At 44.4% G+C, this 72,089-nt stretch overlaps 2 long non-coding RNA genes across 2 annotated transcripts; both read right to left on the reverse strand.

Moving 5' to 3' along the window:
- Window positions 1–11,362: 11,362 nt before the first annotated feature.
- On the reverse strand, window positions 11,363–12,343 carry LOC140582667 (uncharacterized). Its single transcript, XR_011985474.1, has 2 exons — window positions 12,295–12,343; window positions 11,363–12,196 (listed from the first exon to the last, which is right to left on the reverse strand). It is a non-coding gene; the product is annotated as an uncharacterized lncRNA (long non-coding RNA).
- Window positions 12,344–29,382: 17,039 nt separating this feature from the next.
- LOC140582870 (uncharacterized) lies at window positions 29,383–31,985 on the reverse strand. The gene is made up of 3 exons (XR_011985664.1): window positions 31,247–31,985; window positions 30,603–30,969; window positions 29,383–30,306 (listed from the first exon to the last, which is right to left on the reverse strand). It is a non-coding gene; the product is annotated as an uncharacterized lncRNA (long non-coding RNA).
- Window positions 31,986–72,089: the final 40,104 nt, after the last annotated feature.

Below are 72,089 nucleotides of genomic sequence, written 5' to 3' on the forward strand. Positions count from 1 at the left end.
CCTAGACTCCAGAGGGTTAAAAAGGAACACATCCGCAGACTTCCAAGCTCTGCACAAGGGTTGGGCTAAAATGGCATTTACACCTTCCCAAAACACATAAAATCAGTAAGCTTGGGAATAAAATAGGTTAATCGCACAATAAACAGCACAACAGATCAAATAAAATGCTAATAAATGTTAATAATGTTAATATTGATGAATAAGTGCTACAGTGATCAACCAAAACAGTGCTCAATAAAATCTTTACGTGCCATTAAATAAAATCCATACCAAATAAAACACACACATAGAAAAACAAAGCACACTTACCTAAAACCCGAAGTGTCCTCTGTGTGCTTCAGGAAAGTGCATCACGTCAACCCTGTAGGATGGAGTGTCACCACCTAGACGTACCGGGGCAGCTTTCGCCTAGGATCAAGGCAGTTGGATGGATGTCAACTTACCTCTGGGGGTAGGTCGTTTAGGTAGATGGGTGCTTCCTTCTGGGGGCTGGGGGTTTGGGTGAATGTCAGCTTACTTCTGTGATCAGGGTGTTTGGGTGGGAGCGAGCTTACCTCTGGGGTCAGGGGGTTGAGTTGAAAGCAGCTTGCCTCTGGGGTTGGAACATTTGGGTGGATGTGAGCATACATGAGGGGCCTGCATTTTTGGGTGGACAGCAGCTTGCCTCTGAGATCGTCTGCCGCTGCCCCCCAACTTTCATAGCCAGGACCCCCTCCCTTCCCTAAGGTAGAATAATTCAGACATCCCAACCTGCAAAAACTCAATTCAGGGAGGTGCCCCCAACCGCCCGACATGGAGTGAGATGTAACTTCAACAAACTTGATTTCACAGTTTAATTTCTTCATTAATTTCCTCTAGTCAGCGCACTAAATTACGAAGGTCAATATTATGTATTATTTTGACAATAATATAAGTAGATTATTTTACCATTTATGCAAATTCCTTAATTATATTCCATTGCTACTTTACAAAAGTCTTCAAGGAGTCTTTCATGACAGCATTGGCAACTAACCAAGTGTCTAACTAGTGTAGACCTGAATAATACAGCACATGAAATGACACTTGTTAAACTCAACTCAACATGCATTTTACAGTCGTTTAAACCGTCATGAGCAATGCTGTCATTATTTTCATCCTTATTAAACAAGGATACACTTTTGTGTAGTCTGAAGTGAAATACGTTTTATATTTCCGTTTTTTGGGGCACTCCCCCTCTGTCATGATGCTCCACTGAACCGATAACTTCGGTCCTCGAGAAGTTAAATAAAAGCCCGCCCGCATTGAAATCTGATTGGCTTATTTTGCTAAGTAAACCAATCAGGATGCTGTCTGTCTAGCACGGGCTACAGGCACACACGCAGGGATCCACACATATGCACGTTCTCTCTTTCTCTCTCTCACGCTCATTCCGTCGTACGCGCGCGTCTCAAGTGCGCGATGCACACGCTACTGTCTGGTATGCATGCTCTTGTTTACTTGCTCTTCTTTCCGGGATATTTTATTCAATTTGCGGGTATCAGGGAGTCGCAGTCAATATGTGGGAGACTCCCGGAACTTCCGGGAGACTCGGGATGTCTGGATAACTGCTTATTTGTACTATAATGATAGCTGTTAATTTTCAGGGAGCTGTGATGATATTCGAAATTGTGCTGGGTTATATAAGTACTGTGAAGCTGTCGTTATCCAGTTAAATGTTTAAAAATATTTATTATTTTATCATATTCTATTTATACTTTCAGCTTATTCACAGGTCTCTCCTGCATTCATCTTACCGTCCGTCCATGCCTACTTTAACGTAAAATCAGACAGATTGCTTAACTTGCAGCTGTCCAATTACGCGTACATGTTTTATTGCTGCAGATAATTAAGGTAGGTAATACAACGCTGAAGGTTAGATGTATAGTACGATTACATATGTACAACATGTGGTAATTTCAGTCAGACAAACATTTAAAATGGAAAACCAGCTTTCCGTTTCCATAGCACGTCTTAGTCGAAGTACTACACTGCCATCTATTGGAAAAGTCAGGTTACTGAATCGTGAAATGTGTCTGTACTAAAATGGATAATATCTTCAGTCATGTTTTCTTTCAGGACCACTATAAGAGGATTATCAGTATGAAGGTTTATCAATAAAAACAATTTATTAAACTAAATATTACAGGGCTCTCCCTGAAAATACGACGCTCTTAGCTTCCAAAGGCAAGGACACTGTTACCGACAAAGATAACATTAGAATAGTTGTTGTTTCTTTCCTTTTAATTCCTTTGTGCAGAACTCACAAATTACAGACTTTGTACTAATGTCACCTTTTCTACATCTCTGCAGGAGCATTTGGTATCTGCGTATTGTATATGTGGTCAAACTGTAACAAAATAGACAACTTAAATTTCACTTAGAAAGCTGTATCATGTTATAAATTCGGGAAATCACACACCTTCTATATTAACTCTTAAACATTAGGCTTTAGCTTCAATATCTCGAACACACTATCAGACATCTTTAGAACACTTTCGCCTTTTCAATAGAAACCAAATAAGCCTATAAACATAGTTAAATAACAACTGCATCACATTTGGCGAGAAGACGTTAATTATCCACCGCGATCTCAATCAACCTTAACATAAACCACAAGCGAATTGTAACTACAATAAAATATGCTCACCACGCTGGGCTCAGGAAAGAATCAAAAAATGTAAAGCAATTTGTTATTATTAGATAGTTTAAAGCAGAGATCACTAACAGGCGGACCGCGGTCCGGGTCCGGACCCAGAAGCTGTCCCATACGGACCCAGACCGATAGCCAAAACAGAAAGTTATTATTTTGAACCTGATGGGGTACTTCTATTTTAACCGACGCAGCTTTTGTAGTCTTTTCGGTAGTGAGTTGGTACTAGAACCGCCGTTTCCCACGCCAATGAAAGTCAAACGCCTTTGATCGCCAAGCAAGACGTAGTTCTGCGTATGCAGCCCTTTGTTTGCGCTAATATGCCATTAGTGTTAATAGCAGCAGCAAAGCTAACACCTGCAACTAAAAAGCGTAATGTTCCTAACAGAGTGGCTGATCGGTCCTGAAATCGTAAAGCTGAAAAGTTTTCAAACACAGTGTATAGGCCTATTATATAACATGTTGGATAAATAGACATAGTTTATTGGTGACTTCATGTTCGTTGAAGTTTCCGCTTTTTAAACAACTGTATAAACTGAAAGTAATATTATTTGTTATATAAATCAACTCAGGTGAAACAAAAAATGTATGTTTTCAGGGCTGCCAAATCTCAAGCAGCTGGCATGACACTCACGCTTTCAGACTAACGCAGCAAATCTATATTATTCCATTATAAATATCATGAGGCATGGAACGGGGAAACAGGAGTCGAATGAACACAAGGTGTAATTAGGAAACCACGGTCAGGTACATACAACCACTACATAACGTTAATTACCACACTCCTAAAGGCACACAGACACGGACTTAAATACACAGAACTAATGAAACACAACTAGAAACAGCTGATGACACGTGGATTCAACATGAGGCAGCGAGAGGGGTGTGGCACACAGGAGGATAGGCACGAGCAGGGCATGAAAATAAATCTAAACCTATTTTTTTTAAGGCTACTTAAATATATATCACACTAAATAGTTAGACATTATGATCTTCTGGACCTTCGCTTCAAGAAATTTTCTCTAACTGGACCGCTTTAAATTTGAGTTGAATACCCCTGGTTTAAAGTCTTATCAGCTACATGAATTGCGTGCTGTAAATCGTCTCTCTTCTACGGTGGCCCAGAGAGCTCAACGCGCTGCAACTTCAGAAAACACATGCAAACATAAAAAAAACCCACAACAAATTAAGAAAACGTCTCCATCAGTTGGACAACACACAGACGGTTTTAAGGTATGACAGCACAAGTCTCTCAAAAGCCTTCATTACCACCGATGTGAGAGCCACCAGTCTGTAGTCACTGAGGCAAGAGACTCTGGGTTTCTTTGGAATAGGTGTTATTGTGGATGATTTAAGACACAAAGATCCAGTGACTGGTTGAAAATATCTGTGAAGACAGGTTACTGTTGATCTGCACAGTGCTTCAGAGTGGCTGGGGAGTGTTGGAGTACACCGTCTCCACCGGGTCAAGAGATTCACAGCTGACACGTGGAGAAGTTGCAGGTCACCAGTTTATTCTCTGACAGATTGCAATCCGGGAGCGACCATCTGACATACATTCGGCATGTACAAGAGGAGGCTCTGCCATATGTATCAGCTGTTTCCCTTTTAAAGCCCTTTGGGCATCTCCCCCCTCTCTCGGTACCTTCCGTCTACGTGACAACCACATGTTTGATATTTGCTCTAGTTAGTCGGTTAGTACTTGTCCTTCTGGATGGCTAAAAGATAAGTAGGGGCCGCTGATGTTTTCTGTCGCTTCCTCTATCTGTTCCGATTAGGTCCCCCTGCCCTGCCGGTGCCAGTCAGTTCTCGTTTCAGTTAACTGCATTTTCTAGAATCAACCCCCCCCCCCTTTCATCATGCCCTGCTTTAAGCTATATTCTCCTTTTCCTCTATTCATTGTATGTTCTTTATAAATCTATTGAATCCCAAACTACCTAGCAATGTTGGTAGTAACGCGTTACTGTAATTACACTACTTTGGTCTGCAAGGAGTAATGTAACTAATTACCATTTCAAATTAAAAAACGCAAGGTACTGAAATTTCAACGGACTCGTTACCTTTGTCTTGCGTGAAAATATTAATGGATAAAGGCAGCATGTTCCCCTAATTTCCTGTTTATGATGTAACGCCATCCGACCTTACCCTGGCGCAATGAATGGGTGATTTTATAGGTACGCTGATAGGTACAATTAGACAGTTGTATTGTCTGGCACTGTCACAGCAGCAACACTAAAGTAATATAACTACCATGCAATTTGCTAAGTCACGAAGTTATCTTTTGTCATGTGACTATACCGTTACATACCTTAACGCAATTAAGATGTTTTCATGTGTTTCTAATGATACAATTACACCACTAGCCATGTAGAGGCATTAATCGGGAATTCATTTATAAAGGCTTCATGTGACCGAAAAAGATGCCAAACATTCATAGGTACGTATCTAAGAGGATTTTGGGATTTATAAAGAAAAACGTATGCTGAAAACAACTCGCACGTTTTGTGAACGAGGCTGAAGGGGATGCGGTTTCGACAGAATCCTGTAGAGGGCACTGTGTATGCTAAATTGAAGGCTCCAGGAATGTTGTCGGCATTTCATTTCATTTCATGGTCACACGGCCGTCGGCTCTGAAATTAAACTGTTCTTTTAAATAGAATTGTTTAAATTTGCAAACTGAATTGTATGCTGTGTTTGAATGTTCAGATATCATTAGATATTTCACTGCATATTTTTCAACTTAATGGCCTCTGAAATTGGTACTCTGTCACTAAGATGTACTACACAAACAAAGCATTTTCTGCCCAGGGTAAAGGCTTCTTATTCAGTTTCCCTACAGTGGATAGCTGGGGTCCGTGGGATGTTTGGAACAATTGGAAGTTAGTGTCAGGGCATTCTGGTATAATGTGACCATTGGCAACAATGGGCTGGACAGCTCTGTGCTCATCTCTGATAGTGACTCTCCCTGCCGGCCCCTGGAGGATGGGCTCCCCCCTTTGAGTCTGGTCCCTCCCAAGGTTTCTTCCTTCTAGGGAGTTTTTCCTTGCCACTGTCGCCTATGGCTTACTCACTGGGGGCTTTGGGTGGGGATGCTGTAAAGCGCTTTGGGACAATGTAATGTTGTGATAATGCGCTATACAAAAATAAATTTGTTGTTGTTGTTGTCATCTTGTCTCATCTGGGACTCCCACCATCACTGCCACTGAGCATCTCCTCTACAAGCAAACACTGGGGTGCCACCAAGACCAGCAGGCTGCTGGTGGCTCTGGGATGCAACCACTACTGAGGCCAGATGAGGGAGCCACTAATGATGGCTTGAAGACATATCAGTGTCAGAATGACATGTTTGAGATAAATGTAGAACTACAGGATAAATTTACAGTTATACCGCCAGGTGTTTTCATAACAGCTCGCTTATAGTAACATTATCACTAGCATCCATTTCACTTGTTTGACGAGAGAGAACTGACAGACTTTTGTCTCTCATACGTTCCCTGTAATTATGCACTAAATAATGAATTGTCATGACCGTTATTTGATAATGTGTGTGGTTTTTATGTTGTTGTATGATAAAATCTTGTCGCCACGGTACTGATAGTAATTTTGTGTCACCAATTAGCTAGCATCGCTCACTTGGTAAGAGGCTGAAGCTAGGTTTGCCGCATAGCCTATGTGTCCATGGCTTGTAGTAAAATGGCACATGGGATAATGAATGGACATGATCGTTTTACATATTTGTGTGTATAGTTTTGTCATAACGTTAAAAAATCTTGTCAGTCCGTTTCTGACAAACTTGTGTTGATCAGTGACCTGAGCATCGCTCACATGGTAGACTATTATCTGTCTGAACAATTATAAATTGCACTGACCAGAAAAGCTTGAGTGTTGATAGCATCACAGGCAGAACCATAAATGATTTTTGGTAACATCTTTTTTTGTTTTAGTCATTTTTAAACACATTGACCATGCATTATAATGCATTCATGAAGCATTATAAACACGGCTATATTTCTAAAAGGGCATAACACATTGCCATGTTTATTATGCACTATGACTGCCTGATGAAGCTCTCATCTATAATGCACTATAGATACCTTTGTAATGCAGTAGAAAGCTGTATTATTCCGACCATCATAATGCATTATGAGGGTATCTATAGTGCATTCCAGATGAGAGCTTCATAAATCATTCATAATGCATAATACACATGGGTATAATGTGTTATGCCTTTTGATAAATAATTATAGCCATGTTTCTAATACTTTACGGATTCATTATTATTAGTTATGAATGTGTTTATAAATTGCTAAAGCAATGGCCTTAAGTAGTGTTACCTGATTTTTGTTTACAAACGTAACATTTTTTGCTGAGGGGCTCTCTAACCCCAAAATGGCCTTAGATGAATTTGCAGAGACAGAATTCTTCCAGAAGGAGCTGGAGGCTGCCAAGAAACGGGTGGAGAAGAAGATGGAGAAAAAGAGGAAAAGGCCAGACTCACGACAAGCAGGCCGCCTTTGCAGATTCTGCCGCATGAACCTGAAACAGGGACCAGACAGCTAGCCTGCACATCCACACCGGCTTCCCTGGAGTGGCAGGGAAATGCACTTACTGCCCATCTAAAGTGTACTCTGTATACCGAGGAGATGGACCGGAATGAGTTTCAGGCGTCTCCTTTGTTTAAGGCAGAGTGATAAAGATGGGTAAACTTAATAATTTTAATTTAGTCATTTTAATGTAATATTTGAATGCAGGCCTTAAATGATCCATATTATTTCAATAAGGCCTCCCTTTAGGGGTATAGTCCATGCTTTTACGTTTGTGTAAAACAAACCAAACAAAGGACACGGCCGCATGACCCCGCGGCGCCGAACAAAGAAGCACTGTGGGACACACGCCGGCGTCCGAAACAGACTGAGGAAACGAGCACATCGCCTGCCCAGAGTCCCGCTCGCAAATGTCCAGTCTAAAGTAGGTGACCTAAGAGCGAGGTTGGGGTTCCAGCGTGATGCAAGAAACTGCAATATATCACGTTTCACGGAAACGTGGCTGACCCCCCTGGTACTGGATCTAGTGGTGACTCCGTCGGACTCTTTCTCTCTTTTTCCTGTTTCATAACTGCTTGCTGTTGGTCATTTAGGGCTTGCTCTTTGTCCATGAAACTATGTCACCACTATGCTTGCAAATTTAAGGATCTAGGAAATTAGCTTATATAATATAATATTATAATATAAATATAATTTTATATATATAATAATAATAATATACAGCTGCAGACTCTTAATGCCACTCTCAGGCCCCTTCCGTTTGGTGGACGCATGTGCAGAAAACAAAGAAACATGTACTTTATCAGTTTCACAAGTTTTCAAAGTAGAGTTGGATGGCACCTTTAACCTTAAAGGCCTGTATTTGCGGCAGAATGGTCATGCAATTTGGGTTTAACACCAAAATCATGTCCCTGTGCTTGCATCATTTAATGAATTGCCCCTCTATGTTTTTTGCATTGCACTTGAGAACTGAAGAAACCTTTAATTCAATGGCAAGTCCACTACAATTCTCTACATGTACATGAGTTTAACCAATCATTATTTAAGCTAATCAAATTTTGTTTCAAACTTCACAATGTTTTAAATAACCACACAGACACAAACCAAATGCAACATTTCCACATTTATTTATATCTTAGTCTTATCTTATTCTATGTTACCTTACGTTATACAATCTTATCTTAACCTCATCTTACCCTATCTTAGTCTTATCTAATTCTATGTTATTTTATGTTATACAATCTTATCTTAACCTTATCTTAACTTACACTATATTAGTCTTATCTTATTCTATGTTACCTTATGTTATACAAAATCTTATCTTAACCTTATCTTAACTTACTCTATATTAGTCTTATCTTATTCTATGTTACCTTATGTTATACAAAATCTTATCTTAACCTATATTAGTCTGATCTTATTCTAATCTTATGTCATACAAACTTAGGATAAGTTAAGGTTAAACTATCTTAATCTTATCTTATCCTAAGTACTTGTGAGATCTCTCACCTAATTATTTACAGGTTCAATAAAAAACTATTTACATCACACAGATAGCCCATCTCCACAGCCAACTCCAGGACCCCGGGGATGGCACTCAGCTGGTCCAGCGCATCATTAGGAAATATCACCTCAGCTTCATCAACCCAATTGTCAACATACGTGTAGTGAGCCTCTAGGTTTTGGTCCCTCCCCTGCTTGCAGATGGAAATTGCATTTAAAAACTCACTCCAAAACTGAATACACCAATGGTAAGTTAAGCACTTGGCCTCATAGGTCATTTTAGGGTAGTTGCTAAGATAATAGTTATGCAACTTATTGAATCTTTCCATTTTTTCAAAAACAACAGAAGGGGACATAAATGGGGGTGTCGGACCCGTAACCAGCTGAGATGAGGGGTGCGCTGGAACCTGATACGGAGGGGTGGGATGAACCATGGCCGGAGCTGAAGATGGATGTGGGGCTGGGCTTACATGTGAGACTACGTGTGGTGACGGAGGAGGAGAGTCTGTAAAAAAAGATGGAGATGGAGAGGAGACAAAAGAGGATGGGATGGGTGACAGAACTAAGAATGAAGTGGAGGAGAAGGCCGGTGAGCAAGGCTCAGGCTCTGACATAGATGGAGTGCGACACAGGATGGTTGCAACCTCGTTGTCACTCTGGGTGAGATCCTCACACGGGATCTTCCCACCCACTTGGGTTGAGTCAAACGGGTTTCCCAATTTGCAGTTACTGAAGCGTACTAGATTCTGTACATTTTTTGTAAATGGCCCCTTTTGTTTTTTACACCAATTTCTACGTCCTGACCGGCCTCCCGCCGTATTTCTACGGCGTCCTGAGCCCTGCTGACCCCTGCTGGTTGCCACCGGGGAGGGAGTAGACAAAGTGGCGGCAGACACGGTGATGGAGCTGGGTGCCGGCGGCCCAGTGCGGCATTTCCTCCGATGGCCTCCACCACTGGTGCTGGTTCGTCCTTTGGGGTTAAAAAGACAGGGGACAGCACATTTAATTAAAGTGAATCCTTATGTCACTCTACAACAAAACTACATCACACACATCACAGAAATCACACTTGGCAGTCAGTATTGCACATTGAGAAAAATTCTGCCATCTTATTGGATACAGGAAACGCAAGCTTGGGAGACTTATGCGCTGGTCTTGAATCGGCCGCCTGCGTTTCAACAGGGGAACTTGACTTATAAAAACACACCAGTTAGTGCACAGATTTCCTGATATGCAGAACAACAGCGAAAAACCACACTGGAAACTGATGTATCTTATGCAATATTACACCAATGTTGAAATGCTTTCCTTGCCCTAGTAGCATAAAAGCCAATCTAGTTTATTTATTTTTGTTTTGTTCAGGCTTTTTGACAAATGAAGGCCCTTTTTAGTAGGCCAGTGTCTAGTCAAAGGTGTAAACTTAAGAGCAAAATAAACTATTCTGACTGTGCCATTAATTCTCTTTTTTCCCAGTTACTTTGGCAATATTGTCTTTTTATTCAATTTTGATAGTAATTTGAAATGTTTTAATTTAAATTATATTTCCACAGCTAGTTCTGGCAATAGTTGAAGTTGTCTTGAAAAATAATAACCCTGTACCATGCCTTGATCACTAACTGCTATTCTGCTACTGCTAACAGCATTGTAAGGAACTGTGGTTTTGATAGACATTTCACATAATTAAGTAATGATGTCTCAGCAACAACGTAAAAACCAAAGACCAAATTTTCTGGAGATGTTCATGACATCATTTGCTAGATTTATTTAAAAAATTGATCAATTTTGAAATACAGGTGTTTTGTTATTGAATTTTTAATACTTTAATAACCCATGGTAATTATTCGTATGGGGATGGCATATTATTTGTTCAACCTATAGAGCTGGACAATAGCTTTAAAACAATATGAGGACCATTTCTGTGCAGCTTATATTATGGTAAATATAGCCAGTCAAAAAAAAGAAGTTAAAACTTTATCCATTCACACATCACAGCGACAGATTTTACTGATTTCATTATACAATACAGCAGACATGCCGAAAAGAGCCCCGTATTTTTACTGCTTCATGGTAACAAATCACCGTTTGCCTAAAAGTCAACCATTTTATTATCTAGTATCCTAAGACATGTAGTTCCAAAATAAGATAGTTATCACAGACTGCAAGATTCAACAAGACCAGCCAACCCTATTCTGACTTTCATTCTTCGAGTGCTGAGCTATTCTGGGCATCACTTTGCCGTCCTTACCATGGCTAACTGAACCGGGGATGTCTTCCGGAGCAATCCGGACACTGACTGCCCCATTTGGCAGGAGCCAGTCGATTCTCCAGAGGCACACTGGCGTTCAGGGCAGACATCTCGATCACGTCTTGTCTCTCGCTGGGAAGCTGCAAATCTGAGCTGCTTTGAATGTTCAAATCAAATTAACTCGAAGTGAAACTCCAATTGTTATGATGCGGTTCAAACAGACCTCATTCCAGGCATCCGTACAGACTGTCAGGCCCTTCCGAAGTCTGTTACCCCTCATCTCAGATGTTGATGTTAACCGCTTGAGTAAGTGACCTGTGGGTCGCACTTAAACTACTGTAATACTTGGGGCAACGACAAGGTCTTAAACTTTATACATTGTCAAAAAAACCCCCAAAATAATTATACTAGAAAAGTGTGACTTTATTTCACATTTAAAGAGTTATTTCACATAAAAAGTGCATACAAGAAAATAGTACAGTGCAATCAGGATGTACTTGGGCCAATTGATTAGAAATTAAGAGCTTTAAATTTGATGAATGAATAATCTGCCCAACCTTGCACGGTGGAATAATCTACCCACATCACTTTTGGGAAGAGTAGCAACAATCAAAATGATGATCTTGCCAAAAATTAACTACATGTTCTCAATGGTTCTCAGTCCCTCTCCCCTGAACGATTTCCTCTGCACCCCATAATCGAACAACAGTTCCTCCCCAACATTAATCCTGTTCAGGGCCAAAAGCAAAATAACGTCCTGTCCCCCGACGGCTGGGCTGTACAGTCTTGGCCGGAGGTTGGCCTTCTTATGGGAATGATTAATCAGCCGGCCAAAAGGCTGTATGCCCGGGTGACAGGCACACTCAGACTTATGGCTGTTCCGGAAGAAGAACATGTAGCCAGATTCTTCTTCCTTCGTCGATTAGTGAATCCGCTGGCCCTCAGTGGCTGTGACTACCGGCCCGTGGTAGTCACACACCACCTCACCAGCCTGGAACTGCCGGGTGGCGCAGACTCCCTACCCCTTCCCCGCAATGTCCATCACCACAAGTCCCTTCCACTTCTGGTTGTGGATGAGCTCCTGGATGTGGCTAGAGTCCACGGCAGTGTCCACCGAACCCACTGGTCTCCAGTCCTTCAGAACGCTGGCCGCGCTGGGAACGTTACTTTTCCAGCCTTGGTTCCTGATCCAAGCGTCGACCCGGGACTCGGTGGGCTGCCGTCTGCCAAAGTGTGCTGTCAAGAACAAAGTAAATTGTTGTTAGTTAAGAAGCCTATGTAGATAGGACCGTTTCACAGTAAAAAATGTCATTAGTGCTACAAACAATACTCACACAAGACATGCCGTACGCGCATCCTCATCTGGGCCTTCAGCCAGCGATCATAGAGCTGCCGCTGAAACCGGCCTGACGTCTGCGAGCGTGCTGTCTTGTCTGGGATGTCGCCATCCAGGGTCACGGGGTGGGTCCGAAGGAGCTGATCGAACGCTGCCTGGACATCCATCTGTTGGTTGGATGCCAGGGCAGCATCCCGTGCGGCACCACGGGCAGAACAGCTGGGTCCTTCCTCTGCAGAGTCAGCGCTGAGATAAAAATTAAAAAAAAAAAAAAAAAACCCACAAACGTTTAAGGTTAGTGTTCAGTGGTGAGGGCTTTGGTTGTGTGTCTTGATGTTGGTAAGTGTGTTGACAAACAGAAAACATGCCTACCTTGAGTCACCTGCCAGCTTCTTCAGCAGCTTACTGGCCAGCACCACATTCCGCGACTGCTTCATCCGGTAGTGCTCGTCAGCCGTCGCAGTGGAATGAGTGAGGTAATCGGCCACCAAGGACTTCTCTTGGTCCGTCAAGTCCTTGGTGGCCGTCTCAAAGATGCGCCGGGCCGTCTGGTAGGTGACTGGATCCAGCTTGTATCTAAAATACAAAAATACATTTAATACGTCTCACACAACACGTATGTAGAACATATTATAGGGGGAATTAATCATGATGATCAGCTCACTTTTGGTGCAGCCGGTTGAGGTCATTCGAAGCGTTGAACACCGGCCTGCCTGTGGTGGAGACGAAGAACCGTTTGTCTCCTCCCAGGTCATCCAGTGTCGTCCGGCTCCTCTTGGAGCTCAGGAGCTGTGGCCGTACCTGGGTGAAGTAGATGTCGAACCACTGTTGGCAGAGGAAAACAGATTAAATCGCTGCTCTTGAAATAAACCTTATCAAACTTGATATACTTACCGTCTCCTCCTCAGAGGACAATGCAAACGTGGCCGCTTGCTGCGCCGACGTCTTGTGTTCCTTCACCACAATCACCGTATGGTCGGCCTCAGACGTGCTCCTGGTCATCCACTCCTGGACCTACACAATACAATGATGTCCCACTGATAAATAAGAGTATCGGCAAAAAGGAAAAGTGAAGACAAAAAGAATACAACACTTACGGTCATGTGCTCCACCACGCCTGGTGGCTGGAGATGCTTCAGAATCACCGTGGCCTCCAGGTAGTAGAGGACAAGGCAGCACTCTGCACACTCCAGGGGCATCTCTTCCGGATACACCTTGCCAAGGACTGCCAAGAAGTCGTTCTTGGCAGCCCTCAGCACGGCCCAGCAGTCCTCTGGACTCTTCTCTGGGCTCATCCCCGTGAGAATGACATGACTATGTGGGTGGGAGAAGAAAATTCAATTACTGTCAATCCTAATCAATACAGTACACATTTTAATAAAATGTGCTCACAATGTAAAATGGCTCTGCTTCTCCATGCAGTGCACTCCAGGAGCAGTGAGGGAGATAAAAAAAAACATTATGAGTGTGTTAAACACAGTAGAGGAGATGTATAATCAAATCATAATATGGAATTTAACGGGTGTTGACAGTTGAACTTACCTCCTTTGCGTCATCTCCTTACTCACCAACTTTGCAGAGCTCTGCTGGAGTGAGCCCAGGTACTCCACGAAGAACATTGCCTCATTCCACAAGGCAATGTTGTCACGCCGGAGGTCGGTGGCCACGGTGTGGTACTTGAGGAATCTGTCAGAGGAAGGACATGTATGTAAGTATCCATATGTACATAAACTTGTACATGCCACCATGACAATAGCGGGAGGACTGAACTTCCTTCCTTACGACAATACAACACAAACCTACAATATACTGTTAAAAATCTACATGCTACCAACCTCTTCAGGCTCTTCATGCAGTTGACCTGAGTCTGCCTGGAGAGACCAGCCTCAGTCAGGTCCCGAAAGAAGAGCTTCGTCTTCTCCCTCTCCCTCAGAAATTCAAGGGATGGCTGTTCAGGGTTCACAAAAAACATGAACCTGCTGACGTTTTCCACCTGGAAAATAAAATTGGCATTACTTAATGAATATATTGCGTAGATATAAAGCTCCAAAAAATAATAGAGTGAACTTTTATGGGAGACCTCACCGTCTGCTTGAAATTCTCATTCAGGAGATCCTTCTCCAAGTATGCGGCGAAGCCCTTCAGGAGGGGATGGTCCAGAGAATGTTTCCGGTACAGTCCCTTCTCCTGCATCATGTGCCTGGAGGTCTGTGGCCACTGCACCTCCCGGGTACTGCCATGTGGAAAACATATTTCGTCTTAAAATTGCACCTTCAATTGGCTCACAAGCAAAAGCAAAAGGTATCAATGAAGCTGCAAAGCCGAGACACTCATAATCACTCTTGAAAGATCTCGCCGTTGCTGACACTGACTGCGTCCTCCGAATGCTCAGTCGCCGAGCTCTCTGGTCGCTGCACGGTTGTACCAGCCACCACAGGAACACTGCTGGTCTGCGCCGCTACTGCTGGGGAGGGGGTGTCAGGCACCACCATGTGGCGACGCTCCAGCTCCTGGATCATCCTTTCAGATAAATAAGTAAATAAAAAACTCTTAGTAAATGTCATACTGAAGAAATGACGCGAGATGTGTAAAAAAGACTGAAGAGTTTTCCCACCAACCTGCTCATAGGATTAGCATCATCCATAATGTCTCGCAGGTGCCTGTAGCTGAACACCCTGCCCCACTGCAGAACTTCAAGCACATCCTGCTTTGCCTTCTCCACTACTTCTTGGATGGCTTCTTTCGAAGATCTCTTCATGCACACCCTAGTCAGATGCACCGAGAGGCTTGCCTGTGTCTTCTTGCACACGGGGCAGAACAGGAAATGCCTGTTGGAAGTACTGCGGATAAAAAAACAAACAAAAAAAAAACAATTAACAGTTATGTAACAGTCAAGGAAGTGTTACTTAAGATTAGATTTAATTCATGATTTTCAGGACCCATTCCAGTCATCATCATCAACATTGTTCATTCCTCAGTGGTTTGGATAAATAACATTTGCATATCTATTGTCATCCTGATGGGTCCCAGACTGAGAAAAGTAATTAGCAAACTACATGATCACAAATACTGAAACATGTTTACTAATTAGTTACATTTATATCAAGCAATACAAGCCCTTTGTGATCACTGCAAATAAAAAAATGGTATTCTACACTTTAATACCATCTTTACTACTAATTTAAAGATAATTAGTATAAAATACATTTTATTTGCATTGCACTTTATATTTTAGCAATCTCAAAAGTGCTACAGAAAAAAAATAAAGAGATAAAACAGGAGAATCTATAAAGTACCTTAACAAATGTCTTTCTAAAAAGATGAGTTTTTAGTAATTAAAAAAAGTTGCTTCGAAATATTGTTTTCGTTTTGTAGTGGATGCAATTTAAGTTTTAACAATAGTAGTCAGTTTAAGAGACTTAAGCACAGTGTCAGTTTATCCACAGTTTCTACACATTCAAATGCAATCATAAATTGATCATAACTTACGCCTTGGAAGCCATTCTTGACGAGTTCTTCGACAAAAGATGAAATCTTGAGCAGAATCTGGAGCTCTTGTCTCGCTGGAAGCAGAGGTAGAGTAACTGTACATGCGGAGGTCTCCTCTTAATATACCATTCTGACCGCGTCCCCTCCCCCCCTCGTAGCCCCGCCCACCCCAGCCCCAGTGTCATTCTGAGGGACACTTTGAAAGACAATTTCAAAAAATGTAACTTTTAAAAAGGATAAGAACTGAATTTATATTTCTAAATAAAGTGATAAATCGATAGTGCAGTTCTAAAACTTCTGCACCAATTCGCCACCACACCTCAAATATATAGTGTATACTATAATATAATTTACCCAAACAACAGATCCCTCATGTTGCTTGCTCATATACATTTGATTTGTGTCTGTGTTTGCCATTTCAAAACCATGTTGTGACTCTTGGCTGACTTTAATATAAGCTATTGGAGCTGTAATAATTTCCGTTTTACAATACCTTGATTAATGTGGAAGATCGTAATTTAACATACATAGGATGATAATAAAGAATGTTTGCTTTCTTATGCGTCGGTCACGCTAAGCAACCGCAACGCCCCGCATACCATCGGAAAGCTACAGCGATTCTGAGCAATTGTAGCGGAGAAATTTCGCCCCGCCTTGGTAGGGGAAAACTGGCGGTTATTCTACCCAGGGAGACTAAGTAATGAGAGGATCTGAGTCCCTCACCCCGAGTTCTTTTAGTCCCAGTATTTGCGTGTGCAAATATGTTTTACCCGTCCTGCTGCGGGAGGGTGTTGGAAGGCAGGTTCAGGGGACAAAAATGGACACGGTGGCACCCTGAAGTATATACGTTTTCGGCCGGGTACCGATATAATCTGCCGACAACCCTGCACTCCCAAAACCTAGCACGTCGGGTGCGACGCCCCTACCCCCGGGTAGTTACACAATGTTTGAACGCATAAACCACCCTAAACACAAACGAGTGATTTATTGTAAACGGAAAGGTCCCTTTTCTAATCTTAAACTGTTTGTATTTCAGTGCCTCCTCTGCAGAAGAGGGAACCATCTGTGCTACCAATAGCGCTGTCCAGATCAAATCAACGGACCGACGTTAAAGATGCTGCAGTTATTCATGTTACACAGTTTACATACCGCTGACACCAATGCCAACTGAAACCAACCATGATGGAGAGAATAAAACCGCTATCAGTCCTACAGCCGAGTCCGAATCCTATGGATGAGACTTTTATGTTGCAGAGAATCAATATGTAAAAAGCATTTTCTCATATGAAAGGTAAACTTCAGTGTCTGGAGCTTATCCCAGAAGCTACGGAAACAAGGTGAGAAACAACCCAGGATGGGGGGCCAGCCCATCGCAGGGCACACTGACACACACTCACACATGCACACCTATGGGCAATTCAGTAATTCCAATTAGCCTCAGCATGTCTTTGTACTGTGGGGGGAAACCAGAGTACCTAGAGGAAACCCCACGACAACATGGGGCGAACATGCAAACTCCACACGCATGTAACCCAGAGGGAGACTCAAACCTGGGTCCCAGAGGTATGAGGCAACAGTGCTAACCACTGCACCAACATGCCACCCCAGGAGACATTTAATAGTTATTTAATTAAAGCAACACGTTTTGAAAAGCATTCAGAATTGCAAGTTTTTATTTTAGTTACAACTAGTAAGTAAACAGTCTAACATCACACAAAAAGGAATAAAAAATATCTAATCATTCATTTCATTACCTAAGACACTGTTAACGAGTCAAAAGACAGACCAAAAGCTATTGCATTTGTTATCACACACAAGTCGCATTGGAGGAATGCATTATTTTCGTGGATTTCCATTATCTCAAAAACTAGAACCAATTCAGCAAAATTTTTGATTTCAGCACCCTCAAAATACCCTAAATCCATTCAAAAAACCTTGGCACCTGAATTTTTTTTTTGTAGACCTGTGTAATATATGCTCACCTACAGCAATATGTAGTTGTCCTTCATCCAACTAGTTTTAGAGCAACACATCAAAATGTTAGGCACATTGTAGAAAGAGTCTGTCCTCCTGTTGCTGCCAGGACTTTTGTTTGATTGATGGCAGTTTCACACCTACATATGACCTGGTTGAGAGATCCCGAATTTTTGGAGTTCATTGATGAACAGATAGATTATTATTTTGAAATGAACACAAATTAAACATCTGCTTCAGTCCAGTGGGAAGCATTTGAAGCCTTTATAAGAGGATGAATGAGTAGCTATACAAATTATAAATACAAACATTGTCAAGTAGAAATGGTAGACCTTGAAAAGAAAATAAAGAAAATTGAATTTGAAGTATACCAAAAAACTTCACCTGATCTTCTTCTGGAGCTGCACAAATTGAAGATGAAATATAACAAACTTTCATTGGAACGCGTAAAGAAAAGCTTGCTAAGACTCAAACAGACTTATTATGAAGGGGGGGAGAGAGCGGGCAAGTTACTGGCTTGGCGTATTAAGCAGTTACAAACTGAAAGAGCCATAAATTCCATTCAGATAAAGGAGAGTGAGGTAACATCGGATCGGATCAGGCCATTACCAGTATGAAAGAAGGGAAGACCCCAGGGCCTGATGACATACCAATAGAGTTATATAAAATTTTCCATCATAAATTAATTGGCCCCCTTTTAGACATGTTCCTGGAATCCTTGGAAAATGGGGCTTTGTCTCCCTCTTTGAATATGGCGATAATAACTCTGCTGTTAAAACCCGGCAAGCCACCAACTGCTTGTGGTTCATATAGACCCATCTCCCTTCTGAATAATGAATTAAAGATTCTTTGCAAGGTGCTAGCAAAAAGATTAGAAATACATTTGCCTAGGCTTGTTAACATGGATCAAAATGGTTTTGTTTGGGGGAGGTAAGGATTGCATAATATTCGTAGAGTATTAAATATATTACATGAGAAATCGAATACTTGTGATAATGCATTTCTGTCATTAGACGCTGAAAAAGTGTTTGATAGGATTGAGTGCAGTACCTGTTTAAAACTATGGAAAGAATGGGGTTTGGGGATGGGTTTTTGAAATGGGTACGGATCCTGTATACTAACCCTTCAGCTGAGATAATAACAAATGGAATAATATCTGCCCCTTTCAGACTCCACAGGGGAACACGCCAGGGCTGCCCGCTCTCTCCCTTACTTTTTACCCTAGCGACGGAGCCACTGGCTATGGCAATCCGTAACATATACACATTTCAGGTATTACAATTGGCCCTTCAGAACATCGTATCTCACTATATGCAGATGATATTGTTATATTCCTTTCCAATTTAAAACAATCTATCCCAGCATTGCTAAATTTGATTGAAACATTTGGAGAATTCTCAGGCTATAAAATTAATAATTCTAAATCTGTGTTGATGTTCCTTCATAAAGCGGAAAGGCTTCCCCCCCCAGTTCAGACACCCTTTAGAATTTCACAAGACGGTTTCATTTATCTTGGGATTGAAATTACACCAACTGTTAATGAAATTGTATCAGCTAATTATAAGCCTGTATCAGATTCAATAATTGGTCTGCTGAACAGGTGGACAAAACTCCCCATCTCTCTGATTGGCCGTGTTAATATATTATAAATGTCAATTCTGCCTAAATTGTTATACCTCTTCCAATCCATCCCACTTCCTCGACATTCCGCTTTTTTTGTCCTAATGAAATTTTGCTCAAATTAGAGCAGCAATGTTTTACTTTGAGAAGGATTACCCTCCAACCTGGGAATCTATAGAGGCTCATTCTATTTCAATTCCTTTGAATTTATATCTTTATTCAGCAAATGTTAAAAAGTTGATTAAGTGCACAAAAAATCCATATACCAGAAGTACTATAAGGGTTTGGTTTGAGGCACTTACTCATTTAGGTGAATTAACACGACTTTCATGCTTTTCACTTTTGGTAATGAAAATTTCCATCCTGGTAGGGTAGATCCAGGTTTTAAAATCTGGTCGACTCAAAGTATTAGCAAGGTGTCTGATCTCTATAATGAAGGAAAATTCATGTCCTTTGAAGGAATTAGGACAAGGTTTAGAATTCCGCAAAAACACTTTTTCAAATATTTGCAATTACGTAGCTTCATTCAATCAAGGCAAGGCCAAAGCCTGGTTGAGCCTCCTCTTTCTACTTTGGAAAATATTACACTTAAATGTTTGAAAGGTAGAGGTCAAATATCTCTATTATATAAACAATTTGTAGCAAATTCTAAAGAATCATTTAATGACAGACTTCAAGCATGGCGATCTGACCTGCAGGTTAATATAACCGAGAAAGAGTGGCAAATCGTATGTTTAAAAGCCCAAACCCAGACAATGAACACTCATCTGAGACTGCTTCAGTATAAATGGATAGTAGACAATATATCACTCCAGTCAAGTTACACCATTTCAACCGGAATATTCCTGATGAATGCTATAAATGTAAGCATGAGAAGGGAACTTTATTTCATTGTATGTGGGAATGCACTAAAGTTAATTGTTTTTGGGTTAAAATATTGAACATCGTAAGTAAAATCACCGGTAAAGTAATTCCTATTGATCCTAAGCTGTGTATATTACATATTTGTCCTTTGAATTTTAAAATTACCAAACATGGAAGATTGCTGCTGATTCTTTGTCTGCTGGAAGCCAAACGTGTAATTGCATGCTCTTGGAAAAAAGAAGAATGTCCTGACATGCCTCAATGGATAAAGGGGATGACTTCATTTCTTGCTTTAGAAAAGATTACCTACTTTTTGAAGAACAGACTTCGTGTGTTCTGGTCCATCTGGAAGGTGTTCTGTGACTACTTGCAGAGTCTGAATGGTGACTCTTTTGTGGAACTGATGGACATTGAGAGTATATAGACAAGTATCCTATAGTTACATAGTTTATTTTATATCGGGTTATAATAGAAAACTCGAACGTTGTATTAATCTTTATGACAAAGTTTAAAAATAAAAATTGTTTGAGAAAAAAAAAGTTTCACTTATAGTAATGTTTTTTCAGAGCATAACGTTAGACATTCTTATGCATTAACATTAGCCTAATAGTAATAAACCACACAGGCTAAATGGCGTATTAATTTCAGAAAGGCACAATTTATTCATGATAAAATGAGAATGAAAACATAGAGAGTTAATATCCTTGGAAAATAACCATGATCGATTTTACCTCACCAAATAAGCCTGGTTTAAATAGAGAACTTAGCTTATCTTGCTAGTTAAAGTGACGAACGTTGACTATACCGGCCTCAGAAGGACAATGGTACGTAATTCAACTTATAAAGACGTCAGCTTGCATTAATAGATGAAACACTTAAACGAATAAATGAAGGTTGTAAAATAACGCATTTTCAGCAGGCTAGACTTCTGCTGACTACTTACTTTGACCAATGCACGACAAACAGTACCATGACAGACGAACACAACGAACATGTCACTCAATGAGAATGAATGACGCAACCGACTGGCTGCTTCTAGCGCCGAGGTGATTTAAATGGTACGGTCCACATTAGGGGTGTCTGAAATTGTTTTACATAGAGGTGAGGTTAGCTTTTTCTTTTTTTTTTTTTTTACAACAAAAGAAAAACGTTAAGACCCCCCCCAAACTGCTATTTTTGTCTCTTTGGGGGGGGTCTGGATCTTGATCGGGGGTACGTACCCCCCAGTACCCCCCGTAATTCGAACCATGCGTGACAGGATAACCAATCAAGCATCGAATAGTTTCAAACGTTCGTCTGTGGAAATAGCAAAAGAGGATGTTTTATATAAAAAAAAACATGAAAAGCAATAAAAACACTTATTAAAGATATTAGCAAGGTTTAGCATACAATCTTATGATGTAACTAAAATTGTAATCATGAATATTTCCATAAGTAACTAATTTAATTACACTTTTTTCTTTAGTAACTGTAACGGATTACAATTACATTTTTTTTTGCATTTAAATTACAAAGCTCCGTCAAGATTACTCACGTTAACTCTTACAAACTCTGTAAACAAACTCTGCGCGACCGCTACAGTCTGGTTCAAATGTTCATTCAGTCCGAACACACTTCAGAACTAAAACAGTCTCTGACATTCAGATAAAACGTCAAATCTGATATATCAGCACCTTGCATTTCGCGGACAGAAGGCTGAATGTATCTGCTTCCAACAACAAGTCATTTCGTTCATAAAACGCATTTGCTGCAGCGATTTTACGAGGATCTGCAGACCATCTGTGACTCCTGGTATTAATCCATTGGAATTTTAACCTTGTATTCTACACGCAGGCTATGTGTCTCCCGGCGGGGAGAGTGGTATTCAGCGGCTGGGTAATATAGCCGACAACAGTAGGGAATAGGCGGCGCGATTTTTCATTGGCTAGGCTCAAAAATATTCAAAATGTAATAAAAAACAGTGACACCAATGAGTACATGCAAACGTGAAAGTATGAGCCCAGAAGCTATTTCTATTAAATTTTAATCACATTTTATTAAATTTAAATTACATTGAAATTACAGTTAAACGTAGTCACACGGGACTGCAAAATCAAAGCCGGCGCTCCACCTTCTGGTCATTGAAAGGTACTACACAGGCGCGCACCCACCACGTAAACAAAATGCATTTCTTTCACTCACGAAATACATTTCGTCTACAAAGTGACGTTCTTCCATTCAGCTCCAGTGGAGATCTTGGAAGAGTAGTTTACGTGCATAAGCAGTTGTTTACGTGCATAAACAGTTGCTTACGTGTGTAAGTTCTAGAACCCAGAGTACAAATTTGATCGTTGTTGGACGATCATCTCAGTTTGACATTTTCTGCAACACGCATTAACTGCAAACTTCTTTTAGTCACCAAAATGTGCAAGGTTAAGAGAGTAGTCTACCGTGTGGAGGTCTTTTATGAGCAGGGGGGCGTTACACGGTGTATCGAGTTCACCATAACAAAGGGCAGAAAAAGGTGCTTTGTCAAATATGACGCACCAAATGCCATCGTGAAAGCAGGGTCTGAGTGGAAGTTTGCTGGGCAGTACTTTGTGAGAAGTATTGTCCAGAATTTTCTCTCATTGGACCACACTCTGCATCAGTGCCTGGAAGCATGCAGCCCTCCTGCTCACGATGATTTCTGCAGCCCAGCTGCAGAGACTGAGACAGGTAGGCCTACTGCATCACCTGTAGATCACACACCTTTCCACTGAGTGACTAGCCTGTGCCCATGGGCTAAGCTGAGGAAGGAGGTAAAAAAAAGTGGAACAAATGCCTGTACTCACCATGCAGTATTGTTTTCAGGTGTGGGACCTGAGGCAGACAGTGAGGGAGACGCCACTGAAGCTGTGGGTAACAGACGTGAGAGTTCTGTCCTCGTTGAGGTCCCAGAGACCAGCATCAAGGTACTGAGTTTAATCTTAAGGGGGCAGTTTCCCAGACAGGGTTTAAATTAAGTCAGGGGTTGCCCTTAAATCTGGAATAGTTAATCATGGTTTTAAAAATGATTAATTACTGATTACTGCACTATGACTTGTAGTAGACAGGATCAATTTAAAATCACCTATACTAGTCTGAATTAGCTGAACTGAGGTTGTCTTTAAATGCAATTTATAGGCAAATGAAGAACCCGATCAGTTGGATGATTCACCGCCTGGAATAACGGAGAGCCAGCCAATGTTGGACCATCCGGAGGGTTCAGATGAGGTGTCACACACATCTACCTCAAGTATGTGAGAACATTTCACTTTGCCTTTTCTTTCTCTACTTTAAAACTTTCATTTACTTCTGTGTCATCTGACATGAAATATCTCTTCATGCAATCTGCATTTATTTGACCATACATATGGACTTTTCTTGTTTCAAGGACAAAATGATGTGGACAGTACTCAAGACCTGCAAGTTGATTCACCGCTCACATCTGCAGGAGCAAGGGTGGCAGTGTCAGCCAGTACTGCTCACCAAAGACTCTCTCTCCAGGAAAGGCTGGCAATTGAATTTTATGAGCAAAAGCTAAAGTATCTGCAGGAAGAGCATGATATTAAAATGAAGATTCTTCAGTTACAATTGGAAATGCTGATGGAGAGAAAGATGCAACCGTCTCAGATGTCTCATCAGTACCAGAAACAAAATAAATAAATATTGTCATCTTAACTCATGTTGGATGTTATGGCTGTTTCTGTATCATACCAGATAAAATGTACACTTCTGCTTTTAAATTGTATTTGCTCATTGAATAAGAAAATTTATCTGATCCGAGTAGAACGATGAAAATGTAAATAAAGTCAACAATGTGGCACAATGCAAAAGCATCTCTGTATGCAAGTCCATCTCTATAGTCTGTTGTAAATGGTGGAACATCTGCATTGTTGTCCTCTTCTCTTGGAGGATCTGGGCATCCATGCATTTCAGACATTTGTGAAGGACAGCTGTTGCAGTGATGACAGTGCAACAGCTTCTTAATTTGAACCAAAGTGCTTTCCCGAGGCACTGACATTGACTCTTCCAAACACCAAACGTGCTCTACTAGACTGCTAGTGTGCATGAGCCTGGTTGTAGTGACATCACTCAGCTGTTGGGTGAGAGCATGATGTAAACACAAAATTCTTCTGAGCATACGCACTGTCATCAAGCAATATTCCATTATGCTCTCCTCTTTCAAGCTGAGTATACAGAAATGATTTAATGGAAATTCACAAATCATGAGTTGCATCTTTCCAATGTTCAAGGATGTTTGAAAACTGTAACTTTGATGTGCGTACACCTTGCACAATTATGGAAAAAAAGTTTTTGCGGTTCCTATATTCCTCAGCATTTAGAGGTAGAGGTATATTTTATGGGAAGATGAGTTCCGCCTGTGTCTTGTACTTAGTCTGAGCTGTAGGGTCAGAGAAGATTATGTAATGTGCTCTTAATTCACATATTGCCCTGTATACTGTGAATGACACTACACCAGTACCCAGTCTCTTGGTGAAAAGTGCCACACGCTAAAAACCTTAAAGTTATAAGTACCTGGACACAAGCCGGAACAGATTTTCCTCTTTGGATCATAGATGGAAGCCTGGCCTCCAAAAGAGAAATGATCTCCATTGCATTTTCTTTATGCCTTCAAAAATGATTTTGAAAATTACATTCATGAAAATGTTGCAATGGGTCATTTCTGTCAGCAAGAACTTGTCTATCTGGTGGTTGTCAGGACAGAACACTCAGAGGGAGTGGGGAGAGTCGGGCGGAGCGGAGCTGTAACAAAGACAAGGGTGAGAATCGCTCGGAAGTGGCATGACCAACAATAAGTTTAAGTAGTTGGGTAGGCGTGGTGCTAATTAATTGCAGCCGCGCCGTCAGCCGTCATGACAGTGGTACTCGTTGATCTTAACTGACATAGGTTAAATAATCCATGTGTTTTTTCTGACAAGCAGCATTAATCTGAAGTTAAACCTGCCTCCTTGGAGGCTTAATTTAAGGCATCATTTACTCCTGCAGTCACTCTAATCTTCCATCAGGAAATTGGCTCAATTAGTTCAGGACTAGGCTAAGTCCAAAACTGTTTCAATCCTTGACTGAGAAAGCATACTTCAGTTATTCTGGATTAAAAGACCTTTTTATTCTAGGACTAGGCTTAGTCTCTGTCTGGTAAACCGGCCCAATGAGTTTAATGCTTGCTGGACTAATTTGTTTCAGAGTCATTAGGAGTTATTGCAGTTGAGTTCAATTCAATTTTATTTATATAGTGCTTTTAACAACAGTCATTGTCACAAAGCACTTTACGTTTAACCGGCCAGAACCCCAGCAAGCAAGCCTGAGGCGACAGTGGCAAGGAAAAACTCCCTCTAGCAGGAAGAAACCTTGAGAAGAACCTAGACTGGGAAGGGGACCCCATCCTCCTCTGGGCGACCGGGGAGCATGAAAGGCGAGTCTAATGACTTGTCCACCCTGTCTGAAATCCTCAACCATAGTCCCCTTACCAAAAAAATCATCCGTAACCTGCCTGAATGACTACCGGCCAGTAGCGCTCACCCCAGTCCTGATGAAGTGCTTTGAAAGACTGGTCCGGAGTCATATCATGTCCTTTATCCCTCCCACCTTTGATGCCTACAGAGCAAATAGGTCTACGGAGGATGCGGTAGCTGTTGCTCTTCATGCTACCCTGTCCCATCTGGAGCATCAGGGGAACTACGCACGTCTCCTCTTTATTGACTTTAGCTCTGCTTTTAACACCATCCTCCCCCACAGACTGGTGTGCAAACTGTCACACCTGGGACTCCCCTTCTCCACCTGTCTGTGGATTAAGGACTTCCTGACAGACCGTAAACAAAGGGTTAGGGTGGGCCCCCATATCTCCTCAGCAATCACTGTCAGCACTGGCTCCCCCCAGGGCTGCGTGCTGAGCCCCCTGCTCTTCACGTTGTACACACACGACTGTGCTCCCGCCCACAACAGCAACACCTTTGTCAAATTTGCAGATGACACCACTGTGGTGGGGCTCATCTCTGGGGGAGAGGAGTCTGCTTACAGGCACGAAGTGGCGCGGCTGACATCGTGGTGCACTGACAACAACCTGCTCCTGAACATAGCAAAGATCAAGGAAATTGTTGTGGATTTCAGGAAAAAGAAAACAGACACCAAACCACTTTACATCAGTGGGGACTGTGTGGAGAGGGTGTTGGACTTCCGCTTCCTGGGTGTTCGTATCACTGACGACCTGTCCTGGGGCGCAAACTCAACAGAACTGAGAGTCCTCAGGAAAAACAACATCTCTCAAAAACTGCTGGTGTCCTTCTATCGCTGTTCCATTGAGAGCATCCTGTGCTACTGCCTCTGCGCGTGGTTTTCCAGCTGTACACTAGCACAGAGAAAAACATTACAGAGGATCGTAGGAACCGCCCAGCAGATCATCGGCTGTCATTTACCCACTCTAGAAGAACTGCACAACTCACGCTTCCTCAGCAGAGCGAAAAACATTTTAAAAGACCCCTCACACCCTGCTCATGATCTGTTCCAACTGCTAGCATCAGGCAAAAGATATAGGAGCATTAAAGCTAGGACAAATGGACTATACAGCAGCTTCTACCCTGTTGCCATCAGGGCATTGAATATCAGTTAATTATTTTTTATTTTTTTTCTTAACCTCAATTCTACCTCATGTGCAATAAGGACTCGTGCAATATTGTCCCATGTAGAGTGAATGTTGTCTACACTGACATGTTGTTATTTATATAAATTCTTTATGTCCGACATGGGGGTTGCACCTAATTACGTTGTACTTGTTACAATGACAATAAAGTTATTCTGATTCTGAAACTGCATTAACATTGACAATAATTTGATTCCATATAAAAACATAAGAACTATACAAACGAGAGGAGGCCATTCGGCCCATCGAGCTCGCTTGGGGAGAACTTAACTAATAGCTCAGAGTTGTTAAAATCTTATCTAGCTCTGATTTAAAGGAACCCAAGGATTCAGCTTGCACTACATTAACAGGAAGACTATTCCATACTCTGACTACACGCTGTGTAAAGAAGTGCTTCCTTAAATCCAATTTGAAATGTTCTCCCGCTAATTTCCACCTATGACCACGAGTTCTTGTATTTGAACTAATGCTGAAGTAACTATTCGGTTGAACAGCATCCAAACCTGTTAGAATCTTATAGACCTGGATCATGTCCCCCCTCAGTCTCCTTTGCTTGAGGCTGAACAGATTTAGCTCAACTAACCTTTCCTTGTGTGACATTACTCTAAGACCAGGAATCATTCTTGTGGCCCTACGTTGCACCTTTTCTAAGGCCGCAATGTCCTTTTTAAAATATGGCGACCAAACCTGCACACAATATTCTACGTGAGGTCTCACCAAGGAATTGTATAATCTTAGCATTACCTCCCTTGACTTAAACTCCACACACCTGGAGATATACCCCAACATCCTATTGGCCTTTTTTATTGCTTCCCCGCACTGGCGAGAATGAGACATGGAAGCATCAACATACACACCAAGGTCTTTCTCATATATCAGCTACCTTTATTTCAGTAGGTCCCATAAAATACCTGTACTTTATATTTCTGCTCCCTATATGGAGTACCTTACATTTGTCTATGTTAAATTTCATCTGCCAGGTATCGGCCCAGTCACTAATTAAATCAAGAAAGTTTTAAAGTCCCAGTTGGTTTCATGTAGTTATCTCCAAGGAGTCCAGGTGAGGGTTCAAGTGGTGTAGTGTCGGCTCGGGATCAGCTTGGAAAAGAGAAGATGGAGAAGAGTTATTGCCCTACACCTAACCTAACCTCCGGCAGTACTAAAGTAACTATGGCAGCCTGGCTAAAAGTGAGACCTGGAAGGAAGCACAGACACGAGGGTTTCCAGGGGTTTTGGCGTCAAGCCAAACTACCGTCAACAGTTCAGGTGTTATGGTCGCCAGCCTATCACAGGGCAGGGAATAACCCAGGAGTGGGCGCCAACACATCCACCTCGTAACACAATCCTAATTGGCTGCCTACCTGCAAGGATCTATCTGTAGGGGTATGTAGGGTACGCTGAACAATCAGGGCACAGCAGGCTCATCACCCAGGCGGGATTAAAAGCCCTAATGGAGCATTTCAGGCAGAGGGTGAATAGAGATGTACATTATGAGAAGAAAATATGTGCTTTTAGAACATTGAAGCATGTAAATATATTCCTGTAGACCCTAAAAATTGAATTAATAACAGTGAATATGAGCATAATAATGGCCTTTTAAACAACATTAGGTTGCTGTCCATGGTGCTGAAAACCTGGATTGGCAAGTTTTACATGAATTTTTTACCCTCTTTAACTGTAACCCTCTTATTTTGTTGGCAGTGATGCTCTGTGAAGTCTACAGGGGTGGGTATAGAAAGGATTACAGTGGGTAATAGGTGATTTACATTAACTTTTTACCAGTGGCAGAACCAGAGGGGTGTCCGTGGTGGCACTGGACACCCCTGACATCCGATTGGCCACCCCGGGTGCCACCCCAAAGTTTTATTTGCTGCTGGCAGATCCTGATGCTGATTGACATCTCATTTGTCTAAAGAAGTTTTTGAATTTTGCCGGCAACGCTGCTCAAGCTATTTTCAAATCAAAGACGAGCCGAAGACAATAGCATGGTTTCAAGCAGTGGCGGCCGGCCCATAGGGGGCGCTGGGGCACCACCCTCCCTGATAAGAGGGGCTAAAAATGTAAAATATATTTTTACAAATTAAGTTTTTAAATTCGGTTTACCCACCAGTATGTGCCTACATGCGATATGAATAACATATACAACATTTCCCACCTAGTGACATTCATTCACCAGTGAGTTTCTGTCATGGGGCGCTGAGAAAAAGCGCCCCTGAGTGCAGCCAAATAGCCCGTCATGTACTGTTGCTAGGGTAAATTAATAAATATGCGGCCAATCAGTCTCTCAGAATTTTATGGTCTTGGGGCGCTGAAAATTCTGCCCCAAGCAGCAGAAAATACCGCGAGATTTAAGTTTCTTTTTTCTTTTGAGGCGCGGTCAATCAGAGTAATAGTGATGGGATTTATGGCTCTGTGAGGGGATCCGGATCTTGGCGATCCGTTCCTTTCAAAGAGCCATTCAAAAGAACGGCTCTTTTGGCTCTTTTTAAATATTTAGTCAGTTTTAAGAAGCCAGCTTTGGGGCATCTCAGTTTATCCTGGAAATAATCACTGGGAGGAATGATGAGGTGAGATTTGTAGTCAAATAATTAAAACTCAGATATCACACACCAATATCTGAGTTTGAATTATTCTGAAATATTGATTATTACCTCATTTGTCATGTGTGGACTATATTCCATAGGGTTGCACAACATCCCTCTGCTTAGACAGTGACATCACTATTTTGGATTTACCTTTAGTACAAAGTGTGTGTATGTGTAAAGCTACGTTGACTTATGTTATTCATACAATACCTACTCACAAATAAACATCAAAAACAAAGCCGGCTGCAATGAATTTCTGTGCAAAACAGCTTTTACTACAAACACTTCCACACAAGAACATTGTTATCACACAAGAACATTTTGATAGAAAACAAAAAATATTTAAAGTTTTAGACATATACTGTAGATAAAATTAGAATAAATAAAATGGAAATGTCTACATACAGTCCACTATTACTACTATAACTACTGTAAACTTTGCAAATAAGAGATCAGCCCCTTCAAGTTTTAAATGCACACAAAATGCAATGTAAATAAATACAAAGCAGTTCCTTACTTTATGGCTTTTTCTGCCTCTCTTTCTTGTCCTTGGGCAAATTTGCATTAAGGAAGACAAGAGCTCTGACCTTTTTGGGCCTAAGGCAACTCTCAGAGGGATTCTCTCAGAGGGAACTGATGTCGCCACAACACAAAGCTTCTTGGCCATCAGCTTGCTAAGCCTGGGGTAAACAGGGGCTCGACTCTCCCACCACTTGAGGGGATCCTCATGTGTTGGAAGAAGAGGCTCCTCCAGGTAGGCTCGCACCTCCATGACAGCATCGGCGGTGGGATTCCTGGCTTCCACTGTTCCAGCTACCTGCTCATAGGGGTGGGAGATATAACAATGGGAGATACCATTTTTATGTGATTAGATTAGATTAAATTAGATTCAACTTTTGCCATTACACAGTGTAAGAGAACAGAGTAATGAAATGCAGTTTAGCATTTAATTAGAAGTGACAATAGTAGATTTGCATATGTACAGTATGTGCAGTATGTACAGATTAAATGCAGTGATTTACAGCTAGTGGAAGTTTTAGACTGAGATATCAGACTGATTTCATTCTAGAGATTTTTAGAGAAAAAAATGTGAATTATTGTTGCCACCCTTACTTCCTCATGGAAATAGCTCCAAACTATTGATCCAGCACCACTGCCTGCTCCTTCCAGTCCTTCCACAGCTGGTTGCTGTTGGATGGGTGTGCCACTGCTAATTCTTGCTGCTGCAGTTGACAGCCTTTGAAACGTCTCATCTGCTGTTCTGCCATCAGGGAAGGCCATCCTCTTAAAACGCGGGTCAAGTGCAGCAGTATCTGCTAGTATGTGGTTGGCATGAATCCTGTGGAATCGCGATGACATACTCGCACACAGACTGTCGATCACACCTTGCGCTGCCGCTGTTGTAGTGTTTCGCCGGAAATCAGCGGTGGCTCTTTGAAGTCCCCTGGCCAGCACTATGACCTTCGAGGCTGTCAAGTAGCTGGTGAAAAGGAAAAAAAAAAAAACTTTAATGTTACAATTTTAAAGCTGAAACAATGATAAATATTACAATGTATTAAACATATCTATTGTGGTATTAAATATCCATAATTTTTTATCAGGAAATTGGCATGCAGGCTACAGAAATCTACTGACAATGATATATACTCCAGTGTATTACACAGATTTCTAATATGGTATAAAATATTCATAATTTACTATCAAGTACTATGCATGCATGCTAAAGAAATATACTGCTGTGCAACTGAGCTACGTACCTTTCTGCACTGAGTTCCACAGTGACTTCCTCAATGCACTGTGGTCCATTCCTCCTGGGACAGGTGGCGGCCAGGTGCATTGGTGACGGCCAGGGTGGGGATTATGGCATTTTTACTGGCAATAAAGCTTTTCAACATGTAGTAGGTGGAATTCCACCTTGTAGGACAATCCTGTTTTGGTCGGAGCTCCTCCATCTTCATTTGTAGTTGAGTCTCCTTCAGTTTTTGTGCCCCCACGGTGCTTCTGTGAAAGTATTCCACTGCCTCTTTCACCTTATCAATGATGGGCTTTGAAGCTTGCAGGGCATCTCTTACCACCAGGTTAATAGTATGGGCCAGGCATGGTAGGTGCATCCATCCAATGGTTTGTATAGCCTTAGTAACATTTGCCGCATTATCGGTTAGGCAGCACACTACTTTCTTGTCCACCCCCCACTCTGCTGCAACACTAAGCAGCTGTTGTGCAATGTTGTCTGCTGTGTGCCGCTCACTGAATTCAAAACAGTCCAGGAGGCAGGAGGCCACACGGAAATCCTCGATAAAATGGCAGGTTACAGACATATATGATGCTGTCGTTCTTGAAGTCCAACAGTCTGTGGTTAAACAGACAGCTGGTACTTTTGACACCCTTCTCTTCAAAGATGCTGTCTCCCTGTCATACATATCCGTGACCTTCTGGGCTACTGCCTTCCTACTTGGAGGAATGTAGGAGGGGTTGAGCGCCTGTGAATATTTTTTGAATCCTGTGTCCTCCACTAATGAGAAGGGCTGGAAGTCAGTGGCTATCATCTTTGCCAGCTCTTCATCTATCTTCTCCTGTCTTAATGGGGTCAAGACAGGATGTAAATATTGACTGATGGATGTCTGCTTTCTTTTTGGTGGTGCCTGGCCAGGCGATGTGGTGGCCCAGTGGGGTCAAAGGCTGCTGTGGCTGCAGTTGCACTTGATGTGGAGGCAGAGGAGGCAATGGACACATCAGTGTCACTGTTGTTGTCTGAGTCTGGCTCTGCTCTCAAACCTGTGACCTGCAGTGTTGGGTGTTGAGTCTTCAAATGCCTGTGTAAATTATTTGTTGACCCAGACTTAAATGAAATGACTTTTTGACAAATGCTGCATTTAGCCTTACTGTTTTCTTCGCGAGAAAAGTGCACCCAAATGCTGCTCCTTTTCCTCTGGCTCATTTTCAGACGTGTCACGTGTGTGTCTTTTTCCTTCGAACGTCCCGCTATTACTGACGTTGGCACTGAGACAGAGAGGCACTCGCACGTGTTTTTTTTTGTTTGTTTTTTTAACTGGAGTAAGCATGTGACGGCAGCGTGCACAAGTCATGGCTCCGCTCCTACCCAATGACAGAGGCACGCAGGGTTTTTTTCCACTGGAGTACTCACGTGAAGGATGCGTGCACAACTATCATCATGCTGTTAGGCAGTAGCACCCCTGCGCTGGGTGCGCCCCTCCCCCTGTAACTGTTCTGTCTCGCGGAGGAGCTAATTTGTGTGCATCTGTGTGAAACACGCATAGGAAAAAAAGAACGACAGAAAGAACGGCTCCCCTCCAGCCGCGACTCGGCTCCCATCGTTCATGTTTATGAGCCGTTCAAAAGAATCGGTTCGTTCGCGAACGTCACAACTCTACAGAGTAATGATGGCGAACTTAACGAGCGAAGAGCAGTTTCCACCAAATTCAGTGAGATCCTTATTAATATACCCGTTTACAAGAAGGCCGATGGAGGAGAAAATCCGGGTTAAGGAGTTGGGACCCGACAAGCTTGACCTTATCATTAACCAGCAGACCAAGGAGAAAAATAAGGTCTACAACCGGAGTTTTTGCAGGAGTTGGTTCGAGCGCAAGTCGTGGCTGACAGGCTGTGGAATAGCCAATGCACTTTTCTGTTTCCCCTGCATTCTTTTTAAAAGCGAAAAATGTGATTCAACGTGGACACAGTCAGGACAAACCGACTTGAAGCACCTCTCCGAACGCATAAAAAAGCATGAACGATCAGAAGTTCATATGGAAAATTGCATCAAGCTAGCTGTGCTAGGAAAAATTAGCATAGCAGCGCAGCTGGATGAAGGACACCGCGTCGCGGTAAGAAGGCACAATGAAGAGGTTGATAAGAATCGTCATATTTTATCTAAACTCATTGACTGTATTAAGTTTTGTGGTGCTTTTGAACTTGCATTGCGGGGACATGATGAAAGGGATACTTCTGAAAACCCCGGAATTTTCAGAGGTTTAGTCGACTTGATGGCATCCATTGACCGGAACTTGAACGATCACCTTGAAAATGCAACTGTTTTTAGAGGCACCTCAAAGACGGTACAAAATCAGTTTCTGGACTGTATGCTGGCAGTTCTGAGAGAAAAAATCTTGGATGAAGTAAAAACAGCTGACTTTTTAGCCATCCAAGCTGATGAAACTACTGACATTTCCACACACTGTCAGTTAGTCCTGGTACTAAGATACATTGACAGCACCCATAATGTCCAGGAGCGTTTTTTTGAGTTTATTAAGCTCTCCGTTGCCAACGCGGATGCAATTGCTGGTGCCTTATTGGAAAGGCTGCGCACCATCCTTCCCGAGGGACAAGAAAAGAAGCTGATCGCTCAGGCCTATGATGGGGCATCAGTGATGAGGGGTGCCACTGGAGGAGTTCAACGTAAGGTCCAGGACACCTATGGAAATGCTTACTATGTTCACTGTTATGCCCACCAGTTAAACCTTGTAATGCAACAAGCAACATCCCACATCCCACAGATCAGTCACTTTTTTTCTGATATTGGGGGATTTTCTTCGTTTTTTTCCAAGTCAAGCAAGAGAACGGCAGTGCTTGATGAGGTGGTGGCGCATCGACTTCCAAGTGCATCGGCAACGCGCTGGAACTTCAACATCCGCGCTGTTAACACAGTGTATGAACACAAGGCGGATCTGGTGAAGTATTTGAGATCATCCGGAACAGAGTTGAATTTGACGGCCCCACGAAGAGAGAGTCTGGCAGCTATGTGACAATGCTGGAAGATAATGATTTCTGTTTTTTCCTGGCCCTCTTCCACAAAATAATGCCACATGTGGACATGCTGTATAACCAGCTGCAGAAAAGGAACATCGATTCTGTCTACATCTCAGGAATCATCCAGAGATTCATTGACAACATGCAGGCTATCAGGTAAGCTATGCATGTATGCACAGTGTTACCAAATGTTAATTCTCTTTGAATAGACTCAAAATAGAATGTTTAATCTCTCATCTTGTTAAAACAATGAATTTATCTGTAACATTATGATGAATTTGAAATGTGCAAATACAAGGACTTATGATTTAACACTAGAAAGACTGACTGGGTCATTGACCCAAATCAAACAAAATCACTGCTATTTCTCATTGAAGTTCTTGCTACAAAAATCTGAAAAAAGTTAGCTTCAGTTAGCTTTCGTTTGACAGCTCATGCATATTTTGGCCAAGCATTTGCCGCAAACAGGACGCTTGCACGTGTCACAGGTAGTGACAGTTTTGTTGCATTTACAAGCGACCGTGACTTGACAGCTGACTCTTCTCTCAAGTTGCCCTGTCGGTGATGGTGTTATGACTATTATGTTATTGTTGTTATGACTTGGTTATCTAATTCATTTGCATGACATTACGTCAATTGACCCAGTCAGTCTTTCTAGGTATATACTGCTGTAAAATACTAATTTCACCAGTAACTTCATTTGTGTTTGGGATGACTCCCTCAGGGAAATTAACATTTCCAGCAGCAAGAAAAAATAAATAAATAAATAAATAATATATATATATATATATATACACTCACCTAAAGGATTATTAGGAACACCTGTTCAATTTCTCATTAATGCAATTATCTAATCAACCAATCACATGGCAGTTGCTTCAATGCATTTAGGGGTGTGGTCCTGGTCAAGACAATCTCCTGAACTCCAAACTGAATGTCAGAATAGGAAAGAAAGGTGATTTAAGCAATTTTGAGCGTGGCATGGTTGTTGGTGCCAGACGGGCCGGTCTGAGTATTTCACAATCTGCTCAGTTACTGGGATTTTCACGCACAACCATTTCTAGGGTTTACAAAGAATGGTGTGCAAAGGGAAAAACATCCAGTATGCGGCAGTCCTGTGGGCGAAAATGCTTTGTTGATGCTAGAGGTCAGAGGAGAATGGGCCGACTGATTCAAGCTGATAGAAGAGCAACTTTGACTGAAATAACCACTCGTTACAACCGAGGTATGCAGCAAAGCATTTGTGAAGCCACAACACGCACAACCTTGAGGCGGATGGGCTACAACAGCAGAAGACCCCACCGGGTACCACTCATCTCCACTACAAATAGGAAAAAGAGGCTACAATTTTCACGAGCTCACCAAAATTGGACAGTTGAAGACTGGAAAAATGTTGCCTGGTCTGATGAGTCTCGATTTCTGTTGAGACATTCAAATGGTAGAATCAGAATTTGGTGTAAACAGAATGAGAACATGGATCCATCATGCCTTGTTACCACTGTGCAGGCTGGTGGTGGTGGTGTAATAGTGTGGGGGATGTTTTCTTGGCACACTTTAGGCCCCTTAGTGCCAATTGGGCATCGTTTAAATGCCACAGCCTACCATTGTTTCTGACCATGTCCATCCCTTTATGACCACCATACACCCATCCTCTGATGTGTAGGATCACGCAGGCCCCACAGCCAGTATTTTATGGCCGCTGAGGGAGTGAGTCGGCCATGCCAAGATCTCCCTCCGTACCTCTTTGACCCAGGGCCCCTCTCCAGGAAGCCGAAGCCCGCATTCCAATGTTTATGGCCCTCAAACGGAGGACCCAGATAGTGGAAAGGGGGGGAGATCCTGCATCTCTCTGGAGTGGGACAAAGCTAAAATCATATGCCATCTATTGTGTATTTGATGGTGTGTTATCCCCACTATTATTTGGCATCATTACTGTAAACTTGGTGGATGTGTATGTGTCAGTCACCATTGTCTTCTATTCCTCTTATGAATGTCCCATTGTATCTTCACCACTTGGACAATTATATACATATATATATATATATATATATTAATATGCACAGATAGGTAAACACTGGGGTTATCCAACCACGTGCTCACACCTCTCTCAGAGAATAGGGGAAATGAGTTTAAGTGGTGTAACCAAGTAGGTAGAAATGTTTGAGCACATAGTTATTTAGTTAATAGAACTAAGGAAGGCCCCCACCCCTCACCAAAAGGGGGGGGGAAGGGGTAGAAATGCGGTTGCTTATCTATGCCTTACAGTCGTAAATCAGAGATTCGCGCTCTTTTCCTGCCTCCCTTTTGTCTGAAAGAGACTATGCAATGTATGTTAAAACTTGTGTACTGAACCCCTTTTTAATAGCCCAATTTGCTACATTTTATAATTTTGCAATGTATAATCAACACTGTTCTTTTACTGAAGTAAAGAAAGTTACCCAAGCCATCCTTAATTAGGACACACTGTATGCAATGGGGTACAGCTTCAGTAAAATATACCTGAACTTGTCACAGCTGTGAGATATGCCACCTAGCCATGTATTCTGCACATTGATGGCAATAATAAGCATGCACCTCATAAGAGGAATTATAAATTAATCAATGAAAATTAGCAAAGGTTTGGATCAAAGGTGGAATATCATGTTTGGTATCAGTGTCATCCTAAATTATGTCCGAATGTGAATCCGGGGACGGATTATTACACAATTGAACCTATCCAAAGCTAAATTACTTAATTAAAATCAGCACAAAAGTTGGCCAAAGACCACCATAAATCTATGGGGACATTCGGGGAGCCTGCAACCGGCCCCTCGGATCCAGGTACCAATTCTCATTGGGTATGAGTTGGACCCTGGGTCATGAATATTCATGGAGCCCACGGGGCATAAAAACCTCACACCCGGAGGAGGAAAAAAAAAAGTCATCGAAAAACGTCATCGAAAAAGGAGAAGAAAACGTAAAGCCTCCAATCCAAGACTGCGGGAGAAACTACGCGCGGAGAAGATTAAATCTACCATCGAAACTACGAAGCCTCTCCGCCGCGAGTTTCAACAAAAGATAAAGTTGATCCCCGCTGCAATCACGTAAACTCACCGTCAACTCTCTCATAGGCAGCTAGTACCGGCTGATTTACACTGAAATCTGGGTTGCCTGTTTAGATCCTAGGCTTGCCGTTGCAGAACAGTATTTAATCAAAGCTGATCACTGTTTCCTACTGTAAATCCATTTTCCGTAATTTCGTTATTGTGTTTGTATGTATTATGTTATGTTTAATGTTTGTCCTGTTTTAGTGTAGTATTAGAATAAACGCATGCTGTTCACATTTTAAATCTCCCTCTCTGTGCTTACAATAAGTCACTTTATTGGTCTGAATCCCGTTACTGAGCTTTGAAGTCCCACTCGCGTCCTCAAGTATCGCGAGACTCTCTCTTTGGCCAAGAGCTGAGTCGCTAGGTTACAGAAAGAAGCTAACCCGGTGGACGGGCAGCTATCTTAGACTGAGTAGTGATACCAACGAATGAATTCCATTCACATTCTGGACTTAAATCATCCAGATCTTTACCAAGTGGGACTAATATAAAGACTGTGATATCGGAACAACAACTCAAACCTAATATTCCCTATTTAATTGTGTATGAATTAATAATTAATTAATTCATAATCAATTCCCCTGAACATTGGTGGGAAACCATCCCCATTTGAGCTGTTCAATTCCTACATAATTGGTGGAGAATTGCGGGTACCGATTTAAACTTATTGTGAGCACAAAATTTAAACTTTTTACAAGCAAACAGTCGAATAGGCATTACTGTTAACGGATTGCATTGGTTGACGATTGAGCGAACCGCAGTCAAAGGCATCAGAACGGAACTACGCGGGTTCCCTACTGTACCTTACTAGTGATGGTTTGTTTAAATTTTGCGTTTTATTTAAGCATTTTATTTTAGGTTTCGTTTTCTTAACTGCAGTAAACGCTTATCCTATATCTGACGAGATTCTCAGGTATAGTGCGTTGTTTCCAGGATAGATTCGGACGAGGTTCTCCGTCTCTAACATCCTGCCAGAGATCTCAAAATCAGGCAACAGGAATTCCCGTTACGAGTTTCTAACCTGAATTCTGTTGTGCTAAGACTCCCTGAGTTAAGACCGATAGCGTAGCTAACTATCCTCTTACTCACACGTTTGTGCCTGCTTTAGAGAAGAGCAAGCTTAACGCCACCACGGGCAAATAGCCGGAGGGTGTGTGTGTTATTTAACGGGAGTCTGGTGCAGAAAACCCGCCGTGGTATAAGCACCATTCGCGACGTGACGCGACAGCACACTCGCTGCTTGGATCCGTCGCCAAAAGGCAAGCGCCGCCTTGCTGTCGTAGTAAGGTTCAGAGGTCTTAAGCCGCGCACCGCGCAGACCATAGTGTGCTTGCATTAAAGGTCGATTTTCTAGCATTGGCAAACCAGCATTGTCTAGCGATCGCCTCGATTACGAGTGCCGTCCACGAACGCCACCGTAATCACATCTGGGTCGGATAAGGCCGCAGGCCTGCCCCGACACCACTGAAAGGGTCACAAACGCCTCCCACCGAGGGAGTAACGCCATTTTGGATTGCGCCTCTAGGCGTCAACCATAGAAGTAACGCCATTTTGGATTGCGCCTCTAGGCGTCAACCATAGGAGTGCTACGCCATTTAAATTGCGCCTCTAGTGGTCAGCTCCGAAAACACTGAATTGGATCCAAAGGCATTGTACTCTGAGCAGAGGTCAACCATAGGACTACTTTTATGTAACTTTGTGGCATCTAATTAGTTAATTGTTACACAATCAACTTGTGTTTATGATAAATTAATTAGAATCTCATTTGATTTAATTTGACTTTTCCTTTCCCTGTTTCATTTTAATTTGGGCTTTTGACATTTTATGATTTTAATTACTCCCTTCCCCAACACAAGGACTTATGCAAGGGTTTGAATTAACTACATAAAATCAATAATAATAAATCAGTTACTTGCCCAACCAAATCAGGCAGCGGTTGGGGTTCTGAGTGTGATCAGTCAAGCTTTTCCGGTACTGGGTGTTTACCATCCGCTCTAATTGGTGGAGCTTGTCCGAGTTGCTGCTGTCACTGCTTGCGATCTTACAGTTTGTCAGAACTGAAAGGGAAGTTCTCAGCAATTGGACGCCCAAAAGCGCGCCAGCTGGGCTGCACCCACTGACTCATTAAGGGCAAGGTTGGCAGGTATCTCGGGAGGTCATTACAAGTTTGAGCAGGACCTCGTCTAGGGCAAAGTTCAGGAGAACAGCCCTAGCTTGGACTCTCAATCGGTTGGGTGACACCCGAGTGCCGTTGCGCCGTCTCTTGTTCGAGTCAGGGCCAGGCAGTGCGCCCAATAAGCTGAGCCCCACCTGGGTTGTCTCAGTTGTGCGTACAGAACACGCCCTTTCCAAGTTGACATTGCTGGGGATCGGGGGAGTGGGAGCCGGGCTCGGGCCTGCTTGGCTAAGATTGAGCTGTGGGACGTGCCTGGTCCGGGAGAGACACCTGACAGCATTCAAACCCCTCCACTCCAGTAAATAGCTTAACACCGCGACACACCGCATAAAGGCAAGCAGAACAGAACCTGCCAATTTTCCCTCTTCTGGTTAAATCTGATCTGCAACAGCAAGCCAGGTTTTGAACGCGGTCCCACTGCTATTGCTGCTGGAAATTCTCCTTGTTCCCCCAACTTCCTTTCTTTCTCTTGACAGCCCATCAGTAGTCACACACACGGCCGGTGGTGTGACTCCCTCCAGACTTAGCTGTCGTTTCTTCTTCCTACCACAGACGCTCACAGGGAACAACTTTTCTTCATTTATTTTGTCTGGGTAACCAGTTCGTGGTTCAATACACCCGCCCTGTTACCCATTGACGGGCCCTAGTCCTATTTGTTTTCTTTTCCTTTCTTTGATTTGTCACCTCAGTTTCAGGTAGCAGGCCACCCGCCTAGCCCATACCCGTCTGAGAGCAACAGACCTCTAGTGTCACCCTTCAGTTAATCAAGTCACTATGGCCCACAGAGAAAGCCCCCTGGACCAATGGAAAGCCTTAGGCACCTGGCTGGACGTCATGACTGGCGATTTCCTGCCCGGTCACACGGAGCTCATACAGGGAAAAGGCATGGACCAAATTGATGAGGACATTGCTGAATTCATGGCCACGCCCCCTACTCAAAAGCCCGGGAGCAAAGAGCTAACCAAAGTACTCGGCTCCCTAGCACACAAGCTTCTAGCCAGGCTGATGATGGGTGAAGAAGAAACCTCCCGCCTCCAGGAACAGGTGCAAATCCTCGAGCAACGGGATGGGGACACCCGAAGACTACTGGCCGAGAGTCATCAAGATGCTATCCAAGCACAAGATCGCATCGAGAAGTTGGAGCAAGAACTCCAGCAAAAGAGGACCCCATCCCCAGAGGGGGAGGAGACCATAGAAGATGACACACATAAACTCACTGAAGAGCTTCAACAGGCCCTGGAAGAGCTCCGAGTTCAGGCTGATCAACGAGAACAGAAAGCCAAAGCCACCCGAGAGGACCTCACGGCCAAACTCAACCAGGTTGAAACCCTGTTGGATAGAGCCCACAAAGAGCTCCAGGAAAGGAACAACCGAATCCAATCCCTGGAGGACCATCGGGGAGAAGCCCAAAGGCAAGTCCGCGAGCTCAGGCACCAGGTGACGGACCTCCGAGAACAGCTCAGTGACGCTAAGAGGAAGCACCAGGCTGATGCTACGGAACTTGACCAGTTGAGCCAAGAACTCGAATGGGCGCGCGCAACGAAGGCAGAATATGAAACGCTGTACAACCCAGCAAGAGCACCAGGGTCCCCTCCTGCCACACTACCGCCCCCAAGGCAGTTGTATCCGGCTCCCGTAACTACTCACAGGGGGGAATCTCCACCCCACCTATCCAGCAACTTCAAGGAACCAAGCGCCTGGAGGGCCCATTTCAAGGGAGACTCCCCAGACGGCACGAGCCTACCAAGACCAGTCCCTCACCGCTACAGACTCACCACCAAAGAGCTGGATAAGGTAGCCCGGAACGTGAACAAGTTCACCCCTGACCCTACGGGCGGCCACGACATACATGCCTACTTACAAGATGTTAACTTCCACCTCCAAAGGCTGGACAATGTGACCCATGAAGATAGACTCTACCTCATCAGGATCACCTCCAGCCTAGAGGTCCGCAGCTTCTTGGATCGACAGCCAGATCAAGTCAAGATGGACCCCAAGCTGCTACATGAAGCACTGACTCGAGAATTCTCTGATCCAGAGTCAGAACAAGGTCTTACTACGGCACTCGACGTCAGACAGAGTAGACAGGAAACGTCCCAAGTCTACTACAACCGCTTACGGCGAGCCTACTTCGGGTCCAAAAATGAGCCAGGCATGGAAGAAGATGTAAACTTCAAGATTCTCTTCCTCCGGAATCTCCATCCCACCGTGAATCATCACATCGGGCTCATGGCGTGCCCCCACACCATGACCAGCCAGCGGCTGCGAGACTTGGCAATCAAGGCCTATAACAAGCAACGAGCAGCAACAACAGAGAAACCACCCAAGGCTACCACAGTGCTGAACCTGGTGACGCAAGACCCCAGCCTACCCTTAGAAGGTGGCCACTCTCAACCCCCTGGTCCAACCCGTAACCACGGTTGGAAGGCCACGGGCCCCAGAGAGCGATACCCCAGCTCACGCCCTCAGCAGGCAAAGTCCCAGCCAGGTCAGTGGGAGAAACGACGCCACCTTAACAAGGGCAAGCCACAAGCACGGGATTCGTGGAACAAGACGGAAGACCGGCGTCCTAACTCCGGCTCTCCCCCGAGACCGCGAAGAACCCTACCACGGAACCAGTCCGATGGAACAAGGGATTTGGAACGGGATGCAAAGCCGGAACCATCCAAGAAAGAGGAGGAGTCCGCCCTGCTTCAAATGCTGCGCGACTTCTTCGAACAGAATCCTCCCAAGAGTCCCAGGAATTTTCGAGAGAAAGATCCCAAGTGACTAGGACGAGAGGGCCAGCCGTCACCTGAACCCGCACCTGACCATACCCGTGAATTGCCCTGGCCTTCAACCCCAGGCAACGTTCGAACCCCACCGGTCATTCCTATCATAACCAGGGAAGAAACCCTGGCTCCAATAGAAAAACCTGCGGACTCACACCTCGTTGTCACAATTGATGTTGCTGCCCCCACCACAGAACCCGACCAGGGAGATGAGCCCTCGCCTGTGCCTGACAGCGTTGTTCTTGTGGTGTGTCGTGATTCGGAACACCAACCCGACGATGGCAACACCTCGCCAATCTCTGTCCAGGCCCCTGCACCGCGATTCCTGGGGGACTTGGTGGAAAGGGGGGTTGCCAAGAAGCTGTATCTATCCCTCACCCTAGAGGATGTGATCACCTTGGAGGCCCTCATCGACACGGCAGCAGACATCACGCTCATGTCTACCAGCCTCTTCCTACAGGTGCAACACCTAGCGGCTTGGGAGAACAAAACCCTCCAGCCCAAGAAGTGCTCCCTGGACGTGCAGGCTTATTCACCAATAGGCACCAGGATCGAACACGTGATGCCACTCAACTTGTCCATTGGCCCAATGAACGTGATGCACCCCATATACATTTCCCAACTCGAATCCATCCCTCTCCTCATTGGAAAAGACCTCCTGAACCGGTTTGAGCCACTGCTGGACCTGCAGCGCTTAAAAATCTGGGCTCAGGTCCGAGAACCACTGCCCTTACCGGCATCCAACACCGTCATAGGGGAATGCCAAACCTTGGCTGTCTCCCCAGACTTCACTCCGCACCAAGGAGAAGACTCCCCTCCAGATCAGCATCTCAACGCAGGAGACCCATACCAGCGACATGACTCCTTCCTGTGCAGCCTGGATCCTACGCCGGGACCCTATCGTCCCAAGGTCAGGGACGGCATTCGGCTCCAAGGCATGGAAGTCATGGACGTGGTGATGACTTTGGGGGTGGAAAAATCCGCTATTAGCCAGAAACTGTACGAGGAACTAAGGCAAAGAGACGTTCCCGTGCCACATGCCAGTAAAGCCTCGAGGTTCCCGCTGAGCACGGACCCGGAGTCCACTGTCTCAGCCACAGGCATCTGTGCCCTGGACCTCGTCTGGAACCAGCGATCTCTGAGGCATTACTTCACGGTCATCCCAAGTCTTCCACACTCGGTCCACATTGGTGCGGATCTACTGGTCAGAATGGCCATCCAAGTGGACACAATCAACAACGTCCTTTGGACCTCCCTATGGGGACAAATGCACCAATCCGAGGTGAACCTTGACAACCTCTGTTCAGGACAGACCATTCCGGAAGCATGCGCAATGGTCACCGAACGAACTGTGACACTCCCCGCATACAGGAAAGGCATCTCGATGCGCCTGAACATGCAGAAAGGCCAAACGCTAGACCACTCCATGGCCTTTTTCCAGCCGTCCGCCCAAGCAACGGAATTGGGACTCACCCTGGAGGCCATGCCGCTCCTGGAGGTAACAGGTCGGACAGTATATGTGCTCGTCAATAACTGCACGGCAGCCGACATCACTGTACCCAGGGCAACCAGGGTAGGATGGCTCATCAGCCAACAGTTCCATGATTTTGACCTAGCACTTCCGGTGATTGGTCAGATCCCCACTAACTTGCTGACAGCCCAGCTGAACAGAGATCGGCTGTTCACAGCACCGACCGGCGCCATCGCCATTACTTCCACCGTACCGGTGACGAAGGAGGCGGTATGTAGAGTTGAACTCACAGATGAGCAACATCTCACAATTTGTGCCATAACCACAGACTCAGAAGCGGTCAAACCCCCAAATCAGTCGATGCCGAAGTCCACAGAGGAAATCAGTGAACCCTACACTGGATTTGAGGCGGAAGTACGGCAAATCCTCAAAGACGCCGACGCTATTGACTGTGATGAAGATCGCCAAAAGCTTCGTCAAGTCATCTATAAGTATAAGGACTTCTTCGCCAAAGATTCTCTGGACTGTGGACTCACGGACATTCACATGGTCCGCATCCCCACTCGACCAGGGGCCCCGCCAACATTCGTGAAGCAGTACAAGATACCCATCGCTTCATACGAGCCTGTGCAGGACATCGTCGATGCCATGTTGGAAAAGGGGGTCATCCGACCGTGCAACAGTACATACTCAGCCCCCATCTGGCCAGTTCTCAAACCGAATGGGAAATGGCGCCCCACCATCGACTACAGGAAACTGAACCAGCAAGTGCCTCTGTCCCGTTGGCCCATGACACAGCTGGAACAAGACCTCCCCAGAGTCGGGGGTGCCAGAATCTTCTCCACTATGGATGTGGCCTCAGGATTCTGGACCATCCCAGTGCACCCTGAAGACCAACATAAGCTGGCATTCACCTTTGCCAACAGACAATACACCTTCACCAGGTGCCCCTTTGGTTATGCCAACTCGCCGGCTGAGTTCAACATTTTCCTGAACAAGGCACTGCCTGACGCAAGAGCTCGAGGAAACCTTGCCTATGTGGATGACATTCTGGTCCGAAGCACCACAATGGACGCTCATCTGCTTGAACTTGACCATGTTTTAGGACAACTGGCTACAGCAGGTGCTAAAATTGCCCTCCACAAAGGCCAGTGGTGCAAAACCAAGGTCAATTATGTTGGCCTGTTGGTGGGCCCAAACGGTGTTGAGCCCCAGTCCAGCCGCACCCAGGCCATCCAGAACATCAAGGCGCCCTCTAACCTGTCAGAATTGCGCAGTTTCCTAGGGGTGTGCAACTACTCCAGACAGTTTATCGAAAACTACGCGGACGTTGCCAGACCACTGACCACCCTTCTGAAGAAGGATATCCCATTTCAGTGGACCACAGAACAAGAAGAGGCCATGACAGAACTGAAACGGCTTTTGTGCTCAGCACCCTGCCTGGCTTACCCAAACCCGGACAAGGAGTTCCACTTGGAAGCAGGCTTCTCGAAGGACTGTCTGAGCGCAGGGTTGTATCAAGTCTATGACCAAGACAGGCGTGTAGTTGCCTATGCCAGCAAAACCCTTCTGGCACCAGAACGCAAGTATTCCGACTGTGAAAAGGCACTACTCTGCACCGTTTGGGCAATGACGCATTTCTCCAACTACATTGGGGGACAGAAGACCATCATTGAAACTAACCATCAACCTGTCACGTTCCTCAACAGCCAGCGCATCAGAGATGGGGTGGTCACTAATTCACGCATAGCCACCTGGCTGATGACACTCCAGGGCCGTGACATCGACATCCGGTATGCCCAAACCCAAAAGCTACCCCTTGGGACAGGACTAGCTAGCTGCCAAAACTGCTCTCAGGATGAACCATTAGCAATCAGTGTCCCTGACCCACAGACGGTGATGGAGCCATCTCACCATCACTACTTTGATGAGAACGTCTGTAAGGACATGGCCACCGTTTATGTGGACGGGTGTGCTTTCAACCATCAAGGAAACCTGAAAGCCGGGGCAGGTCTCACATGGCTCCGAGACGATCCACTCCCACCACAGCAGTTCAAGCTGGGCCCCCGCACGTCACAGTATGCGGAACTAGCAGCGATTTTGATTGCCTTGGAATTGGCTGCCAAACAGGGCATAAAGGATTTGCTGATCTGCACGGACTCCAACTATGCACGACTCAGCTTCCTATGCCATCTCCCTCACTGGCAGCAGAATGGCTTCAAGACATCAGGTAACAAGCCAGTCAAACACCAGGAACTGCTGCAGACGTGTGACGCACTGATAACGTCGCACGACATGCACATTTATTGGAAAAAGGTCCGTGGTCACTCCAGACTCCCAGGTCTGGACAAGACCTACAATGACCAAACAGATGCGCTCGCCAAAGCTGGAGCGTTGAACGGAGACCCGTGGGAGTTTCAAGCCCCCCCACCCAACCCTGCTGTGCATGCCATCACTCGCCGCCAAGCTCGTGAGCTGGCCTTGGCTCCAGCATCTTCCTTCCTGGACCTCGGCCCTCAGCTTACTGACTCAGACGTTGTCTCCCTCCAATCTGCTGATGCTGTGCTCAGCAAGATCTCCGATCACCTCCGCGACCCCGCCACCAACCCGATTTCGGCCACGGATCTCGACGCCTCCGCAGATCTCCGCGTCCTCATCCAACTCCTCGCCTTTCTGCGTCTGGTCAAGGGCATACTTCTCTACGTCCCCGAGGATCACACTTCGCCAAGGCTCGTGGTCCCTCGGGACCAAAGGGGGGTGATGCTACTCTACGCCCATGACGCACCCTGCGCGGGACACCGCAATGCCAAAGCAACCTATCAAGCCCTCAATCAGGTAGCTTACTGGCCTAACATGCGGCAGGACGTGACAGAATACGTGAAAGGGTGTCTGGTTTGCTGCCAATTTCAGCCAGCAAACCCAAACCACAAGGCCCCTCTACAGCGCCGAGGAATCAACTTCCCGTGGTCAGATCTGCAGATCGACTGGGTAGGACCCCTGACGAGATCGACCCGGGGAAACAAGTATTTCCTGACTGTCACCTGCCAGTTCACCAAGTGGGTAGAATGCCTACCAGCACCCAATGACACAGCCCAGACAACGGCATACCTGCTCATGAACCATGTGTTCTCCAGATTTGGCCTCCCGCTGAAGGTCAACTCAGACCGAGGCACCCATTTCACTGCCGAAGTGATGAAGGACATCTGGAAACTTCTGGGCATCAAAGCACAGTTCCATATCAGCCACCACCCTATGGCATCCGGCCAAGTAGAACGGACCAACAGAACCGTAGTCGGTATGCTCAAGAAATACGTGGCATCAAATCAGAAGGACTGGGATGTAAAGCTACCGCTGGTACTCATGGCCATCAGGGCCACACCCCACAAGTCCACGGGAGTGTCACCCTTCGAACTAATGACAGGACGACAAATGACACTCCCTCTCCACCTCCTCTACCAAACAGGTGACCACAGCCTTGCCACAGCCTACACCACGCAGCAGTATCTGGACAGTCTGCACAAGCACCTAAGAGCTTCCTTCGCATTCGCCCAGCAGGAGTTGCAGAAGGCAGCAGAAGGCAGGAAAGCCTACTATGACCAGAAAACCTCACAGGAAGAACTCCAAGTGGGGGACAAAGTCTGGTACTACAGCTTCGTGCAGCCGAGCAGTCGGAATTCCACACAACGACTCTCCAGGAAACTCCTGCCACGCTGGTCAGGACCGCATGAAATCGTGGACAAACTGTCCCCTGTAGCTTACCGTATTAAAATGAGCCGGGGCACTCCAGAAACATGCCTCAAGTGGGTTCACCGAAACCAAATCAGGCAACACCGAACCCAAGGAAGGCTGGGAACACCCACTGATCATTCCCAAGTGGACCGTGGTCAGGATCAAGCCAGCCTTTCCAAATAAACCACAGCCAACCTTCAACCTTAAATATGTCCCCAAGCTCAAAGGGACAAGGAAACTCAGATGAGTAGACTAAGGTGGTGAGCCTGACTACTGGTATCTGAGTGACATTAAGTTTTCTTTTTAACTGTTTATTTCATTTGGTTGTTGTTTTTGGTAAGGACCTGGGGTGGCTCACGCGTGCCCGGGAAATTACTGAAGAGGATACGGTTATGCATTTTTATTTGTCCCGTTTATTTGATTTCGGTCGTTCCCTGGCTGAGTGTTAGGGTTTTCAAACTCTCTCTGTCCCCTCTGCACCGGTGTGCACAATCCTCTCACTATCCTACCCTCTTTCACTACTCCTTAACCCTACTCCACAAGCTCAACCACCCGAGGCTCTGACCTAGCTCAGTGCCCCTCATAACACGACCTTTCATTGTCTACCCCCTTGCCACTAGGAGGATGCTGACCCTGCTCCTGACGTTACTCTGGATGGGAAGAGCAAGGACCCAGTCTGAGACGGTTGTTCCTGGGCCTCCATCAGGCATCGTTTTGAGGGAACAACCGGGCCTATTGATTACCAACTGCCGTACCCACACGCAGAGGGTATTCGTCCGTCTCGACCCCTACGAGGTCTACCGAACCCATTACCCCAATGAAAAGCCCCAGGCTAGTTGGGCGGGTATCAAGTGGACTCAGGACGCCCTTCACCACGCTGCTGCGGACACTACCTATATGTTGCAGCAGTTACAAAAGATGACTGTGACCCAAGCCGAATTAAGCGGTTCCAATCCCCGGCCAAAGAGGTTCCTGGGGGCGCTGCTAGGGGCTGCCGCAGCTGTAGGCACCCTTTTTAATATTGGGTTTACCACAGTCAATGCCATAAATTTAGCCACCGTACGGCGTCACGTCAGCGAATTGCAGGACGAAATTCCCAAACTTCAAGAACAGATTCGTGCCCAGAAGGAGGCGTCCCAAGCTATCGGTAAAACCGTGCAGGGCACCATCGTTGTGGTAAACACTCATAGTGTCATCCTCAACCAGACAGTGAAGGCCGTAAACCAACTTTTTCATGTTCTTCAGAACGACTATGCGCACACGCAAGTCGTTTCGTTGTTGATGGGGGACATGCTTCGCGAGATAAGTTCCTCTTTGGATAGCTTGGCCATGGGTAGAATACCACCGTACCTGGTGCCCTTGAGCCTAGTGCAAGATATCCTGGCCGGGGCCACACGGGGAGCTGTACAGTCCATACAAGCCCATTTAGCTTATTCACTGGGAAGCGCTATACCATTATACGTTGATCCCATTCTCCGGGAAGTAGCATTCCTCGTGAACCTGCCCATTATAGACCCAAACAGCATCTACCGTCTAAAGGACGTCATCAATGTGGGTTTCTGGCGAGGAGACACTTATGTCCGGCTCCATACCCCAGACGTGGTAGCTTATCATGACAGCAACCCTGAACTCTATCTGGCCCCAAATCTCCGCATGTGTACCCAAACCAAGGATATCCACTACTTGTGCCCCAGCAAACCTTTTGTCCGAGATAACACGGAAGGTATTTGTGGACTCGAGCCGATGAGGACTGACTCCAGTTGCGCGGCCGAGGTTACACCACGATCTCAAGTGTTTGGAACCCAGGCTGAAATCGTGGGAAGTCAGTGGCTCATTAACACCCCCTCCAAGACAGCCATGCTTACATATGACCAACATGACACTGCCACCCGCATTACACTCCCAAATCAAATGCTCTGGGCTAATGTACCTAAAGGGGCAATCCTCCATGTGGACGACTTAGCCCTATACCACCTGCCCACCGACACCTATGAAACAACGTTAGAAGTGTCCCCATTCTTCAAAGAATACTCCTTTGAGCTGGACCCTGCCTTAGAGCAACGCATCCAGTACGAGGGGACCCAAACCATAGACCTGAAGCCCCTCAACGATGCCCTGCAGGCTCTGACTCGACAACCGGTCGGATCAGCCCCGACCCTTGGCCAAACTTGGACTCCTGCAGACACTGTATTATGCATTGCTCTGGTCCTCGGCCAAGGGCTGACCCTCCTCCTGGCAGTCATCCTGTTCCGCCGTTACCGCGAGGTAAAAAGTCAGTTTGACAAATGCGCCACCGCTTATCCCAGATTGTTCAAGAACAGGAAACGGCAAACCGAACCTCCAACTGAACAGGTTGGAGATCTCATCGAGGTAACTCCTCTGCCCCCCCGCAGGGATACTACCAATAGCGGGGACCCTTAGGCAACGCTCGAGAGCCGCAATCCCTGACCGCCATAAACCGGTGTTGTCCCCACTCACTCATGTCTCCAAAGCCTGATGCCAACGGTCGACTCCCTTCTACCATACTACCCAGGCTGTCAAAAGGATGGGAAGTTTCTGTGTCGTGTCTTGTGATGGTGATCCCTTTTAGCTCTTTGTCGCCTGAATGATGGCAGTGCCATAATCAGCCGAAAGGGGGGATATGTAGGATCACGCAGGCCCCACAGCCAGTATTTTATGGCCGCTGAGGGAGTGAGTCGGCCATGCCAAGATCTCCCTCCGTACCTCTTTGACCCAGGGCCCCTCTCCAGGAAGCCGAAGCCCGCATTCCAATGTTTATGGCCCTCAAACGGAGGACCCAGATAGTGGAAAGGGGGGGAGATCCTGCATCTCTCTGGAGTGGGGCAAAGCTAAAATCATATGCCATCTATTGTGTATTTGATGGTGTGTTATCCCCACTATTATTTGGCATCATTACTGTAAACTTGGTGGATGTGTATGTGTCAGTCACAATTGTCTTTTATTTTTCTTATGAATGTCCCATTGTATCTTTGCCACTTGGACAATTATATACATATATATATATATATATTAATATGCACAGATAGGTAAACACTGGGGTTATCCAACCACGTGCTCACACCTCTCTCAGAGAATAGGGGAAATGAGTTTAAGTGGTGTAACCAAGTAGGTAGAAATGTTTGAGCACATAGTTATTTAGTTAATAGAACTAAGGAAGGCCCCCACCCCTCACCAAAAGGGGGGGGGAAGGGGTAGAAATGCGGTTGCTTATCTATGCCTTACAGTCGTAAATCAGAGATTCGCGCTCTTTTCCTGCCTCCCTTTTGTCTGAAAGAGACTATGCAATGTATGTTAAAACTTGTGTACTGAACCCCTTTTTAATAGCCCAATTTGCTACATTTTATAATTTTGCAATGTATAATCAACACTGTTCTTTTACTGAAGTAAAGAAAGTTACCCAAGCCATCCTTAATTAGGACACACTGTATGCAATGGGGTACAGCTTCAGTAAAATATACCTGAACTTGTCACAGCTGTGAGATATGCCACCTAGCCATGTATTCTGTACATTGATGGCAATAATAAGCATGCACCTCATAAGAGGAATTATAAATTAATCAATGAAAATTAGCAAAGGTTTGGATCAAAGGTGGAATATCATGTTTGGTATCAGTGTCATCCTAAATTATGTCCGAATGTGAATCCGGGGACGGATTATTACACAATTGAACCTATCCAAAGCTAAATTACTTAATTAAAATCAGCACAAAAGTTGGCCAAAGACCACCATAAATCTATGGGGACATTCGGGGAGCCTGCAACCGGCCCCTCGGATCCAGGTACCAATTCTCATTGGGTATGAGTTGGACCCTGGGTCATGAATATTCATGGAGCCCACGGGGCATAAAAACCTCACACCCGGAGGAGGAAAAAAAAAAGTCATCGAAAAACGTCATCGAAAAAGGAGAAGAAAACGTAAAGCCTCCAATCCAAGACTGCGGGAGAAACTACGCGCGGAGAAGATTAAATCTACCATCGAAACTACGAAGCCTCTCCGCCGCGAGTTTCAACAAAAGATAAAGCTGATCCCCGCTGCAATCACGTAAACTCACCGTCAACTCTCTCATAGGCAGCTAGTACCGGCTGATTTACACTGAAATCTGGGTTGCCTGTTTAGATCCTAGGCTTGCCGTTGCAGAACAGTATTTAATCAAAGCTGATCACTGTTTCCTACTGTAAATCCATTTTCCGTAATTTCGTTATTGTGTTTGTATGTATTATGTTATGTTTAATGTTTGTCCTGTTTTAGTGTAGTATTAGAATAAACGCATGCTGTTCACATTTTAAATCTCCCTCTCTGTGCTTACAATAAGTCACTTTATTGGTCTGAATCCCGTTACTGAGCTTTGAAGTCCCACTCGCGTCCTCAAGTATCGCGAGACTCTCTCTTTGGCCAAGAGCTGAGTCGCTAGGTTACAGAAAGAAGCTAACCCGGTGGACGGGCAGCTATCTTAGACTGAGTAGTGATACCAACGAATGAATTCCATTCACATTCTGGACTTAAATCATCCAGATCTTTACCAAGTGGGACTAATATAAAGACTGTGATATCGGAACAACAACTCAAACCTAATATTCCCTATTTAATTGTGTATGAATTAATAATTAATTAATTCATAATCAATTCCCCTGAACATTGGTGGGAAACCATCCCCATTTGAGCTGTTCAATTCCTACAGATGGCTACTTCCAGCAGGATAATGCACCATGTCACAAAGCTCGAATCATTTCAAATTGGTTTCTTGAACATGACAACGAGTTCACTGTACTAAAATGGCCCCCACAGTCACCAGATCTCAACCCAATAGAGCATCTTTGGGATGTGGTGGAACGGGAGCTTCGTGCCCTGGGTGTGCATCCCACAAATCTCCATCAACTGCAAGATGCTATCCTATCAATATGGGCCAACATTTCTAAAGAATGCTTTCAGCACCTTGTTGAATCAATGCCACGTAGAATTAAGGCAGTTCTGAAGGCGAAAGGGGGTCAAACACTGTATTAGTATGGTGTTCCTAATAATCCTTTAGGTGAGTGTATATATATATATATATATATGGAATAAAATAAGGATGGAGTAAGATAAATAAATAAATAAATGAATAAATAAATAGATAGATATATACAGTACGTATCTATCTTATACAGTAACCAATTTTCAGAAATGACTTTTAGAACTTATAAATTGTTTCCGTATCATCAGGGAAGCTGTCCCTTCTCTAGTTGAGGGTCAGGAGTACCGGGGACCTGAACAGGAGCCACCCACAAAGAAACGGAGGACATTGGGAGAAGACAGGCAACACCATTTGGCATTGGAGGTAAATACTTGCACCTGCTGACAAATGGATAGAAGGCACAACAACTTATCACCACATTGGCCACAATAGTGCTACTGACTGAAATATACATTGTCATGTTATTATATGAATATATAGTGTAAGCCATATTGGCTCATTACACAATTATAGGTATTCAGGAAAGGAAAGGAGAATTATAGCCTATTGTTATAAATAAAATGTCAAAACCTACTTCTTACCTATTTTTTTTTTATATATCATGTCAGGTATGTGACACCATTATCTGTGAAACTGGAGATTAAATCATTACTGTTAATTGTAATCATCGTCTGACTGTTGATTTGAATTCTTATATTGGACTAAGCAAAGAAATATATTGTCACATCAGCCCCACCAGGAAAAATTTTCACCAGCCGCCACTGCTGTAGAGCCTACTATATATTTGTGGTGTGGTGGCGAATTGGTGCAGAAGTTTTAGAACTGCACTATCGATTTATCACTTTATTTAGAAATATAAATTCAGTTCTTATCCTTTTTAAAAGTTACATTTTTTGAAATTGTCTATCAAAGTGTCCCTCAGAATGACACTGGGGCTGGGGTGGGCGGGGCTACGAGGGGGGGAGGGGACTCGGTCAGAATGGTATATTAAGAGGAGACCTCCGCATGTACAGTTACTCTACCTCTGCTTCCAGCGAGACAAGAGCTCCAGATTCTGCTCAAGATTTCATCTTTTGTCGAACAACTCGTCAAGAATGGCTTCCAAGGCGTAAGTTATGATCAATTTATTATTGCATTTGAATGTGTAGAAACTGTGGATACACTTGTTCATCCTTGTATGTAGTTTACTGACACTGTGCTTAAGTCTCTTAAACTGACTACTATTGTTAAAACTTAAATTGCATCCACTACAAGACGAAAACAATATTTCGAAGCAACTTTTTTTAATTACTAAAAACTCATCTTTTTAGAAAGACATTTTAAGGTACTTTATAGATTCTCCTGTTTTATCTCTTTATTATTTTTTTTTCTGTAGCACTTTTGAGATTGCTAAAATATAAAGTGCAATGCAAATAAAATGTATTTTATACTAATTATCTTTATATTAGTAGTTAAGATGGTATTAAAGTGTAGAATACCATTTTTTTATTTGCAGTGATCACAAAGGGCTTATATTTCTTGATATAAATGTAGCTAATTAGTAAACATTTTTCAGTAGTTGTGATCATGTAGTTTACTAATTACTTTTCTCAGTCTGGGACCCATCAGGATGACAATAGATATGCAAATGTTATTTATCCAAACCACTGAGGAATGAACAATGTTGATGATGATGACTGGAATGGGTCCTGAAAATCATGAATTAAATCTAATCTTAAGTAGCACTTCCTTGACTGTTACATAACTGTTAATTGTTTTTTTTTGTTGTTTTTTATATATCCGCAGTACTTCCAACAGGCATTTCCTGCTCTGCCCCGTGTGCAAGAAGACACAGGCAAGCCTCTCAGTGCATCTGACTAGGGTGTGCATGAAGAGATCTTCGAAAGAAGCCATCCAAGAAGTAGTGGAGAAGGCAAAGCAGGATGTGCTTGAAGTTCTGCAGTGGGGCAGGGTGTTCAGCTACAGGCACCTGCGAGACATTATGGATGATGCTAATCCTATGAGCAGGTTGGTGGGAAAACTCTTCAGTCTTTTTTACACATCTCGCGTCGTTTCTTCAGTATGACATTTACTAAGAGTTTTTTATTTACTTATTTATCTGAAAGGATGATCCAGGAGCTGGAGCGTCGCCACATGGTGGTGACTGACACCCCCTCCCCAGCAGTAGCGGCGCAGACCAGCAGTGTTCCTGTGATGGCTGGTACAACCGTGCAGCGACCGGAGAGCTCGGCGACTGAGCAGTCGGAGGACGCAGTCAGTGTCAGCAACGGCGAGATCTTTCAAGTGTGAGTATGAGTGTCTCGGATTTGCAGCTTCATTGATACCTTTTGCTTTTGCTTGTCAGCCAATTGAAGGTGCAATTTTAAGACGAAATATGTTTTGCACATGGCAGTACCCGGGAGGTGCAGTGGCCACAGACCTCCAGGCACATGATGCAGGAGAAGGGACTGTGCCGGAAACATTCTCTGGACCATCCCCTCCTGAAGCGCTACGCCGCATACTTGGAGAAGGATCTCCTGATTGAGAATTTCAAGCAGACGGTGAGGTCTCCCATAAGTTCACTCTATTATTTTTTGGAGCTTTATATCTACGCAATATATTCATTAAGTAATGCCGATTTTATTTTCCAGGTGGAAAACGTCAGCAGGTTCATGTTTTTGTGAACTCAGAAGAGCCATCCCTTGAATTTCTGAGGGAGAGGGAGAAGACGAAGCTCTTCTTTCGGGAGCTGACTGAGGCTGGTCTCTCCAGGCAGACTCAGGTCAACTACATGAAGAGCCTGAAGAGGTTGGTAGCATGTAGATTTTTAACAGTATATTGTAGGTTTGTGTTGTATTGTCGTATCTGTTTTCTTCAAGGAAGTTCAGTCCTTCCGCTATTGTCATGGTGGCATGTACAAGTTTATGTACATATGGATACTTACATACCTGTCCTTCCTCTGACAGATTCCTCAAGTACCACACCGTGGCCACCGACCTCCGGCGTGACAACATTGCCTTGTGGAATGAGGCAATGTTCTTCGTGGAGTACCTGGGCTCACTCCAGCAGAGCACTGCAAAGTTGGTGAGTAAGGAGATGACGCAAAGGAGGTAAGTTCAACTGTCAACACCCGTTAAATTCCATATTATGATTTGATTATACATCTCCTCTACTGTGTTTAACACACTCATAATGTTTTTTTTCATCTCCCTCACTGCTCCTGGAGTGCACTGCATGGAGAAGCAGAGCCATTTTACATTGTGAGCACATTTTATTAAAATGTGTACTGTATTGATTAGGATTGACAGTAATTGAATTTTCTTCTCCCACCCACATAGTCATGTCATTCTCACGGAGATGAGCCCAGAGAAGAGTCCAGAGGACTGTTGGGCCGTGCTGAGGGCGGCCAAGAACGACTTCTTGGCAGTCCTTGGCAAGGTGTATCCGGAGGAGATGCCCCTGGAGTGTGCAGAGTGCTGCCTTGTCCTCTACTACCTGGAGGCCACGGTGATTCTGAAGCATCTCCAGCCACCAGGCGTGGTGGAGCACATGACCGTAAGTGTTGTATTCTTTTTGTCTTCACTTTTCCTTTTTGCCGATACTCTTATTTATCAGTGGGACATCATTGTATTGTGTAGGTCCAGGAGTGGATGACCAGGAGCACGTCCGAGGCCGACCATACGGTGATTGTGGTGAAGGAACACAAGACGTCGGCGCAGCAAGCGGCCACGTTTGCATTGTCCTCTGAGGAGGAGACGGTAAGTATATCAAGTTTGATAAGATTTATTATCCGACTCTCAGTTCTGACAGAAGGGGCCGGAAAATGGATAAAAGCATTTGAGGAGGAAACTATGGGTCGGCTCCTGGTGATAGGGGACATAAAGGCGGTTCTGGCTTGCGTTTTTGGGGTAGACGGAATGGAGAGACTGCTGCGAAGCAGTGGCCTGGCAGCGGTGACAGGGACTCCTGTGAATGAGGCATGTCACTTTGACGGTTACCGTGCTAACTGCTGGCATCAGCTGCGACTAATGTTTCCTTCACAGCTGAGTGTGGTTGAAATGAAGGTGGAGCCCATCAAGGAGGGGGAGAGCCCAGCTGCCTATCTGCAAGCTCAAGAAAAGCGGTGGCGCACTGAGACGGAGCAGGACCTGCAGAATCCGGCATTCAGAGAGAGGAGGAGGACTTTGCTAAAGAGCGTGAGAGGGAACTGACAAAGAAATGGAATCAGATGCAGCTGGAGCAGCTTACCGCTAAAAAGAAAAAAGTCCAGGCACCAGTGGTCTCTCCGGACCCAAGCCCCGGGGGCAGCCTGTGGACAGCCGACAGTCTCCTGTCGCTGGGGCCCCCCATGATACTAATTGGCCTCAGGTCCCTAATTGGAACAGAGTGAGTAGATACAATGGATGGGGGTTTCCTCAAAGGGCACCCATTTACCCACAAATTTGATGATCCCAGACTCTAGAGAGACTGGGGAACAGGGTGGTTCAGCTGGTGTGCTGGAGCTGTGATCAGCCAGGACACACCTGTATGTTCCAAAATCTTGTTTAGTGGAAGTTCAGATAGGTTACAAACATGTAAATATGCCCATACTAATATTAGAGCATATCCCAGTGAATTTGTCAGGCAGAGATGCTTTGTGTCAGCTGCAGATAGACATAAAATGTACAGAGGGGGGCGTAGAGGTGCTCAGTGGACAGTAGTGTTGTAGTTCTCGAGACCGGTCTTGGTCTCGAGACCGGTCTCGAGACCAATTTTTTGTGGTCTCGGTCTTGTCTTGGTCTCGACTCTATTTGGTCTCGGTCTTGTCTTGGTCTCGACTCTATTTGGTCTCGGTCTTGTCTTGGTCTCGGACATAGCGGTCTCGATGGGATGGGGAAAAAAAGAGAAAACTGCGCATCCTCACAGAACAGTATCATTATTTATTACGCACCTCAATTCAAATGCAACCAGTCAGATGCATCCATTTCAAAAACGTTACATTTTATACATTTTCTCCACGGACACTGCCAGTGCTTCATAGTCCACAAACATCATACACATCGTATCATACATCGGCAAAAAAATGTCCGCGAAGTCTATAGCATAGTTATAATTCAAATAAATTAGGTATTTTACATTGATTAGAAAGCACGGTCTTGGAGCTGCAAGTCAATCTGGAGGCTCATTCTCTTCAATTCAAAGCAAAGGATCATTACATAGCTGTATTCATAGCTTACCTGAGGTCTCTGTCCCTGGTATAAGAGACTTAATATGAACATCTTTCTGGTACATCCCATCTCTTTCCCTTGACGAGGTCTGATAAAATGGTTATAGGAGAGGATTGATGAGAATATTATTTTCCATCAGGTCTCGTAACTATGACAAATCTGGGAGATTTTAAATGAGAGACATATGGACATACGGACAATATAATTGACAAGATAACATGAATTTGATTTAACGAGTAATGACACTTTACAGCAATGCCTTTTTCTCTACGGTTGATCTGGGTAATGTGATGTCGATTCTAGCCCTAGTCTGTTTTCGGTCTTGGTCTTGGTCTTGGTCTCGACCAGTCTTGGTCTTGGTCTCGCCTTAGTGTGTCTTGGTCTTGGTCTTCGACTTGGTCTTGGTCTTGGTACCCTCAAGTCTCGGCAGTGTCTTGGTCTTGATACCCTCCGGTCTCGGCAATGTCTTGGTCTCGGTTTAGGCGGTCTTGACTACAACACTAGTGGACAGTACAGCCTTCTGCGACAAAATTTGTTGTTCAATAGGGGACAGCATAGTTCATACGGGATTGAAGATGTTACTGATAAAGTTGGGGAAATTCTAGAACAGTGGGGGCCATTTATACAGGAACAATATAGCAATAGGCTGAATTGGACATAGAACAAACATACTTGTTTGTTGCGATGGAGAGATTTCAGTGTGAGGGAATGCAGGCTGCTACCGAAGGTGAGTTGGTGAGAGTCAGTGGAGTGCAGAGTATGTAGGAGACTTGAGAGGTTTGTGGCTGTGGAGCATGATAGGAGTGCAGTGTGAAGGGAAATAAAGTGTAGAGGAATGTGGGCAGGAGACAAAATGTGGAGGTTAGTTTATGATTTGTGTGCAGCGAAATAGTTAGTGGAGGATCAATCAGTGGGAGATCCCAGTCCTCACACCCTGCTAACAGATGTGCCACCCAGTGCAGAGTGGTTCACAGTTGTGGATTTGTAGATGGAATTTTTCAGGGTGTCCCTAACACAACAGTCACAGTTTTTGTTTGCGATCACCTATAGGGGTCAGCAGTTCATCCACGCGAGGATACTGCAAGGATGTGAACACATGCTTAGGGCAGATTTGGATGGATTGAATTTAAGAAGCACAGTGCTACAGTATGTGGGTGATCTGCTCTGTGTTATATGCACAGGCACTGAAGCCGCCGTTGCTGAAGGTCTTAGCGAAAGGGGGGCTTGAGGTGCACAAAGCTAAGCTGCAATACTGATAAGAACAGGCTGCATGCTTGGGGTGTGAGTTCAGCCACGGGAGGGGCCCTTATGAGGCCTCTGTGTGGAAACAAAGGGGATGCTAAGGACTCTGAGGGTCTGTTTCACGACCGTGATGGATTTTTGGTTGTGCCTTTGTCGTGTGGTTGACACCTTAATAATGCATGCCCATTGCGCAAGGGGGGAGTGCTATGAAAAGAAAAAAACAAGGTTTATGAGTTGAAGTTGTACATGGGGTGTCTAACTCAAATATGCAAAGTTATTTTCAAGCAGGAAGAGGGGAAAGCAAGACGGCAAGAGAAGAACAGACACAGGAGGTTTGCAGGCAGGGTATGCAGTGGTGGCCAGACAAGGCCAGGATTATGTAACCTTGAAGGCAGACAGACTGGGGGGAGCCCAGTCAGCCCAGAGAGCCGAGGTGATAGCGGTTATCGAGGCCCTGAAATTAGCAGAAGGGAAAGAAGTTACCATATACTCAGACTCAGCATATGCTGTAGGCGCAGTGCATGTGGAACTCAGCCAATGGCTGAGGGCAGGATTCTTGACCGCGGGAAACAAGCCAATAAAACACGAAGCAGAAATGAGGGAATTGGCAAAGGCCTTGATGCTTCCCAAAAAAGTGGCAGTGGTCAAGTGCAAGGGACATGAAGGGTTAGGAACAATGGTAGCGAAAGGAAATCAGGCCGCAGATGAGGAAGCAAAGAGGGTCACAGGGTACGTGATGTCCAAACAGATGATCACGGTAGAGCAGGAAGTTCACCCGAATTACAGACTGACCCTGGAGAAAGCGTTGGGATTGAGACATGCGTTCGGAACTGTGTATCATCCGCAGTCCCAGGGAAAAGTGGAGCGAATGAACCAAACAATAAAACAAAAATTGGCAGAAATCTGCGCTCAGACCAAAATGAATTGGGTTGACGCACCCTGATGTCAGTGAGGTGTTCCATAAACAGGGGGACCGGGTTCACCCCCTTTGAGCTCCAGACAGGCAGGCAGTTCCCAGGACCCCAGAAAGGGTTAACCTGGACCCCCGACGAGAAGGGGGAGCAAAATCCTTGGGCATATTATGATTGTTTGCAAGGTCTCGTTGCAGATTTCTCTAAACAGATCCAGGAGGCGAGACCAGAGAACCAGCCAGCCAAACCACACACGGCGGAGTGGGTCCTACTGAAAGTCATCAAACGGAAGTGGTCAGAGCCCAGGTGGATGGGCCCCTTCCAGGTTACGGAGAGGACGTCACACGCGGTTCGTCTGAAAGGCAAAGGCGACACGTGGTTTCACTGGAGCCAGTGCGCGGCTGCGGAGGACCCAGGGAGAACCACAGCAGAGATCCAGGAGGCCTGAGGGAAGGAACCTAGAGCGTCAGTTCGGCTCAGCCAGACACAACTCAGGTCTCAACAGAAGGGGCAGAATAATCCCCTGACCTGAGCAACCAGAGCAGGGTAGTCCACCCCTGCTCCAACGACCAGAAAGAACAAAAGCACCTCATCCGTCGCCAGACAACACTAGGACCAGGATGAAGATCAAGATAAAAAGGGGAATGTTGGGGGGAAACAAGTGTGTTGTGTGATGCTTAAAATGCTTAAAGTGTTAATGATTAGTGGTTTGTGAGCCATGCCAGCCATGGACTCCGAAGGGGGGCCGCGCCTGTGGCGGGCTGGGAGTGGAATTTCCCTGAAGCTCAGGGTTTTTGCCCTCCTTCCTAGGCTGGATGGACAGATTGTGTGTGGAACTCTTTGGAGTCCTAAAGGGGGGAGTGTGCGCTATGTTTGGGGAAGTATGCTGTACTTACATTCCCAACAACACAGCACCAGACGGCTCAGTGACCAGGGCACTCGAGGGTCTCCGGACCCTCTCCAAAACAATGCATGCACACTCCGGGATCAGTAACATCTGGGATGCCTGGCTGACCTCGGCGTTCGGACAGTGGAAAGGCTTAATGAGCTCGCTTTTATTATCCTTTGCTACTTTTGCTGCGATTTTAGTCACTTGCGGGTGTTGCTGTATTCCCTGCCTGCGTGCACTGTCAGTTCATCTCATCACTACCGTGATAGAGAAGCGGGATGGCACCTATGCGCGGATGATGCCTCTCCTGCCTGTCGGGCCGGAGAGGGGCAAAGGTCATTTGGACAGCTTTGAACTACGACTCCCCCGCCAATAGGGTGATCTCCTTGTGGAGATCAAAAGGGGGAATGCAAAATTTCATAAATAAGGGAAAATATTACTAATCAGCATAATCAGGGTGATCTCCTTGCGGAGATCAAAAGGGGGAATTGAGGGAATAATTAATAAAATAAAGGGAATGATTCTATAAGGCTGTAACTAGTCAAAACAAGAACTGACTGGCGCGCCGGCAAGCCAAGGCTACCTAATCGGAACAGATAGGGGGGGCGACAGAGAACATCAGCGGCCCCTACTTATCTTTTAGCCTTCCAGAAGGCCAAGAACAGTACGAGCCGGCTGGAACCACACATATGGTTGTCACGTACACGGAAGGTACTGAGAAAGGGGGGGGGGATGCCCAAAGGGCTTTAAAAGGGATACAGCTGATACATATGGCAGAGCCTCCTCCTGTACATGCTGAATGTATGTCAGACGGCCGCTCCCGGATTGCAATCTGTCAGACAATAAACCGGTGATTTGCAACTTCTCCCCGTGTCAGCTGTGAATCTCTTCTCATCCACGGACCCGGTGGAGACGCCGTGCTCCAACAACAGAGACATATGAATTTAACAGTACGACTTAGAAGGGTGTAACTTTGAGAAGACAGGAATCTCACTGGTAAAAAAAAGTATAGCCACATTTTATAGCAAAAATGCAATAAAGACCTTTATTACATTTATCTGACTCACTCTATTTGTTTATGCGACCTGCAGGTCAGCCATGGCTGTGTTCCCAGTGTGTTGGGGGACGGGTACCTCTGTGTGTGCATCAGAGAGAGGTGTGAAACAGCCATCAAGGAAACAAAAGCCCTAGCAGCAGCAGGAGGACTCTTTCTACAATGTACCTAACATTTTGATGTGTTGCTCTAAAACTAGGTGGATGAAGAACAACTACATATTAAGAAGCATTAACATTGGGAGTCTTTGCTGTAGGTGAGCATATATTACACAGGTCTACAAAAAAAATTCAGGTTCCAAGGTTTTTTGAATGGATTTAGGGTACTTTGAGGGTGCTGAAATCAAAAATTTTGCTGAATTGGTTCTAGTTTTTGAGATAATGGAAATCCACAAAAATAATGCATTCCCCCAATGCGACTTGTGTGTGATAACAAATGCAATAGCTTTTGGTCTGTCTTTTGACTCGTTAACAGTGTCTTAGGTAATGAAATGAATGATTAGATATTTTTTATTCCTTTTTGTGTGATGTTAGACTGTTTACTTACTAGTTGTAACTAAAATAAAAACATTCTTGCAATTCCGAATGCTTTTCAAAACGTGTTGCCTTAATTAAATAACTATTAAATGTCTCCTGGGGTGGCATGTTGGTGCAGTGGTTAGCACTGTTGCCTCATACCTCTGGGACCCAGGTTTGAGTCTCCCCCTGGGTTACATGCGTGTGGAGTTTGCATGTTTGCCCCATGTTGTCGTGGGGTTTCCTCTAGGTACTCTGGTTTCCCCCCACAGTACAAAGACATGCTGAGGCTAATTGGAATTACTGAATTGCCCGTAGGTGTGCATGTGTGAGTGAGTGTCAGTGTGCCCTGCGATGGGCTGGCCCCCCATCCTGGGTTGTTTCTCACCTCGTGCCTGTAGCTTCTGGGATAAGCTCCAGACACTGAAGCTTACCTTTCATATGAGAAAATGCATTTTACATATTAATTCTGTACAACATAAAAGTCTCATCCATAGGATTCGGACTCGGCTGTAGGACTGATAGCGGTTTTATTCTCTCCATCATGGTTGGTTTCAGTTGGCATTGGTGTCAGCGGTATGTAAACTGTGTAACATGAATAACTGCAGCATCTTTAACGTACCCTATTAGAGCTGGACTCACTTGGCTTCACAATCTCTAGTTTAATGTGGAAGATCATATTTTTACATTATGTCACAAAAATTCATACATTGTCTAACTATATATTGAGGTCAGTGGAGAACTTCTTGTACATGAACCCACACATGTACAGAGCCCCATGCAGGTTTTCACACCCAGCATAGGTCTAAACCCTCTCCTCTGAATGACTTTCGCTCTACACCAAAATCAAAACGAAGTTCTTCACCAAGATCAATTTTCCCCTGAGCTAAGAAAAGGATGACGTCCTGCTCTTTCCCGTCCATCTCCACGGTGTAGAGCCTGGGCCGAATGTTGGCTTTCTTCCTGGAATGATTAATTAGCCGTCCAAAAGTTTGCTTCTTGGGGTGGCACTCACATTGAGGTACGTGTGCATCAATGCACATGTGATTATTTTTACTGTTCTTGAAGAAAAACATATACCCAGTCTGCTCCTCAGTTGTAGCCTGGTGGATCTGCCAGCCCTCTGTGGCTGTGACTACCCGCCCATGGTAGTCACAGACCACCTCACCAGCCTGGAAATGCCGGGTCGTGCAGACGCCCTTGCCCTTCCCCACAATGTCCGCCACCACCAGTCCCTTCCACTTTTGTGTGGTGATGAGCTTCTGGATGCGCCTCGAGTCCATCGCCGTCTTGACAGATCCGGTGGGCTTCCAGTCTTTTAGGATCCTGGCAGCGCTGGGGACGTTGCTCTTCCAACCCTGCTTCTTTATCCAAGCGTTGACCCTCGACTCTGTGGGTTCCCGCCTGCCAAAGTGTGCTGTCAAAAGCAAATGAAATTGGTTGGTTAGTCAAGAAGACCATGTGAATCGTGTACATAGGATAGTTTCTCAGTAAAAAGGTCATTAATTAGTGTCAATAACAATACTCAACAGAGGACATGCTTCACGCGCAGTTTCATCTGGGCCTTCAGCCAGCACTCGTAAAGCTGCCTCTGGATCTGGCCTGACGTCTGTGAACGAACGGTCCTCTCTGGTACATCTCCATCCAGGGTCACCGGATGAGTCTGCAGAAGCCGGTCATATGCTGCCTGGATGTCGGTCCCTTGATTTGATCCGGGGGCAGCACTCCGCACAGCGCCACGGGTAGCACGGATGGTTCCCTCTTCTGCAGAGGAGGCACTGAAATACAAACAGTTTAAGATTAGTGTTCAGTTATGAGGGCTTTGATTGTGTGTGTTGAAAGTCCGACAGCAAACATAAATCATGCTTACCTTAAGTCACCTGCCAGCTTGCTCAGCAGCTTACTGGCTGCCACCACATCTTGAGCCGTCGCAGCAGAATGACTGAGATAATCAGCCACCAAAGTCTTTTCAGAGTCTGACATGTTCTTGGTGGCTGTACCAAACACTCGCCGGGCAGTCTGGCTGGTCACTGGGTCCAGCTGGTATCTAAAGTTCAAAATTAACATGGCCTTTATTAATACTTCTCACATGACGCCTGATAATGTGTATTCAGCACATATTGTGGGGGAAATGCATCACGATGATTAGCTTACTTTTGGTGCAGCCGGTGGAGGTCATTTGATGCATTGTATATCGGCCTCCCTGAGGTGGAGACAAAGAACCTCTCATCTCCCCCCTGCTGATTGGTGGTTCTTTTGCTCCAATTGGAGGCCAGGAGCTGCGGACGCACGTGACTGAAGTAGGTATCAAACCACTGTCGGCAGAGGAAAAACATGAACAAGGATTTAATTTTGAAAAGATGCTGTTTGGTTCATGCAGGAAATATGAAATAAATCTGGACCAATTTGAATAAGTTACCTTCTCCTCCTCAGAGGATAGGGCAAACGCAGCCACTCGTCGTGTGGACGATCTGTGCTCCTTTACCCCAATGACCGTGTAGCCCGACTCATCTCTGGTCCTCTTCATCCACTCCTGGACCTGCACAAAACAAGACGTCACACTGGTTAACACTAGAACTCCTGGAAAAATGAGGCTCTCCTCACGAGGAGCCCCCCCCCCCTTACTCCCCACACAAGCTGCCCGCCCCCTCTGCAGCACCATTAATACCTTTTGTTTTGCAAATGAATCACAGTCACTCAGTGAAAGTCATCCCCCCAGCCTGAAGTCACTTCTTCAGCTCAGGTCTGCACTAAAGAGTTTATCTAGCGGTGTATTGTAAGGAATCGTATACATGCTTTGACATAGCATAATTGGAAATATAGTGGAACCCCCAAATCCACTAGGGTAACCGTGGTGGCAATTACACAAATATGTGATATAACAAATACATATACTTGATGTATGTTCTTTACACAACTATATGTGTAAATTTATGATCAAATAAATGTGCAGACAATCTTATACACGTGCATGCATGTACATTTTTTATATAAACACTTCATATGGTACATGGGAAAAAAGTTGCATCATTGAGTCATGAGTGCAAGCTGCCAGAAATTTAGACACAGAATGTGTAAATTTCAAGTATCAGATGGTATAAAGATAAAGAGCATATGTGTGTGTGTATGAAAGAGAGAGAGTCAGTGTCATTCAAGTGGAAGATACACATTTATTATATAAAATAAGCAGATACACAAAAGGTACAAAACCATTTCGTGTGAACTGTTTCCGTGGAAGGTGCACTGTGGCATTATTTTTATTTTTTTTTATAACAAAAGGTTGAACTTTACACATTACATCGTATAACATTTTTGGCACCCCTCAAGTAAACAATATTTCGTTTTTACTGCATGCCACATTTATAATGCATATACCGCGCTAATGTCATGCCAGTGTCCTTTTACCGATATACGTAAATCAATTTATCTTTTAGCTCTTTAACTTTTAAAACTGAATAAGGTTACACAGATTGTTGCAGATATCAACTGTATGTATTTATTATATCAAATATAACCGCTTGAATGTGAAACGGGAACATACATACGCGAAAGTCTTCTTTATTGTGCCGTAATATATTTCGACCGCAATCTGTTTCTGAGTAATTAGCCCTTTTGTGTGCTCCAAACATGTAACGTGTGAACTGTTTCCGTGTGAAGTTCACTGTGGCATCTCATAATCCCATACATGACTGCATATACGTCCGGAGTAATTTATAGTCTTTTGTGTGCTCATAACTGCGCAATCTTTTTCGCACGTAGCGATGTCAGTGTGTAGCCTATACTGGCAAAGTGCATTGTGCCATCTCATAACAGATGGACATAGTAATCAGTAGTCATTTTTTTGTGCTCATAACTACGCAATGTTTCACATGTAACGTACGACGTTTCCCTGAAAGGTGCACTGTGCCATTTTTTAACAGGCTGAATGTGTGTTTTAGCACATACCTTTATTGTATTTTGTAAGATATTTGGACTTCATACGGTCTTTACACATTCTAAGTTGCAAGTTCCATTTTTTTTCTTCATTACTTATAAAAATGTTTTGTCTGTCGGCACATTTATAATGCATATATCGCGCTAATGTCATGGCAGGGTAATTTTAACGACATAAATTAATTAATTTGTCTTTTAGCCCTGATCGAACTTTAAAACTGAAAAAGAGATTAACACCGATTGTTACAGACAGTAAGCAAATGCATTCTTTCAAATACTTTCGGGAAACTGAAATCGCAATTGCTGAATCAAGAGAAATGGGGATTAAATTGTATTTCAAATTACGATTATACTATACATTTATTTTACGATTCCTCAGACCACACTGTTAGAAAGACGTTTCTGAGCAGATCCGAGATTGAAACCGTGAAACTCGCTTTCATTTGCAAAACAATAGGTGTTGATTGGCGCTGATGAGGGGGCGGGCAGTTTGTGTGGGGAGTGAGGGGGGGGGGCTCCACCAGAGGTGGGCCGAGATTTTTCGTAGGCTTTAGGGATTCTAGTGTTAATAAGGGTAATGGCAAAAGTGACAGTGACAGACAAAGAAGAGTACAATACTTACAGTCATGTGCTCCACCACGCCTGCTTGCTGGAGATGCTTCAGGATGACAATGGCCTCCAGGTAGTAGAGCAGGAGGCAGCACTCTTTCAACTCCAGGGGTGTTTCTTCTGGATAAACCTTTCCGACGATCGCCAAGAAGTCGTGCTTGGCAGCCCTCAGCACGGCCCAGCAATCTTCTGGATTCAGAGGGTGGTTCTCTGTCAGAATGGCATGCCTATAGAAAAATCAATTATTCTCAATCCTGATTTATACAGTCCACATTTTAAAATGCGAGTAACACGGAGGAGACTATGGGCAGAATTTATAAGCAAATCACGATGTAAAAAATGAAATAGGTTATAACAATTGAACTTACCTCCTTTGGACGATCTCCTTACTCGCCAGCTTAGCACAGCTCAGCTGTAGTGAGCTCAGTTCCTCCATGAAGAACTTGGCGTCGTTCCACAGTCCTCTGCTGTCATGCCGGAGGTCGGTGATGACAGTGTGGTACTTCAGGAATCTGTCAGAGGAAGTACGGGTATCTAAGTATTCATATGTATGATATACATATATGTTCATATGCACATATATACATATACACCTAAGCACATATATAAAATACACATTAAAATACTATAAAAAAAATATACAAAACAAGCTACCAACCTCCTCAAGCTCTTCAGGTAGTTCACCTGGGTCTGCCCGGACAGCCCGGCCTCACTCAGCTCCCGGAAGAAGAGCCTGGCCTTCTCCCTCTCCCTGACAAATTCCAGGGAAGGCTTCAGAGGGTTCATGTAAAACATGAACCTGCTGGCATTTTCCACCTAAAAAGAAAAAAACAGAATTAAAATGAATAAATATATGAATATATTACTTACTATAAAGGTAAAAGAAGAGTGCATTTTAAGGGAATCCTCACCTCCTGTTTAAAATTTTCATTCAGGAGATCCTTCTCTAAGTATGTGGCGAAGCCCTTCAGGAGGGGATGGTCCAGAGAATGTTTCCTGTACAGTCCCTTCTCCTGCATCATGTGTCTGGAGGTCTGTGGCCACTGCACCTCCCGGGTACTGCCATGTGGAAAATATATTTTGTCATACAATTGCACATTCAATTGGCTCACAAACAAAAGCAAAGAGTATCAATGAAGCTGTAAAGCCGAGATACTCATACTCACACTTGAAAGTACTCGCCGCTGCTGACACTGACTGCATCGTCCGACTGCTCACTCTCAGCGCTCTCCGGTCGCTGCCCGGTTGTGACTGTACCAGCCACCACAGGAACACTGCTGGTCTGCGCCACCACTGCTGGGGAGGGGGTGTCAGTCACCACCATGTGCCGACGCTCCAGCTCCTGGATCATCCTTTCAAATAAATAAGTAAATAAAAAACTCTTAGTAAATGTCATACTGAAGAAACGACGCGAGATGTGTAAAAAAGACTGAAGAGTTTTCCCACCAACCTGCTCATAGGATTAGCATCATCCATAATGTCTCGCAGGTGCCTGTAGCTGAACACCCTGCCCCACTGCAGAACTTCAAGCGAATCCTGCTTCGCCTTCTCCACTACTTCACGGATGTCCTTCTTTGAAGACCTCTTCATGCACACCCTAGTCAGATGCACTGGAAGGCGTGTCTGTGTCTTCTTGCACATGGGGCAGAGCAGGAAATGCCTGTTGGAAGCACTTGGGATAAAAAAAAAACAAACATTTATTTATTTACAGTTAGCTCATGGAAGTGTTAGCATATAGGAGAGAGGTGGTGAGTTTAGTGTCAGGACAATAATCTCCCCCTAAATGCTGACAAAACCAAGGAGATGATTGTAGACCCACGGAAGAAAGAAAAACAACACACACCACTGCATATTGAAGAGAAGGAGGTGGAGAGAGTGAAATATCTTGGTGTTCACTTGAGGGATGACCTCACTTGGTCTCACAACATCAATAAGCTGGTCTCAACAGCGTTTGTATTTCCTAAGAAGGCTGAGGAAATTTGGAATGGCAACCAGAATTTTTTTAAAACTTCTACAGAAGTACTATTGAGAGTATTCTCACCAGCAACATCACAGTTTGGTTTGGGAACTCAACTGCAAAGGGTCGGAAAGCTTTGGAACGGGTGGTGAGAATTGCCCAAATCATTATTGGAGCCGCTCTACCATCACTGGAGGACAACTATCACCCTAGAGTCATCAGGAAAGCCCGTAGCATCATTAGAGACAATAGCCACCCTCAGCATAGACTGGTCACACTTCTGCCATCCTATGTATTTTAAATTACGATCTTCCACATTAATCAAGGGAGTGTAAAACGTAAATTATTACAGCTCCAATAGCTTATATTAAAGTCACCCAAGAGTCACAACATGGTTATGAAATGGCAAAGACAGACAGAAATTAATTGTATATGAGCAAGCAACATAAGGGATCTGTTGTTTGGGTAAATTATATTGTAGTATACTATATATATGTGGTGTGGTGGCGAATTCGTGCAGAAATTTCAGGGTAAATACGGCGAAATCGAAATTGGATCATACTGCCAATATTGTGTAGCGGATATAAAGATCCGTAGTTTTTATTTTAAAGTTTCCCTGCTAGTCTCTGGGCTCGCTGGATCATGCGGTCATGCCTTAGCCTATCTAATGAGTAGCGTTGCTGGGCGGGTCTCTGGTGGTGAGGGGAGCGGTAAAATAAGGTCGGTTGGGCGAAGTGGAAGCACAGTCGCGTGAAGTTTTTTTTTTTTTTTTTACTTTTTACAAGGAATCGCGGCTAGTATAGTTGGAGCCCGGCTTCGTTTTGGCAGGACGAAAGTCTGTTGTTTTTTTTGTTTGTGTTGGAGTTGGGGATTATTGGGGCTGCGCCACCCCAAGCGGAGAGCGTGGCGGGCAGCCTGGTGTGCATACGCCGGACGCCATCTCGGTCTGCAGCGGAAGACAGAGACGCGGAGGGGCTGTTTGAGTGGTGTCGACGACAGCGGGTATGACGAGTGGCATCTTCGGGAGTCTAAGTCGTGTCCTGGCATCCGGTGGAACTGAAGGAGCTGGGGAATATCGTGGAGGAGGGCACCCGGATTAGTGGTGCTGAAGTGGAGGCAGCGCGCGCCGGTTTTGAGATCCAGGGCCCCGGAGCTGTGTTACACGGGCGTATACGCGGGCGATTTCGACCTCGGATGCAGCACGAGTGAGTGACCCTGCCATACAGAGGCCTCCCCCTACAACTCATCTCGACCCATTCCGTCGTTGACTGGTAAACCTGCTCCTTTTCTTCACTCTCCTCAATCGGGTGAAGGTCTCGGCAAAGTTGCAGATCTGGACAATTGTATGCATAAGTGTGTGTTGGATGTAATTAAGCGCAGTCGAAGTGTTTGTTTAATGTCATATACGCGCTGTATTTTGAATAGGTGAATGACGATTGGTATTGTGCTATGCTTTGCTGTGTAACCCTGAGATGTTTTCTTTCCTTTTTTCCCGTTTTGAGTTAAATCTGTCTTTTTCTGTTATTGATGACAACGGGACAAATTGGTGAATTGCTTAAAAAAAAGGGGATGTTTGAATTATTCAATTTCCTCTGCGTCATCGGGGCCTAATTCAGCTCTGTGGCCTGAAGTATTTTCTTTCATGCCGTCCGTTTTATAGCTTGCTGTTTAAGGTTGGAGGACAGCGGAAAGAGAAGCGACCTTTCCGTTTACAATAAATCACTCGTTTGTGTTTAGGGTGGTTTATGCGTTCAAACATTGTGTAACTACCCGGGGGTAGGGGCGTCGCACCCGACGTGCTAGGGTTTGGGAGTGCAGGGTTGTCGGCAGATTATATCGGTACCCGGCCGAAAACGTATATACTTCAGGGTGCCACCGTGTCCATTTTTGTCCCCTGAACCTGCCTTCCAACACCCTCCCGCAGCAGGACGGGTAAAACATATTTGCACACGCAAATACTGGGACTAAAAGAACTCGGGGTGAGGGACTCAGATCCTCTCATTACTTAGTCTCCCTGGGTAGAATAACCGCCAGTTTTCCCCTACCAAGGCGGGGCGAAATTTCTCCGCTACAATTGCTCAGAATCGCTGTAGCTTTCCGATGGTATCACTTTATTTAGAAATATAAATTCAGTTCTTATCCTTTTTAAAAGTTAAATTTTTTTCAAATTGTCTTTCAAAGTGTCCCTCAGAATGACACTGGGGCTGGGGTGGGCGGGGCTACGAGGGGGAGGGGACGCGGTCAGAATGGTATATTAAGAGGAGACCTCCGCATGTACAGTTACTCTACCTCTGCTTCCAGCGAGACAAGAGCTCCAGATTCTGCTCAAGGTTTCATCTTTTGTCGAACAACTCGTCAAGAATGGCTTCCAAGGCGTAAGTTGTGATCAATTTATTATTGCATTTGAATGTGTAGAAACTGTGGATAACTTGTTCATCCTTGTATGTAGTTTACTGACACTAGAATGTAGAATACCATTTTTTTTATTTGCAGTGTTCACAAAGGGCTTATATTTCTTGATATAAATGTAACTAATTAGTAAACATGTTTCAGTAGTTGTGATCATGTAGTTTACTAATTACTTTTCTCAGTCTGGGACCCATCAGGATGACAATAGATATGCAAATGTTATTTATCCAAACCACTGAGGAATGAACAATGTTGATGATGATGACTGGAATGGGTCCTGAAAATCATGAATTAAATCTAATCTTAAGTAACACTTCCTTGACTGTTACATAACTGTTAATTGTTTGTTTGTTTTTTTTATCTGCAGTACTTCCAACAGGCATTTCCTGCTCTGCCCCGTGGACACTTAATCATGCAGGGGTGATACTTCATAACGACACATTTTTCCCATTGGGTAACATTCCACATTGGCACATGATATTATTCTAATGAAAGACATGTATGATCTCTCCATATTCAGTTGGTTTAGACATGAGAAAATTCATGTTCTGTTCTCAGAAAACAAAGTGAATGCATCAATTGAAAAAGAATGTTTCCTTTGCAAATACTCATTCTAGTTGTGTAGAACCATGATTTAATTGAGTTCATTCAAAGAATTGTGCATAAAAATACTGAAAAAAAATGTACATCAATGTAGAACTTACATGTTTGACAAAACATTACTTTAAAATATATTTTACATGAACAAATGCAAATATAACTAATAACACATAGATTTCATATAAATGGTACATGAATGTAGGACTTACATGTTTGATGGTACATTAATTTCATATGTATTTTACATGAAAAAGGACATACATGTCTAATGACACATTAAATTAATACAGATTTTTATATTTATTCTGAGTGCCATAAA

This window comes from Paramormyrops kingsleyae, chromosome 25, assembly GCF_048594095.1.
Source record: "Paramormyrops kingsleyae isolate MSU_618 chromosome 25, PKINGS_0.4, whole genome shotgun sequence".
Lineage (NCBI taxonomy): Eukaryota > Metazoa > Chordata > Actinopteri > Osteoglossiformes > Mormyridae > Paramormyrops > Paramormyrops kingsleyae.